The 72,089-nt window shown below is 39.2% G+C and overlaps 1 protein-coding gene across 1 annotated transcript; it reads right to left on the reverse strand.

The window, feature by feature from the left end:
• Positions 1-20,560: 20,560 nt before the first annotated feature.
• OPN5 (opsin 5) lies at positions 20,561-48,762 on the reverse strand. Its single transcript, XM_014834646.3, has 6 exons — positions 48,633-48,762; positions 44,226-44,345; positions 39,956-40,126; positions 36,311-36,645; positions 25,840-26,081; positions 20,561-20,624 (listed from the first exon to the last, which is right to left on the reverse strand). Exons 1-6 carry the CDS (start codon positions 48,760-48,762, stop codon positions 20,561-20,563), a joined length of 1,062 nt encoding a protein of 353 aa, XP_014690132.1.
• Positions 48,763-72,089: the final 23,327 nt, after the last annotated feature.

The following is a 72,089-nucleotide window of genomic DNA, read 5'->3' on the forward strand; positions in this document are numbered from 1 at the left end:
AAAATGTGGCTTTCACTACATGAGAGCTGCTTTATGTCTGTCTGTGTTAATCCCTCTTATTTGTGCGTGTCTGTCTCTCCCTCAGACACACACACTCTCTCTCTCATGCATCCTCTCTCTTTTTTTATTTTCTTCCCATGTTTTTTGTTTCTTTCTTAAATGGTCATAATACAGGTTTAAGATGTTTGCTGCGGCATTAGGTTTATTGGATAGTATGTCTCTAAACTCCTAAATTTCTGGGGCCCCTGTTGCAATATACAATGACGGCTCTACTTATAGTCAGTGGGAAAACCAGCTTTTCTGATGCTGCCTCCTAAGACGAAGACATAAAGATTACAATAGAATATTTATTGGTTGTTCCAATTTTTAGAGGGTGACCTTGGGGGACTTGCTTTTGGTTAGACACGGAAATCAGTGATATAACTCCCAAAGATATTCTTAATTGCCTTGACAACTCCCAGTGCCACCAAATGTTAAGAAATATTTCTAACCAGTGAGCATTTTACCTAAACCTTGTAGTTTTAGGAAAGTCCACACAAATCACCATAATGGGCAAACAGAGATTGCTGAATTTTGCTGGCCCCTTTAAGGCAAGGTACCCTTATTTTAGTTCTGTCAAATTCTCTCATTTATTACCCACTGTGCTACTGAATCTTTAGATTTAAAATAAGCAACACCAACAAACCAAAATGATTCAGAATGTCAATGCAGTGTATTTTCTTTATTGAAAAAAAATGTGTTTGAATAACACAGCTGTGGCTCAAAAAGAAAAGACAGAGAAATTATTTTAAATGTGTGAATAAAGAGAAACTGACAGAAATGAAAAGAACTAATCCATTTTTCCCCAGTGCGGTAGCCAAATGTGCCCTTCAGTTCAACACACAACTGCACTAGAGATAATGATCAGAAACTAAAACATCTTCTGAATATTCTCATGGAGAGTACTTACAAATGCTTTGTACAAGTTGACTTGACAGATTATGCTTCTAGAAGTTTCCCAGATAATATTCAGAATTCTAACCATCTACAGAAAGGAATAATTGGTAGTTTCAAGGACATTTTACAATAACAAATGCATTGAGAAGCTCAATTGCTATCATAATGAATGAAAAATTTAAGCTACTCACTGCCTTCCCATTGCTAAGAATGTCCTTTCCATCTTGGGTCATTATTTTCAATCATCTATGAAGACTGAAGAGTGATTACTTAACAACATATGTTACATACTGATAATTAAACTTCAATAACAACACTTCACCTGGCATTGGTCATATATTTTTCTCAAGCTTAAAAAATAAATACAAATAACATAGTAATTTTTTTCAGAATTTCAAAAAACGTATTAGAACTTAGCATCTTGTTCTGAAGCTCTAGTGATCAGAGTTTCTTGGCCTCAGAATATAGCTTCATACTTCTTGGCACAGTCACAATTATTACCACAACTCCCTCCATCCAGATCACAGGTACTAGTAAAATTGTACCTGCTCTCTACAGGGAACAACGATGTTTTTGAGGTGCAACATATCCATTGATTTTAGCATCTATTCAACAGCTTTTCATATCTATTCACAGAGGGCAGAACAATATGGACACTCTACAATCTCTGAGCCAAACCTTCTGAGGCCACATTCATTTATCTATTTATTTACACACATCTCAGCAATGGATACTGGAGTGGATATGGAGAGTTGTTTAATTGTTTTCACAAAGCATCAAGTTTAATGCTTGCCTAAGGCAACTTCAGATAGATCCTAAAGATGAAAGCTCAATGTGAAAGAGAGAGCTCCAAGAGCAGTGGCCTAATCCAGTTGAACTCATAGTCAGAATGGCCTATTGTATTCTGTCCCACTAACAAATGTATAAAATTTCTAAGCTAAGAAATCACTTCTAAGCTTTCTGTAAATAAAACCAATTGTCACAGAGTAAGAAATATGCAATTTTCCCATTTCAAGAAACCCCAGAAATAATGTGACTATTACTTACCACAAGGCTTTACAAAAAATTTTGGATGAGAGATTGGCCTATTGTATGCAGACATGCATATGTGTATATAAAGACGTATATACATACATACATATGATTAGATAGATAGATAGATAGATAGATAGATAGATAGATAGATAGATAGAAGGGTTGTTTCCTCAAATTCTTTAATGGAGGGGATAGGTACATTGTGTAGCTATAATGCTATTTATTATCTTACAATTTGAACAGCACACTGCAAGTCAAAAGCCCCAAACAGATAACTCAAGCATAATAGGATTATGCTCCATTGGGTTTAGATTGAAGGTTTATCTCTGTGTGAGAAAATTACCTTTCATCTCAGCACTTCCCTGTATCATATTCACTAGGCAGAGGTAGCCGCATGTCTGGAATCAAGGCAGCTTTTTCTCTCCAGACCCATCTTGTCCAAATGTGCATCTGCTCCAGATTCTCTTCCCTCCCCGTCCCACAGAATGCCAACCACATGCACCACAAATATATAAATCCTTCATTCATTCTGCGACTTGTTTTACTTATTTGCTTCTAGGTTTTTGATTTCTCTTTCTGTGCTCTGAAAGACAGGATCATGTCTTCTCTTTAGCTTGATTTCCTAAACTTTGCACCATACAACCATGCCCACAAAGATGCATATTAAACACAGTTTGCTGATAAGAGCCATCCTAAGGATAGATGACCATCACTGATTGCCTTGTCACCATATGCTTCTTTCTGTGAAGCTGGGTTAAGGAAATGGAGAATAAGGGTTGAGGGAAGAAGTCTGATGTCTAGAATCTAGGATTCTTCTCGGGGCTAATTTTCTAGTAATAAATTATTCCAGGTCTGCTTTTGTTGGTTTCCTTTTTGATCTCTGCCTGACTCTAGCCCCAAACCCTTCAAAATAGTTTCTTCTATATTAGGATTCAACTTGAAGAAGGTAGTCCTGGTTGTCTCTGATCTTGCTGAAAAGAAGTGAGCACTTTGAGATTCTCTGGTCTTATCTAAGAGTTTGCCTCTTTTATAATTTTTTCTCCTATGTGTGACTAGAACACATATCACCCTGTTAACACTGAGATAACATTGGAGGGAAGGTAATAGATCATCTTCACTTTTATACATCTCTGTGCAATACTGTTCCAATTGTCCCAATGAGACTTTATCACTATTTTAATTTACATGCATCAGTTAAAAAACTTTTAAAAATTCTTCTTAGCATTGTTTCGTACTCTCTTTAGGATGAACTGAAATCTGTCTACATTTCCTCTCATTTTGACATTTATAACATAAGAGACAAACTTAATTACAGAGGAAATAATTTTCCCCCAACAATTCAACCTGCCACTCAAAATATTTGTAATCTACACAAGGCTCGCTCTGAAAAATAACTGGAAATGTTCCTTTTGGAGATTCAGCAATGTAGTCTCAAATGGGAATTTTTTTCTGAATAGTATGAACTTGAGATGAATTTCCCACATTTGCCAGCTACTCACCTTTAACGGACTCACCCTTTTCACCTCCCTACCAAATTATAAGATGTGTTCTCCCACTGCTAACCTCCCGTGCCCCCTGGGACTTCCAGTGAGGCATCATTTCTTTTTCATTTGGAAAGATTATATACCCTACCTTCTTACTTAGGATGTAATTATTGCAGACTTTCTAGTTTCTTTTACCAGATCTCCACAAATCCCTCTGAAAGTTACCCTCAGCCTATCCCAGACACTTCTACCTACCTTTGTTATGTTTTAAGGTCTCTTTCCCCCTTAATGATATTATTTTTGTAGAATAACAGTGATACTCAAGATATTTTACAAAACATCGTTTAACTTCCAGTAGACAAAGCAGGTGGAAAAGCCCTCACTCATGAAGGCTTCTCTAGCTCCCTCATTGGCTTTCTGTACTTTTTGGGAAGTCTTTGGGGCTCTCTGAGTCTGGGCACCTCCAGGACTGAATCACAGTTGGCTGACTGACTTCCTACGGCAAATAAGCACTTTAAACATTCATTGATTTGAAAGTCTGGTGCTAGCGGGAGCTCCCCAGGAACACGGAAAGGGTATTTTTCGTTCTGGATTATTACAACCTAATTAAACTAACCAAAAAATAAACAAGATTCACACTCTCACTTCACAATAACCATTGACATACACATACTTGGAACCAAGAACCAGGTGTGCAGGCCAAGAAAAAAATACATCTTTTTTTTGTTTCTTCCTAGTGTCACAGATGCCAAAGTCAATGCTTACTCCATCTCTAGGCTGATACTTAGTGTGTGGTTGGCTCTTGTTTTTCTCTGGCTCATTCTTCTTGGTTTGGCTGAGGTTTCTCTCATCAATGAACCTAGAGGCAGGGCCATGTGCTCCTGTTTCAGAGGAGCGGGTCTCACATTGGCACACCCAGACACACTACGTCTTAAAGTGGACTGTGTTGTCATTTGTGCTGCCTTTCTGCTCTGGCTTTATTGCTCTCATTTTTTTGACCATTATTATTAACAATTTATTTAGGACTTTGAGGGTCCATATATCATATTATTTTATCCCCAGAAAAAAATATTTTAAGTGTTTATTGTTATCTCCATTTTCAAATAAGCAAACCGAGGCTCAAAGAAGAGAAATGATTTTCCCAAGGCCATTATATCAAAAGTATAAGAGTTGATTCCTTAACCCTGATTATCTAATCCAAGGACCAACACTCTTTTTGTTGTCATGGTGCCTCTACATTTTTAATAAGTTTTAAATTTATTCCTTCCTTAATTATGAGAGGGAATATAATAAATAATGGAATTATGGTGTTTGACTCTGTATCTCTCTTCTGTTTATCTGTCCAGAGACATGCATTTTAATCATCTGCAACGAATGATTGTTTATTATACAATTTTACGGTCTAGGTATATAGAAGATTAAACTGAATGGCTCTTGGTAATTACAACATGTGGAAAAAACCTACCACATTTGCCTACCTTGACCTACTTTAATGAAGCAATAATGTTCATTATTAGCAGCCCCACATCCAAGTGTTTCCTGTCTCCATGTGAGTGTGTCTCAGCCAGAATAAATGCTCAGTTAATCAGAGGTGTTTTAGTTTGCCTCAGTAAAGCTCTAATAATGCTGGTGCTTAATTCTCTGTAGCTATTACACAACTGTCTTGCTTCCCATGATACATTTGAAAATAATTACGTAACTTAAATTTTTCTGTGTAATTTTATATTTAGGGGAGATTATGCCAAACATGTACTATAGAAGGCAATATTTTGACCTTGACAAGGAAAGCGAGATAAAAGGTAAATAGCTGCTGTTTCAACTCTCCATTCGGTGCTCTTCCCAGCTCTATCACACACACCTCCACTGAGGAACCACTAAGTGGTTCCACAGAGCCTCTCCCATCACTGATGGGACATGGACTAGAGCTTCCAAAACAGGTTGGGAGTGGAGGTGGGTGGATATCAAAATGAGCATCGGTGAGTTGTCCATGGCTAGAACAAGCAAAGGGCTATGATGGTAGTTATAGGTTGTCCTAAGAAAATGAAATCTTTAGATTCCTCCTTTCCTACCCTAAAACATGGTTTAGATTCTGAGGGAAGAACCAGACCTTACCTCTAGAATATTTTGAAAAGAGCATTGTCATTGGTAGACTCTCCTCTGCCGAGTAATTCTAGATTAAGGCTGTCTCCCCCACCTCTGTTTCCTTTGCCTCCCCAGTTCACATCAACCAGAACAGGCCGGGAGTCAGGGGCACACCCCATATGTCAATGCAACATTCACGATATAGTCAAAAGAAGTGCAGTGGACATAAATATCTAGGTTCTAATTCCAACTCTGTAATGAATTTGTGACCTTAGGCAAGACACGTACCTTCTCTGTGCTTTATTGGCTGAATAGGTATAATGCTGATCCTACCCTTTTACAAGGCATTGGGAAGTTTACCTAAAACAATAGATGTGAGGCTAATCTAAAAAGTACAAAGTGCAATGGAAATAGAAAATATTATTATTAAGCAAAATCCTTAGCCTAGTGACTCTGACCAAGTGTGTTTGGTTGCACCCTTATTTCCCGTGGCACTATAAGGAAACTTTATATATTAAAGCCACTAGCAGATGCTCACATCATCAGGTGTAAATAACACCTCCTCTCCAAATGTACAGCACAGATGTTAAGAGCTCAGCTTCCAGGGGTCACACAGACCTGGGGGTAAATCCTACCTCTGTCTCTTACCCGCTGTGTGATGGTTGTCAAGTTATTTCATATTTCTGAGCTTCAGTCTCTTCATGTGAAAATGGGGTAATATATTCATCTATAAATCACATCTCAAAGGGTTATTATAAGGATTAAATGAAGTAATGCATATAAAAAACATTTAACAGGGGCTGGCCCCGTGGCCGAGTGGTTAAGTTCGCGCGCTCCGCTGCAGGCGGCCCAGTGTTTCGTTGGTTCGAATCCTGGGCGCGGACATGGCACTGCTCATCAGACCATGCTGAGGCAGCGTCCCACATGCCACAACTAGAAGAACCCACAACGAAGAATACACAACTATGTACCGGGGGGGGCTTTGGGGAGAAAAAGGAAAAAATAAAAAAAAATCTTTAAAAAAAAAAAAAACATTTAACAGAAAGCTTGGCACACAGTGAGTCCCTAGTAAATGTAAATATTCTCTCTTCACATTTCTTCCATATGATGTAAATAAGATCTGCTGAAAATAAAGAGGTCCAGGCTCAATTAATTTTGGAAGATACTGGTTTAAATGAGTTCTCAGTTGCAGACTTCTCAGAACCATTCATGTATTAATGTACAAGGCAACTCTTCAAAATACTTGAAGATCAGAACCCTTTATTTTTTGCAGTAGTTTTGAAGGACAGCATTTCTATGGATGATACTTTGGGAAATCTTATTCTCACAAATCAGACATTGATAAAATTGTGGTGAAATCCCAGGATGTTATTTGCTTCCAAATAATGGGGGGAGAGGGGAAGGAAGGAAGTGCATGAGGGTATATGTGAAACAAAATAAGCTGTGTGTTGATCATTGCTGCAACTAGGTGATGGATACACAGGAGTCCATTCTACAGCCGTGCACCACATAACAATGTTTCAGTGAATGATGGACCTCATATACCATGGTGGTCCCATAAGATTAGAACTATATAGCCTAGGTGTATAGCAGGCTATACCATCTAGGTTTGTGTAAGTTCACTCTATGATGTTCACAAAATGATGAAATCACCTAATTACACATTTCTCAAAACATATCCTCATCATTAAGTGATGCATGACTGCACTATTGTTTTGTGTATGTTTGAAAAATTCCATAATAGTTTTTGAAAAAATACTAAGCAAACTGCAAAAGAATATGTATGTATGTGTGTGTGTATATATATATATAAACACACACCAAAGTCTAAGAAGAATGGCTAATCTCCTGAGTTCACAGATGCACTCAAGCAAAGCTAAGTTATCTTCTCTCACTCAACTTGGAGATGAAGCTCTTCGCACACCTCATAGAACCTGAAGAGCTCACCTGTGATGCCAGCAGTCAAGAAGAACGCGGCTGGCTTAATCTTTTCTCTCATATGCCAACCAGATGTCTACTACAATCAAAATCAGCCAAAGGTTTGGCAGGAGGTAAAACAGAATCAGCCCCTGAGTAACAGAGAATTGAATATGTCATACACTCCATTGACTGGATGCAATAAGCAATAGGCTTGACTTGAAGATTTGAGCACATCTTTCATTTTAACTAAAGCTATCTTTTGGTAATGCTAAAGTTTCTAGCTGCCAGGGAATCCCAAAGGACTTGTAATTGGCCTAGAACCTAATTCACTTGCCAAAGTGCCCAATTTATTTTAGTAAGAGGATTATCTCTACTGATAATGATGAAATCACCAAGCAACTATAACTTTTTGGCTTTTTGGACAAATTCTCCCTAACCACCCTCTTGTTCTAAATGTCATTATTTTAAACATAGCTCATTATTTTTAATTATGCCCTATTAAAGGTATTTGCATATTTGCATCATGTATTTAATGGCTTAAACTCACTTTAGGGCATTAACAAAATCCTATTATTGTTCATTTAACCTTTAGAAAGTTCACAGATAGCTAACCCACATATCACCAAGATTTGTGTTCATGGATTAGTCATTTTCCAACTAGACCATTTCACAGTCTCCTGGCAGGCTCTTTTATTCATCTCGTATGTGCCTTCAATCCAGTCAAAATTTATAAGGTGCTTAAGTTTGTTTCCATCCTCTAAATTTCCATTTTCCTCATTCTCTCTGGTCAGGCATAATGACTTTTCTCTTCACCTAAGAATTATCTTTGAAATTAAGGTACACTCTTTTTATTTTTTCCTGTTGTATAGTCCAAATAAAGACAGAAAAAGAGCTATTCAATTGAGTTACAGGAATAATGGGTTTCCATTCTCCTCTTTACAAAAAATTGATTCAGGTTGCCCTAGTTTGACTTCTTATTCCCCAAATACTTCTAAGAGTAGGCATCCCCAAGATCCTTAAGCAGAATAAAAAAAGAGTAGGAAGTAATTCAATTGCAAGAATTAGACAGTTTCTGCCTACCTGAGACCCACATCTGGGAACCTGCAGCTGGGACATGGTAATAACCTCACATTAAGTGTAAAGAGTGGAAACAGTTCAGTATAGAAAGCCCACAGTATCCTCCTTGAAACTTAGTTGGCCTGAAACCCCAGACAGATGGTCAGATACTGTGGTAAAGGCATCAGGACCAAACCCTAATCTAGTGACCCTTCCTATCAGTAGCAGACTCCTTTGCATTACTTTGTCAGTTATAAAAATGTATTTTCATCAATCCACACCCACCTCTGCCCAGCACCTCATCTGTAAGAGAACAAGTCAAATTACAGATGTGGAGTGAAGCTGCCCAGATGGAGCTGCAGCCTCATCTCCTTTAATCAGCACTACGTCCAGACCAGCTTTCACAAGCCCAGTTCAGTAGAAAGTGAGTTCCTTAGGCACTGGACTGGGGTGTGCAGTGGAAGATGTTGAAATCGCAGGTCTCCAGCACTCTGTAGTTGGTAACTCTGCCATTATACTAGAATGGGACCATTCAGCTAAGGTATTTGACTTCAATATTCCTAGGGTGCATCATTATTTTTACATTCCTTGTTAATTACTTTTCTCCTGACAGGGTAAACAGGATGAGGGTGAGAGGTCAGAGAACTAACATTTGTAAGCTACCTCCTCTGTATGTGTCAGACACTATGTCAGCACTTTAGATGCACTCTCTACAACCAGTAAGTTTGTTATTTCCATTGCAGAGAAGAAAAAATTGAGTTTCAGAGAGAAGCATACCACCAGTTAGTGGAGAGATTCCCAAACTAAATTCAGACCCTAATCATACCACACACACACACACACACACACACACACACACACACCAGAAGGACAGAGACTGGGATGGACATTGTCATGGAGAACAGCTTCTCCATGAACTCCTTTCTCCCTTTTCCCAGATACAATTAGTCCTGCAGATCTGAGCTTTCCAGATACATCTTATCCTTTTCCTTTCCTGGACATTCTAATGGCCACTATTCTACTTCAGGCCTCCTTTCTTATCTATTTCTCCTCCATAGTCTCCCAACTCATTTCCTTGTCTTCTATTTCTATGCAACGCCTAGAATGAATGCAACTTCCTAAGACTAACCTGTAAGGCCCTCTAGGATCTGCTCTCTATGCTTATGTATAGTCTAATTTCCTCCTACATACCTTTCAATCCATCTAATACAAACTGTCTCTATCTTCTAGTTATGCCCCTCTGGAGGCCAGTCCCTCCACCTCCTCCTATGCCTGAAAACCTAATCTATCCTTTAAGTTTCTGCTCAAACTCTATTTCCTCCTTGAAGTCAAACCATCCATCCATCCCTTGATTCTGCCTTTCCTATTAGAAAGTGAGCTCCTTGAGGGTTAAATTCGTATCTCATTCAACATTACTACCCAGTCACATGCTGGGCCAAGGTCATACAACTAACCGGAGGCAGAAGCCGGTTCTGATAGCTCCCTTAGCAATGTTCTTTCCAATAAGCAAGTCACTTAGGGCTTTGCTGGAATCACAATAGGGTTTTGCGCTAACCCCATGTGCTATTCAGAACATCTGAAGCAAACTGTATCCTCAAAAGTGTCTCCTTCAGATACATGGGAGGGACCTCTTATGCAACTTCTTGATTATCTATGACAGATTAGCTTGTGGATTTGTGAAGTATGAAGATTTCATTTGGAGAATCTGATCAACAGCAGGACGGCATGATAAAAACTATCAACCAAATAACATTTTATCACAGAAAAAAATAACTATTATGATGTTGGCTCATAAACAAGTCTTCCTTAGTTCTCTAGTGGCCAATCTGCCCACAGAACAGACTCCTTAATTTCACTAAAGTGCTCTTCTTGCCAGGCTCCACATCCCTCATGTGTGGCATGATAATTTCAAAAATATATCATATTATGTATTGGGATCTTCATTCCAATAAATATATATTCCAACCAACCACTCTGGACATAGTTTTGAGTTTACGGGGAACTGAGCTGATTTCTCCTCTCCAGAGTGAAAAACAGAGAAGTTATTGACCAAGTATCTGAATTAACCTGGGAGAGAAGATAGGAAGAGGGGCAGTTTTAGGTCATAAAAAATTATTCTCTATCTCATTTCAATAACCTAAGCCAGACATTTTAATCAAGAAGGGCATTTCCTTTGCCTTTGCTATCCGCTACCCACATCCAATTAATCACCAACTCTTGTCAATTTTTATTTCCAAAATACACCTAAAATCCATCCCTTCCTCTGTAGCCTGAGTACCCCTATTCAGACCCTCATCAGCCATCACCTAGATTAATTTTCCTGTCACTCCTTCTTCAAACCTTCCTTCAATGCTCTTCAAACTGTGGAGTGTATAAGAATCACCTGGGATGTTTATTTAAATGCAGATTGAAATAAACACTACAAAATTTAAACATCACACAGATTTAAATAGGTAGCACTCCACAGAGAATTTGATGTAGAAGTGGGGCCTGATGATTTCTGCTTTAAACAAGCATCCCAGGCAACTCTGATACAGGTGTTCCCATTGCCATGTTTTGATAAGAATGATGACTACATTGACCTCAAATATATGGCCCAAAATGGAAATATGAAAAAAAAATACATGTACTAAAACACTTACATAGTTTCCTATAGTCAACTGAAAATGAAGGACACTAGTGGCCACAATGTCATAATGTTCACAGACCTTCACGAATTGATGGCATCTTCCCGGTCTCCTACCCAAGTTCTGAGAGCCTCCATAACACACCATGTCATGAGGTTCTCTCTGGTTTTGAAGACCCTCAAAGCAATTTCTTCTGACCAACTCCTATTAGCAACTCCCTCTTTCAGAAATGTCTCCAGGTCCCATCCCCTTCCCACAACAATCTGGCCTTGGAAAGCCTTCTTATGCTCTTGCAGCTCCCTGTGCAACCTCTATCATAGCACTGCCATAATGTGTTGAAATCATCTGTTTACTCATCTGTTTTTCCACCAGACCACGACCTCTTTTCGTATATGCAGCATGCATTATTTTTTGCGTAGCTTCTATGTAAGAAGCACTCATTAAATAATGTTTCTTGAATTTATCCTCACCTGCTATTACCTCATCACCCCCCATACAACTGGTTCCCTTATAACATAAACAGAGTTAGGACTTGAGACATCTGGTCTGGGACCTCCTGACTCCATTAAAAGGAATAGAAATCAGTTGTTAATTTCCCATCCCACTTGTAAATCAAGCAAGGAAGTATAATTATTATAAGAGACTTAGAGTAGGATTTTAAAGCAAGCAAGCTGGAAGGAAGAAATCTAAACACAGAATAAACCCCTGTTGATCCCTAAGCAAAAAAAGGCACAGGCTCTGGAGGCAGCATGAGAGAGCTGGAATCCCAGCTCTTCCACTGACAGGCTATAGGATTTTGAGCTGTTGCATAAATTCTCTTTGACTCAGTCCTCATAGTCGACAAAGAATAGCCACTAGAGTTAAGACATGTAAAACAGTAAAGCAGATTTTGGAAAAATTTTTTTTGTGTACCATAAAGTACATTTTTAGGCTCTGCAAGACAGTCTCTCAACTATTCCAAGGGGAAGCAGCCATAGACATAGGTGAATAAATGAGTGTGGTTGTGTTCCAATAAAACTTTATTTACAAGAACAGGCAGTGGGCTGGATTTGGCCCTAGGGCTGTGGTTTGCTGACCTCTGCACTACAGCAATGTTTGCACATGTTAAACTTAATAATATTGCAGTTGTTATTATTTTCCTTGGAGAAATTTACTTCTTGGCAAATAACTCAAGTTTCAACATTTTATACAAACTTTAACTGTGTGGTTCCCACTATAATGAGAACACAGCTCACCTATTTGTGCTAATTGGAATTAACACGAAACAGGCTGCCCACAGAGACTCACAACCTCAGAGGATTTCCCACCACTGCTCATTTATGTTGATCATCAGAAATGAAACCAATAGAGTATTTTCTGGGATAATAGAGCTTCCCATGTAATTTCGACCATTCTGAAATCCAAAACTTAATTTGAAAAACCCCGTAAGACACTGTAATGGGAAACACACAACAAAAGCAGAAGCCTGGCCAATGTGAATGATTTTGTTCATTTGAAAATCATTTATATTGAATGATAAACTATGTTAATTAATAATTGTGCTAAATTAAATCAAGACGACGTCGAATGAAACCAAGGTAGCAAACTGCTGAATATGGAATACATTGCTCCCTTTTTTCTTCCCTCCAGTATCACATTTACACTTATAGTGCCAAACATATATATACACACATATATATATACATATACATATGTGTGTATATATAAAACCTTCAGAATTTTTCAGCTATTTCTGATCAAGTCATGGCACTGATGCCACTACCTAGGAAATTTAGGATGACCAAGGGGTGAGGCAACAACTAGATGTTAGTTGTAGAGTTTGTTGCTAAATTATGCACACAACGATTTAACCACTTCTGGCATTTTCTCCAGGAGCTAAATATAAATAATTTTTTGGATGAATTTAAAGAAGCCACAACTGCCTTTTTTCATATCAACTTTTGCAAGCAAATATTCTTTTGTGGAATTTGCCTAGAAGTAGTTGTTGCTCTCCTCTGCCCACATACTCCCCCGCTTATTAGATCCTCCAACTGGTCGTGTCTGTCTGCAGGGTCTGGACCTGCGGCAGCTGCTTCAACCCAGCAGGAGAAAGGGAATTCCCTTGCTCATCCACTCTCTCAGGACCTCCACTCTCCCTCTCTTTCCTGCCTTACCTGCTCAACCCTTCATGCTCCAGGTGCTTTGACTCTTGCCATGAACGACTTTTAGTTGGTTGCTTCTTACAGAGCTGCTTGCCTGCTCTACTGGCTCCCAGATCACCTGACTGCTGATTTCCCAGACTGCCGTACTCCCAGTCCATGCCTTCTATTGCAGGCTCCTCGTTGGTGCCTGCCCAGCTACCTCAGGTGGCAATAACAGGAAAAGGCTCAGAAGAGGTAACCAGGGTCTTCTCTCACCCTTCATCTCCCCTTTCCTTGGAGAGGCATCATCTTTGGAGTGTGCCTGATTTCATCTCCATCCTGAGCTAGGGACATCATCTATGCCCCACATTCAGGCTCAACAGCAGAATTAGATTATCTTCTGGATGGATGCCCTCCCAACTCCCCACTGGCAGCGAGTTCCTGCAAAACACTAGCTTGGACGTGTTTGTACAATCTTCAGGCCTGGTCCCATATTCAGAGAAGCATGCCAGTTTCTTCACTCTCTGGGAGTATTCAGAGTGACTTGCTGCTTTAATATTATTCTTTTTCAATTCCAGTGCTTTAAAACTTTTATCAGTCTTGGCTCATACATGGCTTTACTTCCTACATGGATGGAATGTCAAAATTTATAGATTCAGATATAATTCTGGGAAGTTTGGATAAATCCCACACACTTGCTGCCAAATTTGGCTCATTTTTCAAAGGGATCAGATGCTTTTTTTTCCCTCTAACAAAAATAGACCTTGTTCATTTGGGTGTGTGTGTATGTGGGGTGGGTGGGCGTTGCAACTGGATGCCACTTTCAAAATAGAAAATACTTACAAAAGTGTAACTCTTGGTAATAAGGAAAACTCTCTTCCTCTCTGAATAAGTCAGCTCTGAGTAGTCAATCCTCACTAATACTGCTGTATGTGAGGAAATGCTGACTCCTCAACAGCCTCTTGTGCCCCTTCCCTGGTTTCTTGGGGAAGAGAATGGGCCCTTGTCCTCAGCATTCCACAGGAGGCTGTCATCTCAGAGTTCTCCCTCCGGGACACCTGGTACCATACTGTACCTTTGTTCTGAGGGTGGAACACAGCTTTGAGAGTGTCCTTCCCACAGAAGACTCATATCCCTAGTACACAGGGGCACTTTCAAAACCCCAGTTCCCTGCTCTTACACCAGCTGTCCGTTTGCTGGGGTGCTATTACTCAGACAAGTTCTGATTGTTACCAAGTTCAGTGGGGAAAGACTCATAACCACATTAGTCTTAAGATAACCACTGACTTAACCAATTGTAATGGGCATGCAAATCACCTTGTTAAATTGCAGATTCTGGTTCAGTAGGTCAAGGTTGGGCCTAAGTTCTGTGTATCTATCCAGCTCCAAAGAAATACCCACGTTCTAGATCTGAAGACTACACTCTGGGCAACAAGGATTTAGACCACACTATATACAGCATCATACGTAGACAGTAGCAGGTTAAAAAGCCTAGATAATCCTAGATAGATCTTTCAAAACAGAATTTTCTCTGCTTTGAATACCTTCTGTAGTTAGGAACCAGAGGATCAGGTAACTGAGAATTTCTGTCACTAGCTTGAACTCCAAAGAGAAATTTTGATTCTGTCTCTATATCCATAAGATCCATAGTGGGAAATTAGAGTGTTCTCACCTCAGTGAAGTGTCTATGAAAGGCTAATCATCTTGATCCTTCCATTAGAGCTAACTAGACAAGGCACTCTGGTTCCTTTTTCCTTCCAGGATGACTCCCACTGAAAGAGAGCAAACCTCTACTTTCTTGGTCTAATGCTACATGTTGCCCCCAGCCATGGCTCAGATAGTCAAGTATCTTCCCAAGGTGGCAGTTCCTAACACTAGCAGCTCCCTGCAGCAGAGATACCAGTGGTCACTCCCACAGAATCTTGGGGTCTCAAATAGCTTGAACATCACCCAGATCTATAGTGACCAGACATCTGAAGAACGCTCTCCTACTAACTTTAGAAAAGAGTTCACAGTGGTCACTATAGAACCCACTTGGAGTAATTATATGGTTTTTCTCATAATGGTGATAATAATAGCTTCCGTTTATGGTATACTTTCAATGGGCCAGTACTATCCTAAGAACCTTACAAACTTTATTAGATTACTCACAACAAATCCTAATAAAGTAAGACTGTTCTTATTTCATAGCTGGGACAACTGAGGACATTGGGAGATCATGTAATTTGCCCACACTCATGTAGCAGATGAATGACAGAACTTGCATTTGAGATCAGGTCTGGCAAACTCAGCAACTGTACTCTGTACCTCTATACCATGCTGTCTCTCTGATGCTCTCGTCTTCGTTTGAGAGAAAATGTCTGATTCACAGTGCTTCAAATCACCTAACCTACCCAATTTTGTGGTATGCTGGGGAAGAAAATGGATTCATGAGATTTTCCTCTGCTTAAACCAATCAATCAAACATCCAGAGATTACAGGAGATCACTGCCCCCAGCAATGAATGACGTCAGATCGAGAGGACTTGGTGAAAGCCCTATATTTCTCTTCTCATCTGGAGCACAAAGGCACATGTGCAAATCAGTTCCTAGGTTCTGTCCAGACATTTTGCAGTTTCTCAAAGTATCCCATCAAAGTAAATTCTATTGGTGCCTGTAGATACCCATCTAAAAATTATTCCTATTAAACCATTTACAATGTAGATATTTCACAAGACTTTGCCAAAACCCCAAAATTCTTAAAGAACTGAAAACACATCCTTCTCTTCTTTTGTATCTCCCAAACATTCAGGATAGTATATACTACAGGTACTGAATAAAAACTTCCTAAACGTAAAGCTGAGTGAGTGAAGGTAGTATTTGCTTATGTAGATTTGGCCAGCGTTAAAACCAAAACAAAGCAAAACCAATAATAATGCACATTTACAATTTGGAACAATTTTTGCTCTTAAATAACTTTCATGTAATATATCTAATATATGTCTGTCCAGTCTAGAGCCTGTGGCACATGTGAAGGTCCTTTTTGGGTAGTATATATATATATACAGTCTGTGATCAAACTGGGAAGGTCCCAACATACAATTACTATAGTGTCTCCTCTCTCCGGTGTGGTTAGGGAAAGCAGGTTCAAATTAATTGAAAGAAGTCCTTTAAAAGCCAATGCTTGTTTTGATCTAAATCTCTTAGATAAAATTATTTTCATAATATACTTCACATGGTTCCATAACTAATGAACATACATGTTGAAAGTTGCACAATCTTTGAAAAATCATTCAAGGTCACAGCAGCGAGCAGTGGTTTTGCTATGTAGTGGAGGCTCATGCCTTGATGTTGGGAACACCCTCCAACGTTTTTTTTTTACCAAATCCCTTATAACTCGTATTTCTTGGCCTTAGCCCCTTTTTCACAAGAGGAGTACAGAATGGTCAACTCTGACCTCCTGGGCAATAGGTCTGGCTGGCTTTCTACAAAATTAGTTATTGAGTCAAAGGCCGATGCTACTTTTGCTAACTTTTTTTCTATAATAACGTATATTTTCACTCTATATAAAACGTCTTCTGATATTTCAGCAGTTTTTAAGACAATTTGTTATGCAGGCATCAGTGATCCCTTCAAGATCCTACTAGTCGGCTCCCTGTCTCTCTCTTCCTCTCTCCCTCCCCTTTCTGGTTCCTCTCTCATTTGCACTAACTTCATGGAAAACATTCCCACTGGTGGATTTGGGGTTCACATTTCTAAAGATCATTAAAGGTGGTAGTGTGTTTTTCAAGAGAAAAATTAATGAGACAAAAATTTTAGCTATGGTTTCAGTTCTAAACAAGCACAATGCCTGATTCTTGAGATAACTGCATTTCTAAGAGTCAAATAATTGGGGTTTCCTATATAGTATATTCCTATTGCCTCACTCTATTGGAAAAAATCAAAATACGTTTGGATTTTATCATGATTCTTGAAATCCAACCTTTCAAGTTAATAAAGCATTTCTATTCTTAACCCCATTTCACCAACTCACTTATTCATTCATAATACTAATGAGATAGGTCATATTCAAATGGGGGTCCATAGAAGCAAGTGAATTTAAAATAAAGAATAAACCAGGGATCTAGGATTTTGCATACTCAATTTCATACTCCATCCCATGCTTCCAAGTCATAACCTGATAGATACTCTTTTGATTTCAACCATTTGATTTTTGAGTGCTCTTCCCACATCAGGCACTGAGCCAGTTACGAGAACCTAAAGGTGAGTAGGCATAGTGTCTGCTCAAGCTGTCCAAGTCTGTCTCACACACAACCCCACCAGCACACAAAGGTAATATGTCTTTTTTTTAAGCTAAAGCAAGCTAAATCAAATTTGTAGAAGTGTTTGGGGCCTACACAGAGCCCTCTCAATCATTGAGGTCCCTGGGGCAGCCCCGAGAGCCTGGTGTAGGCAAGCCGACCCTCAAAGACTCATTGTTTTCTTCCTCCATTCCACCCAAAGACCACCTCTCTCCTTCCCTATCAATGCTGGTAAAAATTCTGGTGCCTGGCAGCTCCAAGAATGTCACAAAAAAATGTGGAACCAGAGTATAGAGGATCACTTTTTAAGTCACATTTTTAAAATTGGAAACAGAAGTTTCCCCCAAAGCTCTTAGTACTTAAACTCTTCCTCCCCTCATAACTATACTAATCCTTTCTTATACATGCTTTTGAACGCTATGTTAAAAACCACATTCTAGTTAAATAATTAATAAATGGCAGCGTGTATCTACCTTCACAGACTTCCATACAGTGTCAGTGTTAAATTCTACCTTCTAGACAAACTGACATCAATCTCAATGTTCTTTTCTACTTCTTCCCTCCATCATGCACTTCCATAATCATTGCAGCAAAAAACAAACAAAAACTCCTTCACTTCATTTTCTTCAGGTCTTTTGAAACCACTAATGTCTCCTTTAACATTCTTTTCCTACCTGCGTAACTTCTGAACTCTATAAGCCCCATATTATCATGCATGACTTTAGGTTATTTTTAACTAGCTATTATTTTAAATATCTTCACTTGTGTTGTGGACACTGTGTTCAACAAATTCCAAATATAATTCATTATCTGACCCCAACCCCCTCCTGCATTTTCCCTTTCTGTAGATACCATTATCCTCACTGGTCCCTAGGTAGATGCCCCCAGGTCATCCCTCATTCCTCCATCTCCCATGCAAACAACTGTCAAGATCTCCTACTTCTTAAAATATTTTAAACCTGTATTCGCATCTCCATTTCTATTACCAATCCTTAACTCAGGCCCTCATAAATTATACTTTCTTTATAAAGCTGCCTAACTGATCTCCCAACCTCTAATCTTGAAATCCCATCCCCACCCAGAACAATCCATCTCCACACTGCCATTAGACAGGTCTTTCTAAAAATCATAAACTTCATCACTTCCTTCCCCTGCCTAAAATCCTGCGGGGTCTCCCAATCACCTTCAGGATAAGATTGATATAACAGCATAAACAACAAGGCCCTTGGAGTCTCACCTGGCACTTGCTAACTACCATTGCTAGCCCTACTTATGACCACCAACACCTACATTAATAATAATAATTATAATAATAGCAATTGCTATTATGAAGGGGGTGCTTCCTCTGTTACATTCATGGTGCTAAGCGATTTATATGCATATTTTCTCATCTAAGCCTCACAATGACCCTGTGAGTGAATTGTTGTTACAATCCCCATTTTACAGGTTTGCCAAAGGGCACCGAGCAGGGTGCAGACACAGGCAGTCTGACTCATCACTCTAAACCTGTGTCCCCCTCCACCTAAGGTGCCACACTGTTTCACACCCCTATATTTTACGTCTGCCCAAAAGTCCCTTGCCTCTCTTTTGTAATGATGATACTGTCTCTTTTCTCCAGACTTTGGTAAGCAATCCCAAGTCTAAGGCAGAGTTGCCATTCCTTTTGCTTTAATCACGGAGTGTTTTATACACGCAACTATTTAGCGCTTATATTACCACTGACACTCATCAACTGATTCTTCACTCCCCACCCCAACTCTGGAGACAACGAAAAGACAAAGAAACCAAAGCTGCCATGTACTGAGGGCTGAGCCTTGGAGAAGGATCCGATTCTCCAAAACTCCTCAGATGGAAGGAATGCAGAGAGTATGAATGGCACTAGAGGGGCCTCTCTCCTCCCTTTCTCTCTCTCTCACCAGCTCTTATCAGAAAGGGAGGATCAGAATTATTGAACAGGGCTTAGGTTTATAGCAGGAGGGAGAGCTGAATGGAGCAAGGCAGCATGGAGGACGCCCACTTAGACTTTGAACTGAAAGAATTGCAATATAGATGGCCCCACTCATTGGATTAGGAAAGGAGATCAGACATTGGCTTGAAGGTCAATTTGGACTTAGTATTTACATGTCCGCCCTTTTCATTAGCTCTTAAAGGACAGGGATCTGCCTTCAAGGTGATTCCATCTCATTCTTCTCTGCATCTCTTTACCTGTAAACCTCACGAGGTATTTGTTGAAAACAAAGAACAAACAAAAGGAAGAACAGAGGTAACAAAAAACAAATGAATAAAAGAAACACATATATAGCTATCTCTGCTGGATTTGTTTCTTGAATAACTATAGCTAGGAATGCTCTGTCACATCCACTATTGTAGTACGTAGAGCTTAATGAGAAAAACCCATATAGGGAAAATTATCATCAGTGGAAATTACTTTTGTCCTTAAATCCCAAGATACAAGAGAGTTTTCCATTTAGGGATTTAAGGCAAAATTGATTTCCCTAGAGGACAACTTGGTGGAATGACTACCACTAGAGTGTGACCCTCTGTCAGCACAGAAGAGAATGGCTGTGAGAATCAGAAGCATCTACCAGTCAAAAGCCAGGGTCCAACGCACTGTCCCAGTGATCACCCACCCAAATGAACTCCAGAAACTGCCTCCCTGACCCTACTTTAAGGAATAATAATGATGCTGTAATAAAATTAAACACCTTAATAAATAAAACTTTTAAACATTTTTCTTAATATCTCAGACTTAATACTGTTTGGCATGACAATAGGTTTTAAAATACAGTGAAAAGAAAACTTCAGGGAGGCTCATCCTAGTAATATTCCTGAAAGTAGTACCCTATAATCTAGTTTCCATTTGGCTATTGGAATTTCCCAGCGAATCCTGGCTTAAGGAAAAAGTGTACAAAATATAAAAATATAATATAAAGAGAAAAGTGTGGACACAATCAAACGTTAACAGCAGTGAAGAGGCAAATAAGTGAATAATTTTGTCCATGAGTGATGCTGTGTCCATCTTCATACCTCCTGATGGATTTCCAGCACAGCAGAAGACTTCCTGACTGTGGTTACAGTGTGCAGCCTAGAAGTAGGAGAAGAAAAATGCAGTTGAATATATATACAGACAGTCCCCACTTACAATGATTTGACTTATGATTTTTGGCTATATGATGGTGTGAAAGTGATAGCATTCAGTAGAAACCATACTTTGAATTTTGGATTTTGCTCTTTTCTCAGGCTGGCGATATGCAGTACTGTCTTCTCTTGTGATGCTGGGCACTGAGCAGAGGGTAAACAAGTGACACACTTGCAACCTTTCTGTACTCATATGACCACTCTGTTCTTTACTTTCAGTACTGTACTCAATAAATTACATGAGATATTCAACACTTTATTATAAAATAAGCTTTATGTTAAATGATTTTGCCCAACTGTAGGCTAAGGTAAGTGTTCTGAGTGTAGTTAAGGTAGGCTAGGCTAAGCTACGATGTTCAGTAGGTTAGGTGTATTAAATGCCTTTTCAACTTAAGTTATTTTCAACTTACAATGGCTTTATGGGACTAATCTCATTGTAAGTCAAGGAAGATCTGTGTGTATATATATATACACACACACACACACATACACACATACATATGTATATGTATATCATATCAAACTTGGCTACACAAGTTTGCACAAGACTTGCACAAGACGACTTAGAAAAAGATGGAAAACAATAATTCAATTTAGAATATTCAAAGTCAAGAAATCCCTTGGGTAGAGATTTCCCAAAACAAGCCACTTATTCATGACACATTGCCTGTGCCCTAGTGAGGTTCCTGTCCTCTAGGACAAAATTCATTGCATACCTACCTGTCACTCAGTTGGGCCTCGTGACTCACCTACTAAAGAGCAAGCTTTGGAAACACAGCACTCAAACTAAGGTGGTCAGGGGAAGTTTGATTACAATAGCAGTGTCAGAATTTAGTCTTTGTTCTTCTCTGTTATTTATCTTTACTAAAATAGAAGGAATGTAAAAATGCCTTCACTATATATCCCAGTGTCTTTTTACCTTTTATATTATATCTAAGTTTAGCCTGACATCTGAAGTCTGGTTCACCTGTCGCTGACAATACGTGGCCCCATTGGTTTCTATGTAGGTGGGTGAAAGGCCTCTGACTCCATGAGCTGCACTGCTAATGTTTTCTTTTCCCAAGGTCTTGCTCACTCCCTTTCAACAATGGCTGTGTGTGAGAATCATCTGGGAGAGTTAGCCAAACAACTGAAACTCAGGACCAATCAAGACCAATTAGACCGTCAACTTATATACTATACACAATATACACAAACGCAACAATTAACTCAAAATGGATTAAAGACTTGAATGTAACACCTGAAACCATAAAACTCCTAGAAGAAAACATAGGCAGTATGCTCTTTGACATCAGTCTTAGCAGTATCTTTTCCAATACCATGTCTTACCAGGCAAGGAAAACAAGAAAAAAAATAAGCAAATGGGACTACATCAAACTTAAATGCTTCTGCACAGCAAAAGAAACCATCAACAAAATGAAAAGACAACCTAACAAATGGGAGAAGATATTTGCAAATCATATGTCCAATAAGGGGTTAATATCCAAAATATACAAAGAACTCATACAACTCAATAACAAAAAAACAAATAACCTGACTAAAAAACGGGCAGAGGATCTGAATAGACGTATTTCCAGAGAAGATATACAGAGGGCCAACAGGCACATGAAAAGATGTTCGACATCATTAACTATTAGGGAAATGCAAATCAAAACCACAATGAGATATCACCTCACACCTGTCAGAATGGCAATTATTAAAAAGATAAGAAATAACAAGTGTTGGAGAAAAGGGAACTCTTGTACACTGCCGGTGGCAAAGTAAACTAGTGCAGCTACTATGGAAAAGAGTATGGATATTCCTCAAAATATGAAAAATAGGGCCAGCCCGGTGGCTCAGCAGTTAAGTGCACGCATTCCACTTCAGCGGCCTGGGGTTCACCGGTTCGGATCCCGGGTGTGGACATGGCACCGCTTGGCAAGCCATGCTGTAGTAGCACCCCACATATAAAGTAAAGGAAGATGGGCATGGATGTCAGCTCAGGGCCACTCTTCCTCGGCAAAAATAGGAGGATTGGCAGCAGACGTTAGCTCAGGGCTAATCTTCCTCAAAAGAAAAAAATAAAATAAAAATAGAACTACCATTTGATCCAGCTATTCCACTTCTGGGTATTTATCCAAAGAACACAAAAACACTAAATCAAAAAGATATGTGCACCCTTGTGTTCATTGCAGCATTATTCACAATAGCTAAGACTTGGAAACAACCTAAGTGTCCATTAACTGATGAAAGGATAAAGAAGATGTGGTATATGTATGAAATGGAATACTACTCAGCCATAGAAAAGATGAAATCTCACCATTGGCAACAACATGGATGGACCTTGTGGGTATTATGCTATGTGAAATAAGTCACAAGGAGAAAGCCAAATACTGTATGATTTCACTCATAAGTGGAAAATAAAAAAATAAAAAAAAAACACGTAGACACAGGAATAGATTGGCGATTATCAGAGGGGAAGGGGGAAGAGGGCAAACAAAAGGGGTAAAAGAGCACCTGTGTACTGTGACAGATGGCAACTAGATTTTGGGTGGTGAACACCATGGAGTCTACACAGAAATTGAAACATAAAGATGTATGCCTGAAATTTATATAATGTTATATGAACTGATGTTACCTCAATAAAAATTAATTACATTTTTAAAAAAGATCAATTAAAGCCAAATATCTTCAGGGGTCCAGGCAGCAGTAGTTTTTCAAAGTTCCCTGGGTGTCACTAACACACAGCCAGGGTAGAGACGGACAACTTACAAAATACAGGAGACTACACCTGGATACCCAATGTGGTGAATAGTAGCATTTCAGAAAGGACTCTTGGCCACATTTCTTTCTTTAGTTCACCAGCTTCTACCAAAATCTCAGGGGACTCAATTCAGGGGAAAAAAGATAAGTTAACTTTTAATGAACTGTTACAATTACTGAAAATTTATTTCCACAATCTCATATTCAACACATTGGTTTTTTATTTGAATCTGAAATATTTCCCAAGAGGGTCTGCCATTAAAAGCAAATGCATTTCAGAGCTCAGAAAAGGAAGAACAAGGATTAATTAACCCAGTTTAATTCAATTTAATTGTGCTGGTAGTACGTTAACCACTTTGGACTGGCTTCATATCACTTCCCCTCATTCCATGGGATTCCATGTAACCCACTTTCTTAGCTTCTTGATAATAACAAAGATAAACAAGGAGTTTTTTTTGGCTTCTTTGGAAAGCTAAAACAAAACTTCTGGTGGCCACTTCTCACCCTTCTGCTCTTGTCTGAAGCAGATCCTTCTAAAGTCTCCGACTCATCACACCTTTGCGGCATTTCGTTCCTGAAGATGCTTCAACTCTAGAATCCAAGGGCTTCTCCCTGCTACGGCACTGCCACCTGCTTTCTCCACTAAAAGATGAAACTCTGGAGTAAGCAAACAGCCCTTGTCTTCCTCCAGCAAAGCAAGTGCTGTATTCCGTGTAAATGGCTAATGGGAGCAGGTGAACTGAACTGATTCTTGCCTGGCTGATTTTTCCAAAGGTTTGTGGCCTTAAGTCACTTTCTTCCACATAAATTTTCCTCTTTTCATCGTTGAATGTGAATATTTATGTGCTTCTCACACTTGTGAGTGAATATACAGAACACAGAGTCAGTCTGAGGCAGAATTATGAGGTAGGTGAAATTTGCCTTCAGCCATTCCTGTCAAATTCCCATCTCCTTCAGAAGAAGAAGTGCCCCATTATTTTCTCCCACAACTGCTCTATTCTCCCTACCTGCATTCATAATGAAGTATTAAGAGTGGGTAAGGATAAAGTGCTATTACTTCCAAAATACATGCAATTTAGCATTTTAATTTATTTAATTCAACAGAGAAGGCATTAACCACCAATAATGTGGGGAAAAAACACTAAGAATTGTTACCTAGCCCTTCTCACACATGCATTGTGTGTAATTCTTACAAGTGCAAAACATGAATATTGCCATCAGCCCATCCCAATTTTCAGCCCTAGTAGTTAATTTGTCCAAAGAATAGAGCTATTGTAAATAGCAAAATCGATCTTAAACACTGGTCTTCTACCTCAAAATTGTGTGTGTCTTCCCCTGTACCACAGCAACAATGACAATACTACCTTTTATTTGTGCCTTTTTTATTATCTTTTTCATTCATCCTGTATCTACACAGTAAGGAAACCAAAGGTCAAAAGATTTGTCACTTTCCCAGGCACAGTGAAAGAACAAGCTAAAAACCCACATCTCACAGCAACTTCCACCTTTTTTTCCTCTGTTTCCTACTTACTCAAGGAAAACAGTATTGAAAAATAACTAGACTGCAGGTAAGGATTAAGGGGCTCAGAGAACCTGGGGCTTTCTCAACACCCCTCACCTCAGACCATGAATTCAGGAGCCTGGTCCACACTCTACTGCTAAGACGGGCCCTGAGTGAACACACAAGGACACCAATCATCCTCAACTCTTTACACACGCTGAGCCTTTAGGAAAAGTGGTGCTGGATCCCCAGTCACTTGTCCACTGTGTAGTAGAAATAGCGTAGATGGACAAGCATGGGTTTTGAAACCCAGTAGACTTGAATTTAAATCCCGGCTCTATTTCCTGGCTGTGTAAACATGGGCATCTCGCTTCATCTTAAACCTTACTTGAACCTTAGTTTCCTTATCTGACAAAGAGAAGGAATAATATGCAGCTCTCGTGAAAATAAAAAGAACCTGGCAGAGAATAAAAATGTCATCTCCCTTCTCCCCTTCCTTTGCCTGCCCAAATGCTATACTCTCAGCTAATGGTAGAAATGTCCCAAACAGGAGAACCTTTCTGTTGTGAGAACTTAATTGTGGATCTGTGCCATGTGGAACAGTACTCTTGGAGTTAAATGGATTTGGTCCCCAGATAAGGAGTGAGGTGTAGTGGTTGCAAGAATGAATGTGGCTCCATATCTTAGTTGCTCTACAATCAAAAATGGAATCACTTTTCTCATTATCTACCCACGTCGTTCAACTTTACATATCTGATTACTTGATTTTAGGAATGATAAACAGGAAATGAAGGCCTCCTTACACTACTCCTAAGTGATAAGCTCTAACCCTAAGAAAACAGCATATCGGAGTGTCTTGAACCCCATAGGATTTTGAAACAAGGAGAGTATCATTCATTTCTAGCTTCTGAAGTTTTACCTGAAGTCTTCCAAAGATTTCTTCTTGGTTGCTTTCAAACCACCAGTTTGGCAACAGGCAAATTTGTAATCAATGACCTGGTAAATGATGGGGTTGTACATTGCTGCTGATTTTGCAAGTAGGGTTGGCACCACAGAGAGTTGTATGGGGATGGAGTCTGGCCTTCCAAAAGCTGACCACACAGAGACCACTGCATAAGGGATCCAGGCAATCAGGAAGCCAGCACAAATCAACATTGCCACCTGGTGAGGGAAAGCAACAGAGAACAGAATCAAGACACACGGAGGAAAGGACGGGTGTGAGGGAGGAGCAGGTAGCGTATTTACACCCGAGAAAGTCTATTATCTTTCCATTTATCTTTCCCACAGGAATCATTTCACATGGACTTCTGAGATGTTTAGCCAGAAGAAGTTATCACAATTCTTTATCCCATTTGCCACATCCTATCCATTCTCCCCTCTAAAATTTGAATTTACCCAAAGACCCAAAGTTTAACCCTATAAAATCTGTCAGATTGAGCCTCTGTTGGACAATAAATCATGCTAAAAAGACACCAGTGCTCCCAAAATTTCCAGATTTCTCAATCTACATCCCTTAAAACCTAGATGGAAACTATGGAAACTATGGAACTATGGAAACTATGGAAACTATGTTCACCTTGCTGAAAATTTTAATCACGCTTATTTGCCTCAGGAAACTTAGAAACTCTGCCCTTGTTTGAAATTCTAATATGACTCTTCTTCACAGATTTCTATTAAATGTTACTTCTTTTGGTTCAAGTTTTTCTCAAGTTTGAGGCTCACACGGTAGAAATTCACTAGGTATAAAGCAAAATAGAATCACCAAGCTTTAATCAAAGTGATACAGTTGTATAAAACAAGACTATTACCAAAAAGGACTTTTCTCTCTCACAAAATTATAACTACTTTAGGGGCCTCTTGACTTTCAGACCAAAGAATAATTAGAGATAGGATTTAAAACGCCCTCGCTAGTTTCTCACCATCTGCAGTTCAGACCCTTTAATGATGTAATCTTAATTAGTGCCCTGTAACTATCTACCTGACCCTACAGATTACCTCACTTTAATTCAAAACAAGCGCTTTGTGCAAGATATGATGCCAAGCGCTGTGGGGGACACCAGTGCACCTTAGTGCCTGAGCTGCGTCCCTCTGGAATATGAATAACTGCAGCCCAAGGCAGAATGGGATTCAAGTGCCAGCTCAGAGAAGGACAGAATTACATGCCATGGGGCAAATTAAGACCAGTTTTAAGAGGAATGTGGCATAGAATCTGCATGTGGGCAAGTGGAAATAAGGGAATAGTAGTGAGACCAGCACGAGCAAAGACACAGGTGTGTGTGAGATTTGTGTAGGAATTAGTGAGCGATTCACCTTGGCATATGAGAAAGCAATAAAGGGAGATGAGTCTGGAGAGAAAGACAACGTCCATGTATTCAGAGTTTTGTATAACATCTTAGAGATGAGGCTGGAGAGAAAGATAACATCCAGGTATTCAGGGTTTTGTATAACGTACTACTGAGCCTGTACTTAATTCCATGTGCTTTGAGGAACTAGTAGGTTTTTGAGCAGGAGACTTAATGAGAGCTGTGGTTAATAATATGAACCTGTAAAATGGAATGGAACGGGAAGAAATAGGAGGTAGAAAGATCATCATTTATTCCTTCAGTCAACAAGTATTATTGGGCATCTCCTATATGTTTTGTGTTGAGGATAAAGCAATGAACAAAGCAGACACAATCCCTGCCCACATAGAATTTCCACACTTAGCAGATTTGTTTAGGCAACAATCTACACGAGAAATAAGAGGGGTCTTAACCAGAGTGCTGACATTGGCAAATGAGGTCCAAGCTTTGGTTTTTATTGTGAAATTGAGCTATTTCAAGCCCTAGTTGAGAGAAAGTGAACTAACTTCAAAGTATCCTTACACTGTTATCTACTAGAATATTCTCTCTGTAAGATAAATAACTAAACTATATTCAAATTAATGAGCTGTGTAGTAGACATCTGGGTTGGTTGGTTTGTTTGTGTTTATCCTCATCTTCCCAGTATACCTTCTACCTTAGCACTGCCAGCATCCCTTCTGCCTCCTAAGAGTTGACATCACAAGCATCATATGATCAGTCTTACCAGGGGACTGCATGCCCCTGGCTACAATAGTAGGAACAGGAATGAGCACAAGACTAGAAAGAGTATAATCAGTCTCATCTTTGATATTGATTTATAAGGGAGTTCTAGTGGATTTTCCCTCATGGTTCTAGTAAAAGTGGGTCTTCCTTTTATCTTTGAGTTCAAGACCCTGGGAAGCTGTAAGGATGGAGCTAACTGCAGCAGGCACCACTTCCTCTTTTCCCATCACCTTATTTAAGAAGCAAGACTACCGTTCTCAACATCAGAGTCATGACAAGCAAGTGTGAAGGATCAATAACAAGGAATGAGACACAAAATGTTTTATTAACAGTAGTTAAAGTAACAACATTTGTGCATATTTTTTTGTTTTAGAAATTCAGTTGGATACGTTTTTCTTATAACAAAGTCATTTGTGTGTGCATATACAATTCAAGATGCTTTCGTGGGAGAAGAGTACGGTATGCAGGGAATGGTCTGTACCCCTCGGGCTTCTTGACCTGTGGAGCAGATAGTCGGTAGGGTGTGTTTGCCCTGGGAACCCCACATTTGTGGAATGTGTCAGGAAAGAAGCACGGGAAATCTATGCTAAAGTCTCAGGTTCTAAAATTCCACCCAAGAAGTTCAAGGCTCATCTCTAAAAATTAACTGTAGCAGAGAAAAACATCAACAACATCTATCTCACTTCATTTTGCAAAAGAGAATCTAAACCCCAAAGAGATGAACCAGGTGAGCCCAGACCTCTTGCACATCCTGAAGCCCTGCCTTAGGGTCCTGAGCCAAAACTCTCACCTGTGCGTTAACAGTTATAAACAATGCCTAATGCATACCTGCAACTCTCCTGCTTTCTTCCTTTTCCATCTTTCTGCAGAAGTTTATCCAGAAGAAATTGTGTTTGGTTTGGTCTGTGTGACTTTTGTTTATAAGTGGAATGGATGCCTCAGAGCTCACAGTAAGGGTCTTTTTTTCCCTAAATCCCCAAACAATAATAACTATATAAATAAAGCTTGCTTTAGCAGATGTCTGGGAACTTAACATAGCTCCCTCCTTTCTCCTTTGGTGAGTCATATGATTTCACAGTATCTCAAAAGCTGTTTTCTATATTTCTGCCAAAATCATTGACACAAAATAGATTAGCACTGAGTCCATAATATTTTCTACATTTTACATATTTTCTACTTTTATGGGAGTATGCAATGGGGGACAGGAAGGACTTGAAACATTTGCATTATGTTATTCTTTTTAAGAAGACATGGAAGAATTAAATAGACTGTGGTTTTTAAACACACAGCAAATGAATCATTGTGGTTTTTCTGAGATTAAAATAAAACTAAATACTTTAAATTGAATGGCTGGAAATCAAGTTTAAAGCAGAAAGAGGTATAAAAGCCTAGATTTAAAAGTTACTGCAGAATGTTACTTCTATTTTTGAAGTGAATACAAAGTTAGTATGAGGCATATTCATTTTTTACAACCTTCTCATGTTAAAATATACTCCATAAAATATTAAACGTTAAAATATTAAATATTGAAAGTATTTTAAAATACACTCTACAAAAATTTCCAAAACTTTCATGTTACACTCAGTTTTCCAAAAACTTTCTGCTCAAGTTGGACCACGTTTAATCTTTGCATCTATCTGTTCTTTGCCTTCCTCATTTCCTAGTGCGCCTTCATTTCTATTTTCTAAAATTTCTCTCCCACATATCATTAAACCAGTTGTAACATGGGCACCTGCATCCATCAACTTTTTCTAAGGTGTTTATTTTTTAATCACTTCAGTTTTACCACTGCCTTTTGGTTCACTGGAAAAGCATGTAGAACTTCAAATTCTTAAATTAGAGAGTTTTGTGGGAGGAAATTCACAAGATACATGTTTAGCTTCTACAAAAGAATCACACATCTGCAGCCCAGTTCATTTTAAATATATCTTACTGCTGAGGACCAAGGTGTATTGGTACATTTCAGCTATAGTTCAAGCTGGCATTAAGTGTCTCGTAAGCAATTTTGTCCATCATCGATCAATTGCAGTGACTTAATCAATTAAGGCAATAATAGAACAATGGGGTTGAAAGCAAATTCTCTAAGTTATATAAAGCCCTGCCTTTAGGCCCAACACGTCTGAACCGTTCCAGCAGATAAGGTTTCCAAGAAGGGAGATCCAATCCTGTCTGTGTGCTGAGGCAGTGTGGAAGAGTGGGAAAGTCACCGACATGGAGATACTCAGGGGTTTAGACTCCAATCATGGTTCAGCTCCAGCAACCAATGTGAGACAGAATCTCTGATTCTGTAAGAACCACCATCTCAGTGCCTCTACCAGGTTCCTTTGCCCAGATATGAGTAAGACTTCAGCCAGCATTTGAAGTTGCATGCTACCTTGAATAATGAAATAGATGAGAAGAGGACATGGAATTGATGTGGAAGTGAAGGCTTACAAGGAGGGTTGAAGATATGTAATAAATTCACCACCAATAACAATTTTGAATCATATTACAAAATCAGCTAGACTACTGATAGCAGACATATTTCAGTGGCTGGGATGAAATAAGGTCACAAGAAGAGAGATCACCACATCTGTGCACTGAGAGAATGGGAAGAGGGAGGGTCCCTGTCTGCTTCAGGAGAGTGTACAATTGACAGGAGCACAGGAACGATAAGATTTGGTTTTTCCATCTTGGGTCTAGATAGCAAGTATATGGATTTGCTCCTACCCAGTGGTAAAATGATATCAAAAGATGATAATACAACAATAAATGCCAGTTATGAGACCACTACCCTCCACATGTTGGCAACTGGTGATTGAGCCATACTACCAATGGCAAGGAGGAGAGTGGGAACTTGACAGCCATGACCTACCTTCTTTGACCCTCCATTTTGTCATATATATAAAAATAAGGGTGGTGATACTTAGCTTTCACACCACCTTTTAAGAAATTAAGTAATTCGACAAGTCTAAGTGTGTCTAGCTTGAGTTTCTTCCTTTCTTCTATTTTATTGACAGAATGACAACTAAGGCCAACTGTCCCACACACTTCTCCATACCCTTAAAAAGAAGAAAAATTCTGAGACCTTTGATGTGTCTGCCATATGTTAGCCTGGTTGTGATCCAAATAGAAAATATTAATTCGTACTTTTAAAAAAGGAGAAGAATTCTGCACTTCTCAGTTGCAATTTTCTCAAATCCTAAAATACCACTACTCTATAAACAAGCAATTCTATGATAGAAAGGAGAGGAAGTAAATTAGGTCATGTCACTCTGTGCATCTGTGTTTTGGGATTTTGGTCTAAAACTGAATGCAATATCCCTTGCCAGGCAGTGGCTGGCTCGAAGAAAAAGAAATAATTAGTAAGTATCTGGTTCAACAAAGTAAAGGAGACTTCACTGTTCATTGTAGATGCACTAAGTCCCTGGAGGGAGGAATACGGTGATCCGAGGGGAACAAATACTCAGGCTTAGAGGCCAGGGGGTTTTAGTAAAAAGAGCTATTGCCATAGACCTTTAAACAATCCAACCAATCCAGCCATTTTCATAGAACCTCAGAGTTTTAGAAGGCAACTTACACATCATGACAAAACTTAAGTAGTAATTGAAAATGGCTTAAATTTAGTACAGAAGACACCACAATAGAAAGTTGTGCTTATCTTTCAGTATGGGTTGAATGTTGACTAACATTTTTTGTACAAATGCTAATAATTAGAAACCCACAGACTGCCCTTAGAGTCCCTCCGGGGTTTCTCTGAATCTGAACCCTCAATGATAAATAACATTTGATGAGCAACAAAGGAGAGGAGGCCTCTGAGGGAAGCAGGAAGTTATGCGTATGAGTTTTAAAAAGACTTCACAATCAGGGTGAAAGAACAAACCAAAGCAAAATGCCTCCTCAGCTATGAAAGGAACAGGGGCACTCAAGCCAGGGGTCAAGGGACCACTTAACACTCATTAAGGTAATTAGATCAACTTAGTTTATTCAGTTATGTGTCCATTCCAGCAATCTTAATTAAACATCCAGCAGGCGCCCGGCAGTGGGACGCAATAGCCCGCAGGATGTGCAGCGTAGCCCACACCCAGCAAAAAAGAGTGACAAACATGAGATTCAGGAAATAAATGGGCCAAGTGCCCTCATGGTCCATCATAGAGGGACTTAAATCCAGCCGGGGGGATCAGGAAAGCTTTCTGGTAGAAACAAGGGAAATTAAGAGAAATCTAGGTTCTCAAAGGATCTGGATATTAACTATAGGCCTGGAACATTGCAGGTGATCCACATGTGTTAAATGAATAAACATGAAGTCCCAATAAGCAAAGCATAGAAAAATTTGGAAGATTTAATCTACGCTTATGGTACTTCCTTCCTGTCACTCCACCACCCCCCTCATTAAAGCAGAGGCAAGACTCTTCGCTGCATTATGTGAAGGTTTCTACAGAGCAGAAATACTCAAGGAAGTAAAACATTCATTTCTCAGCTTCTGCCTTTCAAAGCAAAAACTTGAAACTTAAAGGAGAGAAAAGGGTTTTGACTGTGAAGAAAATGATTTTGAGTATCCAAAGCCAGAGACCTGAAGGACTCGGGCATTAAGCTTACCACATGAACAATTTAGAGGGATGCTTGTGGGTATAGGAGCCAGTTTTCCCACCTGAGAGTTGGTAAAGGTTCTACAACCCAAAGACAGGGAGGACATCAGAGGAGCTGGTAAGTGACCTTGAGAAGCTGTCCTGAAGCTGTTCCACTGAGCTGAGCACAAGGCGGCAGGGATGGGGTTGAGGAGCAACAGAACCCTCAATACATTTGGTGACTTGTGAGCAGAGAACTTGTGCCTTACTTCCCAGGGTCCTAGCCAAGCTCGCAGTATCCACCTGATGAGGTGCAGTCAAAGGACGGGGAGGAGAAGCTGGGATTCTGATGAGCCTAAAGAAGGCCTACAGTTGGAAGAAAAAGGATGTAAAGTGCCATGACAATAGATTACTCCTACCAGAGGGAACCTTAAACATCTCAGCAATACCAGGGTCAATAAATGACAACAACCAGACCAGGAGCTCCCACCCATTGACACCATGGAATTATAAAGACCTCCCTGGAAATTATCCAAAGCCCTGGGAAGAGAAGGAAAACCCTGATTCAACTAAATTTATCCTGATTATATAATATCGTTTGTTTTACAAGGTCAAATGCAGGAATAAAAATGAGATTATACTAAGTCATAGAAATATAAAGAGAGGCATTTTTTGTTTGGGGTGTGTCTTTGTTTTGTTTTTTTCTGCATGCCTCTGTTTATAGTCTATGAAATTTCAGCCTACTACAAAAGTCTAACAAAACCTTTTTTTTTCCTATTTAATTGGACGGAAGTTACAAAGTAGAGAAAGGTTTATAGATGAAATGTCAATTTTTAAGTTGATGAGAACAGACTGGCAAAATGCAGGTCCAGATAACAACCCAGCTGGAAATAATTAGAGTACAAAGTAAATGATTTTGATTTTGATCCCAGAATCCGGGGAGGTGGACTTTAAGTACTAAGCTTGAAGACCAGGCTGCTCTGAAGATCAGAAGCGCCAAGTGAACAAGTAAATTGACAATCCTGAGAGGTACTTGAATGGGGGAAAAGGTTTCTAAGATCAGGAAAAGGCCCAGCGTGAGGCTGTTTCTACTTATTTTTACTCATGACAAAACTTAAGTAGTAATTGAAAATGGCTTAAATTTAGTACAGAAGGCACCACAATAGAAAGTTGTGTTTATCTTTCAGTATGGGTTGAATGTTGACTAACATTTTTTGTACAAATGCTAATAATTAGAAACCATACATTTAAGTTATTTTAATATAGGTTTTACATAGATGAATGAAATATAGACATATAATATATAAGATAGACATTATATGTAATGTAATGCCATTTAGTATATGTTAGAAGAAGATATATATATAGAATAAAATCATGCATATATGTGCCTAGACTTTTCATTTAACATATCTTTGGTTAATCTGGCCTGGGTGAGCCTAACTATTTGATCTACACAGTCTAGGTCAAAGAGAATCATAACAAACCAAAGTAAATGGTGTATACTGAGCTTCACCTTGTTTGCATAATGAGCTTCAGAAGCACTCACTAAACAGGCTGCCTGCCCTCAAGAATACACAAAGAACAAGTTGCTGGGGTATTCCTAAAAGCTAGCTGTCAGTGGGTTGAGTTCAGATGAGTGACTAGGAGAAATTGGAGAAGGGCCCATGGGTATGAGGATCCAGATTCACTGGGCAAGTTCATCAAAATGTCTTAAGGTCAATAACATTGGAGGATGGCAAGAAGAGAGAGGAAGTCATATGACGTATCAGCAGCTTTACAGAATGCCAAACTACAGGGCTGCAAGGTAAACTGAAATCCACACACCAGTGTGATGGACATCACATTGTTTCCCCGTGGGTATACATTGTGGTTATACTTCCACAAACTATTGAAAAGGAACATTCTTATCGCTGTTGCATTTGCCCAGTTCCTACAACAATACCTGGTACAGAACATGATTTGAATTAAAGGTATTCAAAATTAACTTGAATTGGTTTATTTGAATTAAATTTCTTTTTAAAAAATCACAGACAGGACCTAAAGCGAGACCTGGAAATGAAGAACTTAATTCCTGATCCTACATCTCGTGGAAATATTTTTCCTACTTTACAGCCAATTATAAGATAGAAGTAGATCATGATTCCTAATTCTGCATTTCTGTCCAGGGAGAACTGTTCTATTATCAGGTTATTAGAATAGATGTAGAGTGATGAAAACATCCTTCAACCTTCCTCTTACTCAGCATGAGGGGTTGAGGGAGTAAATGTCAACCAGAACCATCAGGAATCTCAAGCTCACACTGTGCAACCAAGAGATCTTTGCAAACCTCAAGAGATCTGCAATTTGGAGAAAGGAATATTACTGGGCCCAATATTACAGGACCAAGGCCCTGGCTTATTAGGAAGCCACCTCTGGTCTGGAGGGAACTATGTTACCATAGGTCCCTGAGACCAGTGGTCTCCAGAGTCGTCTGTGAGGACACTTGAGGGTGGGATATCAATACACATGATTGATTGGGGTACCAGAGGGATGATTAGGACTTCAATCTGCATTTATTTTCATCTTTAAAATATAAGATAGAAATTAGGGTTGTTAATATTAAATACACAGTTTGATGATATTACCCACATGCCATTTATGTTGAGAGTAGGTGCTGAAAATATGTTTTCGATATAAGGGTGAGACATGATGAAACTGTGAGGATCACTGGCTTAAGCTTTACCAGAATTCCTAAAAGGTGTAAAAGAAAGGAGGAACTATGGCTTCTTCAACACCTTCTATGCACCAGATGACAGGATACCATGCTTTATCTCATTGAATCTCCACCGCGACCCAATGAGATAGATGTTACTATTTCTTTTACATAGTGGAGGAAATAGAGATTCAAAGTTTAGTATCTTGCTCTGGGTTACAAACCTGGCCAGTGTCGGTGATGGAATTAAAATCCTAGTCTGCTTTCAAATTGTCTGCTCTTTTCCTTACACAACAATGTCTAAAGAGCTGCCAACCCTGAAACTAGCATTTACCAAGGCACTAAACCCCGCAGAAATGGCTCTTGTATTAAGATAAATTTCCCATAGGAAGGCAGACATGGTAAGCTCTTACTCTGTAAATAATGCAAGGTGGCAGAATGTCCCTAATTTCACCCTCCAAAGTCTATACAAAACGGTAAATTCTATGAGGCATTTGATTCATAAAAGTGATTATTCTTATTACCGAAATAATTTTTAAGAAGCAATAATATTCTGTTCAATAGAAAGAGTAAGCTCCCAGTAGATCCATTGTACAAATTTGGTAGATATTAGAAGTGTGTGTGTGTGTGTATAAATGAGAGAGAGACAGAGAGAGAGGAAAGAGATATTACAAAGGCTTAGATAAATAATAACAAAGTCCAGAAATACATAAATAGTGGAGATTCTAAATTCTCCCAACCTCCAACATTTCCTATCCTCTATGACCTATGAAGTTGGTTTTGTTTTTTTTTTTTTTGAGGGAGATTAACCCTGAGCTAACATCTGCTGCCAATCCTCCTCTTTTTGCTGAGGAAGACTGGCCCTGAGCTCACATCCACACCCATCTTCCGCTACTTTATATGTGGGATGCCTGCCAGAACATGGCTTGACAAGCAGAGCATAGGTCTGCACCCGGAATCCAAACAGCGAACCCTGGACCACCAAAGCGGAATGTGCAAACTTAACCACTGTGCCACCAGGCTGGCCCCCTGTGAAGTTTTAATTGATCAGAAAACACCTCTGTAAACTATTCCTGCAGTTACCTTGGTCAGTTTCACTTCCAGCACGTGGCTGCCATGGATCCGACTGTCGAAATGAGCCACCTCTTTGGAGGAGGACTTAACCTTGGCAATGATTTTCACGTAGGAGAACACGATCACAGCCGTTGGGAGCAAGAGGCAGAAGAAGAGGATGTTCAGGATGAAAATCTGGCCCCCTACCGAAGCCTGGGCCAGCCACCAGTCCAGGGTGCACGAGGTTCCGAAGGGCTCAGGCACGTAGTCCCCCAGACCTACCAAGGGCATGGTGGTCCAGAAGGAAGCATAGGCCCAGATGACTGCCAGGCAGATGTAGGCGTGCTTTCTTTTCAGCCAAACCCCTGGAGGCGGAAGAGAAGCATTACCAGGAAGCAATCTGCCCTCCACCCAAATACCTCCCCTTGATATGTCAAATTTCACATCCAAAGAGTTATTCCATTGGATTCTGGGAGAAGTGGTCAGATAACTGATGCCTGAGGGAGAGTGGAGTGCAAGGAGAAAAGTTCCAGAGCTTGGGCCTTTTTCCAAGAATAAAATTGCAGGTGATTTCACAGGGATGGTTTCTCTAAGCATCTGGGAGCCTTGGGAGGGAGAAGTGACTAAAGCTGGGGAAAAGGGGAAGTAAAAAGATGAGAGGATGCTGAAGACAATGGAGCATCTTATGGAAGCATCCCGAATGATCTTTGAGATCCTATCCAATGGCAAGAGGCCAACTGGTAGACTATAAGGTCCAAGCCCAAAAATGCGTGTATCAGTGGATCATCCAAGATGGAATCTTTGGGGAAGGTGAGAAATAATAAGACATTGCTAGTGTCTTTAGAATACCCTTCCTCCTAAAAGCTTTTGTGTCTCTCATCTCATGTGTCTTCCTAAGCACTTGTCGAGCGGGGGTTGGTGGGCCGTGATTACAACTGTGTGGTGTGTTGTTAAAGTAGTTGACTCTGCTTGGTGAGAGCAGATTTTGAATCTTCAACCATTATTAACACAATACTCACACTCACACAGCCATAGCGGGAGAGGTAGAGAATCTAGGTAGATTATATCATGTTCTGCCAAAGTAATTTTGTGAAAACACTTTTAGGAAAACAGAAAAAGAGCTTTGTTTTTCAGCACTAGTTTCCATTAACCAAAAGAGAATTCCAAGAGGAAGAAATAGTGCAGTCATCTAAGAAAAGCTGAAAAGCACTAATATCATTTTCTAAAGTTCAGCACAACCACGGAAGACAGGTCAGCCTGATCTAATGCTGCAGCCTACACGGCAAATTACTTTCACACCCCACTTATCACCTCGAACCAAAAGGGCCAGAGAAGTGATTCCTGACTACCTGGGTTTTGTGGTAGCAGAGAAGAAATAGCAAAACATAGTCAATAAAAGTCAGATGATTTCTTCAAGATAGACTCTGCTTAGTGCCAGGTGAGGCTTGGGAAGCAGTAGGGCCTACTTCTTCTCATTTCTAGTATTTGACCCTCTTCATGTAACCTTTCTAGACGCCGGTGTTTTCAGCAGTAAAATGGAGGAAATAAGAATATATTGCTTACAGATTTTGATAACTATTAAATGAAATAATGCACGGCTTGTCCTGCAAACTATGAAAAACTACATTAACATGAATTTTTACTCCTGTGTTTGTCTCACTTAGCATTAATAAGAAATACGATGGATTGTTTCTACTGTCTCTATTTTTTCAAATACGTGGCGTTTTGTATCTTAAAATGCAAATCTCTTGAGCCCAACCAGATAGGGGTAACAATCGTGTTGCTACAGTATACATCAGCTCTTGGTTATCCGTCATAACGGATAAAACATTGGCATGGATAATCACATATATTTACAGGAATGTGCATAGGCATACGTATAAGCATTTATGGTTAGGGTTACTTGGTGAGGTGTTTTATACTTACATTCGAGTATGGTGAAAGGCTGTCAAGTACAGGAGGGAGTAGATTAGTAGATTGGTTCTGTGTTGCTCCAGAAGTCAGAACTAGGACCAATGGGTGGAGGTTACTGGGAGGCAGTTTTGTCTCAATATAAGGAATAACATTGTAACAATGAGAGCAGACCAATCAGAGAATGGGCTGCCTTGTGCAGTAGTAATCTCCCCGTCACTGGTCACTGGAATTATTCAAGAAGAGGCCAAGTGGCTGTCTGGCAGGGATGCCTTAAAATAGTTTATCACGTTACATGGGAGAAAGGTCTACACGTCCCCAAGTGACCTGCTAATTACAACATTCTAAGACACTGTGTGGAGGGTTTAATAGTGCTTCAAATCAAATGATGAAACCATACTATTGAGAATCAGCCTTAGAAGAGACTGGAAAATATATACAGTTCCCATGTGGAGTTATACTCTGCAATGATTCTAGGGGTGGGCAGTTTCATCTCTTTAATTGACACAAAGGCTGAATTCAAGAAAATATTTAAAAAGCAGAAACATCAAGGTTTAGGATTCCTCAAATATTCCCAGAAAGTGGAACTTTTTGTCTTCTCATCCAAAAAATCCATAGGAGTATTTAAAATCTATCTGGTATGACCAAAAATAAGTTGATAGAAAGAATTTGACTCTGAAGTCATCCAGAATATTTATAATTGTATATTTTTTACGTATTGGAAATTTTGATTCAAGCTATTTCTATTGGCAATTTTAAACTGTTTAGAAAAAAGATGCAAATTAAAAAAAAAAAAGTGAGTGCTAGATCTTGAAGACAGTGGTCCATGACCTTACCCTCCCTATGTTTGGTTTCCTTGGAGTTTGGGACTGTAAACTTTCAAAATATAAAGGAAAATTCTACCACATTGAGTGTGTCAATTGCCTTGATCTCTTCCACCTCAGGCTCCAGGCCATGCTCTGTCCCCATGGTCGTAACCACTCTAATCGACAGATTGATGAACAAAGCAGCTTTATCCAGACGGAGCAATATGACTCCCTGGTCGCAGTAGATTGTCAATATTAAATTTAAGGGCCCAAATGCTTCTCTTTCTGGTTCAATAAATTCCCAGAACCCCAAGAAGCCAACGTACTACAAATTTATTTTTAACATTTAGAATGTTCTAATCATTCAAAGAGAAAACGTTAGCTTCTGAAAACTTGTTTATTGCTGGCTCACCCCTCACCCACTCCCTTCGTCACTCATCTTTCTACCTGCCAATACCACAACAAGAATGTCTAGTGGTAGGTATTTCTGTAGGTGTGTCCTTTCCCGCAGGCACAGCTGCCCAGCTCTCAAACTTGGAGGTGGACCTTTTGGAATTCCTCCTCTCGGAAATCATGGGGAGCCTTACTGCTAAAGGAGAATCAGAAACATCTTTTCATACAATGACGCTTACTATGTGGGGAACCAGCTAAACACCTTGGACATAACATCCTATCAATGCATTTTATTTCTTCTGTTTGCATGGCAAAACATGGGAGAAGCTTACACACTTTATACAAGGAAACCATACTTTCAAAAGCATTGTGGCCAAACACCAGACTTTCCTATAAAAGCAGTATTAAGTCTTTAAACATAGGTTAGAACAAGATAGGCTATAAACAGAAATACTCTTGGTCCCTGAGGTTATTAGTAATCTTTGTTACCTATGGGTAGAATGCATACAGCGCTGACAAATCACCTAGCTGTAACTATCAGAGAATGAGAAACCTTCCAACTTACCATAGGATAAATAGCAGATTTTCAGGTATCGATCCAGGCTGACAGCAGTCATAGTGATAAGACTTCCACAACCAAAGAAAAATCCAGCCCATCCATACCAGCGGCAGCCAATCCAGCCAAACACCCAGCGGTGACAGAAGCAAGAGATGATCGTGAAGGGTTTGCCTACAACTGGAGCACCAAGCAGTTTGTCAAGAGATGTTCCAACAGTTGAAATTTACCCACCTCCCTCAACTCACAGTTGAGTTATAGCCTGTTCAAACCAGAGAGATGGCTATTTTCGTAAACATTAGGTTCAATTTGTTTACAACCAGACCCAGGTTTCTGAGATTTAAACTATTTATTCCTTCAGCCTCCATGTGTTTTTGCTTTTGTTTTCACTTTCTAGAAAGCATCCTTCCACTTTTCTTCACACCCTGCACCCTCCCCATTCAGCCATTGTATTCAATCTTCACCTGCCCTGAAGGGAGAGTAATGGCAAGCTCTTCAAAGTCTCTATCTGATCTAGCGAAGGAACTTTCTCTAAACTTAATGCATTAGGAAAACCAAGTGACTGATATTCACAGCCTGCAGGGGCCAGCCCGGCCCCGCCCCTCCCGGCTGTGTCCCTTCCTTGGCATACAAAGGTACACACAACTTCCTGTTGGTTAGGCAGTTAACGCACGCTTCTTGTATGCCTTCTGTAAGCTAGGCACACGTTTCCTCTACTTGTCTAGACAGCTAGTGCCGTCCTCCAACTTACTAGACTGCGCACCCTCACATTCCAGCTTACTGATCCTACTGAGTCTGACCCCATTGCCAGTGAGGAAATTGAGTGTAGAAGAATTAGTTTTTTATTCAACAAATACTTATTCGGTGCCTGTTACGTAACAAGCACAGCGAGGTGCTGGAAGACTAAGTGGAGGTCAAGCCAGACAAGTTCATTTTGTCATAGAGAGAGCAGACAAAAGGAACACATAATTTGTAATATGAGATAAGATATGATGGCATGGTAGGTAGTGATTAGTGTTGTGAAGAAAAATATAGTAGGGGAAAGAGATAGACAGAAATTGTTATTTTACGTCAGAGTAAGACAGGAACCAGCCTAATGAGACAAGGCCATCTGCAAGCCCCCAGGCCTATCAACATTGGCCCTAACCAGTCAGCAGGCTAGGAGAATTAGATAGAGGCCACCAAGATCCACATTCCACAGCCTCGGGACTTTCCTGGGCTTACACACGTGACCTAGCACCTTACACAGTGACTAGTCCGCTGAAGGTGACCCTAGCTCCATTAGCATAGTAAAAATCACACCCGGGGTGGAGAGCTAGCATGCTAATGATACATGTGTCACATGAAGTGGTATGTTGAACAACAGCACAGGCGCAAGGAAAGCCCCACCTCTACACGCTGTGACAAGGCGCTCCTCCCCAGCCTTTGCCTAACAAAAGCCCCACAATCAGATCCCTAAGGAGCCAGTCACCTGCCCCTTTCCTTTCCGCACTGGCTTCCTTGTGCTTCCCATATGCACAAGCTAAAACCTTTTACTTTTCTACTCCCGTTTGTTGTCTCTCTTGATTTCTATCCTGGGGGACAATAAGAACCCAATGTGCTGGTAACAAGGGGATCAGGGAAGACCTCTCTGAGAAGGTGACATTTAGGCAGATGTCTACATCAGTGGTAGAGACCCAGGCAATGTCTAGAGGGAAAACGTTCTAGGCAGAGGAGACAGGAAACTCAAAGCTTGAGCAAAGTGTCTGCTCGGTGGGGGCTAAAGACAGCAAAAGACAAGAGGAAGTGACTCGGATGGAGTGAAATGAGTGTCTGTTGTGCCTGAGACCCACCAGCAAAAGCTATTTTAAGCTTCCTTCTGGAGTGGTGATTTGTTGAACCTAGAATGTGTCTCTCTCCTCCACTTCATGGAATGCTCCTGAACCCAGCTGCATGTTAAAATCACGAGGAGTTGTTCTGTTTTGTTTTGCTTTGCTTTGTTTTGATTTACTTTAAATATCGGTGTCAGGACTCCTACCCCCAGGGAGTCTGATTTAATTTATCTAGAGTAAGCCTGGTTATCAATATCCACTTTTCTTAGCTCTGCAGATGATTCCACTACATATAGCCAATTGAAAGCCATTGATATTTAAACAGCAAATATTCGTTGTGTAGGTGAAACACCTGGTCTCTAGAATGTGCTTCTGCAAGGTGCTTATAATAGAATATAGTTGACCAAGAAAAAAATAATACAGACATAAAAATTTTCAAGGGGGGCCAGCCCCGTGGCCCAGTGGTTAAGCTTACACGCTCCGCTTCTGCAGCCCAGGGTTTCACTGGTTCGGATCCTGGGCGCAGACATGGCACCACTCATCAGGCCATGCTAAGGTGGCATCCCACAACTAGAAAGACCCACAACTAAAATGTACAGCTATGTACTAGGGGAATTGGGGGAGAAAAAGTAGAAAAAAAGAAGATTGGCAACAGGTGTTAGCTCAAGTGCCAATCTTTAAAAAAAAGTAAGGATTATTGGAAGGGAACAGTGTATTAGAGATACTCAGAAGTTGAAAAAAATGATCTAGGTTCATCAGAGAGAGCTATCACATAGAGGAAAATGCTTTCTTGGTGAATTACTCTAAAGATATATGCAGAGAAATGGAGTGATATGTGCAACTGTAGGGCAGACTTGCTTGGTTGAAAGCATTTTCAATGTATCAGACCAATTAAAGACTTTTATTCAAGCGTAGTCTAATTCAGCCTTAAGCATCAATCTGGTATTACTCATCGGGGAAGCTGGTGGCTGAAATGGCAGGTTTCATTCAAGCATTTACATTCAGTAACAGGGAGAGAACCATTAGGAGTCAGCAGGGAAAGCTGACCATGAAAGCTATCATTCCTGTTGCGACACCGCCATCGTGTGGCAACAGCCAAAGTGGCAGCCATTTTGCAGGCTCACGAATTCCCTGAGTTCATCTTGACTATTTTCACAGAAAGTGGCCTGACAGGATATACTCCTGTTAATGTGCATGTGTTTCCCATAAGAACTCATGACGTTTAAGCCTGTGTATACTGAGTAAACCCTTTCTAAATAACCAAGACCATCCAAACTCTCAATAAGAAGGCAGCACGTGGACTGCTGGTGATAAGTAGGGACCAAATAGATAGAGGCTTATTATTAAGCTTTGTTTTTAGAGATTGGCAGTGGCAGAAAAGTCCACTTATGAAGAGGGAAACAAATATCAGAAAACATTTTTAAAGGAATCCTTTTGATGGGAAACTGCTAAAAGTTTTCCAGTGGAAAGAGGAGCTGATGAGTTTGTTCCGTTCAAACTCGTTTTCTCCAACTCTAGTAACTTAAGAATGTATGCTAAAGAGCGGAATGTTGGGATCCAAAGACACATTTGGGTGTATGTAGGCTACCCTGGCATTTTATAGACAAAAACAAAAGGACATGACTTACCCCAAATCATTCATATTTGTAAAAATGAATTACAGTTAAAGAGAAATTTTATTTCAACTCCTCCTTGCTGGGTTTTCAGAGAGACCAAAAAAGCAAGAAATAAAACAGTAGTTCTTAATTTGGGGTTCACATTAAATTTACCTGGAAATTCTAATTTTAACTAGCTGATTTTTACTAACTGATGCCCAGGTAACATTCTCAACTAATTAAATCAAAATTTCTGGGTATGAAACCCAGCCATGAGTATTTTTTTAAGTTCTTCAAGTGACTTTTTTGTGCAGCCAAGTTTGAGACCCACGGAACTGGAAGCTTCCTATACTTGCCACCCATCTCCAAGCCTCAGTGAGATATATCACTATGTTATCACACTTAAATATGTCATTAACAGGGCAGCTCATCTATCTTCCTATACTCACCTCTTGAACTGTCTTCAGCCATCATTTACCTTTTAAGACCTTACCCCCTTGATATTTATTGTAGCAGATTTCCATAAGGATGGGAGAGGTGCAACAGAGTTTAAAACAGTGATCTGGAGCCTACCTGTAAGTTTCTGTTTTCTGAATCATTTAGCCCCCTACACCTTGAGGTGTCTAAGATATCACGTGTTATTAAATTGTATCCTTGGCATTGACATACCCAGCACATAGAAAGGACTCAATAAACGTGAAATGAATGACCTCTTTAGTCAGACAACACTCCATTGACTTACCACAAAGTCTGTAAAGATGATTTGTGAAGGGAGGAACAAAAGGCAATGGGGTAGGGATATCTCTGAGCCAGTGAGGACTTTAGAATGGGGCATCGTTCAAACCCCCAAAGAAGAAACAGCATGGTTGTTACCTGAAATCCCCAGATCACAGATTGCTAAATTGATAGTCATTATTTCCGCGGGTCTCAGCTTCTTCTTTCGTCTAGAAGACATATAAAGGACATACCCATTTCCAAATGTGGACAGAATCCCTACAAGGAAAAATATAAATTCCCATCGTTAAAACTAGGATTTAGAGTTCACTGGACTATGAAACACTTCTCAATTTCAAAAATGGTCACCATAGATTTAGAGGGTAATGAGAGGACTCTAAATAAAAATCTAAATTAAGAAGATGAAATAAAAAGCATGAGTTGTGAGTGACAGGCAAGGGATGGGTTGCCTCCAGAGGAATAGGAGTCAGGGATCATAAGACTGAACTTACCCAGAAAAAGGAACCACTAACTTCCCAGTGAAGGTCAGGAGGGTGTGGGCATCCCGATGCTGAGTTCTTGTACTGGCCCCCAGAGTGGAGTATTCCTCAGCCATTTTTGTAGAGTATCGGCTTTATAGAACTCCCTCCCTCTAATAAGTAGGGTTACCCTTGGCTCTTGATAAATTCTGACAATGAAGAGACCCAAACCAAGCAAGGTGCTTTCACTATCGCTGTGGACTGCAGAGGGAGCACCAGCATTCGGGAGAGGCAGAGGCCAGATATGGCATAACCCTCTGCAAAGAAAGGTCATCTCCTGGAGACACATCCCAGGACTTTTGCCTCCTGAGGACACATGGATGCTGGATGTCTGCAGCTGCTACTGGACTAGGTATCAAGGGGAAGTGGGTGACAATTGAGAATATGGCCTCTCCCCCTCCCACCAATGGGAGAGAAAGTGACCCTTAACCCACCAACCTACCAACAATGGTATAAGTGTTCCCATTTTTTTATATCCTTTTATTAATGACTAGTTAGCTTGGCATTACAATGAAACTGTTCAAAACTTCTTACAAACCCAGTTTAAATCCAAAAAGACCCAATCCCTACTGACTTTATTTAAGAAAAGAATACACCTACTTCCATAGCTTAACATGTAGAGTAGATTTCCTCAGGATTTCTTGCTTCATAGTGTAGCTGTGTATAAATGAGAATCTGGTACAGCTGCCTTTAGTAGTAAGGAATAAGGAGAGTATTAACAGGAGAAACCCAGATTTTTCTATTTTAATTTCTACTTCTCCACCACAATTCATTTTGGGGGCAAGGAAAGATATGTGTGTTTCAGCTGATGGTATGAAACCACCAGGAACTGACTGCATTGTGCTCTTAGGAAATTCTGGATCCCTGGAGTCAGTGCTGCCTAATGGCCCGTTAAAACCTTTTTAGCTTTCTTAAGAGAGAAGAGGAAAAAAATAGAAGAGATTATGGAGTTGTAGAACAAACCAACTAAAATGAAACTTATGTCTCATTAAAGGAAACCAGCTAGCAAGGCACAGTGGAAAATTAAAACGTGAAAACGTGGCTTGAAATATAAATAAATGCCATCTGCTTTGTATCTAAGAAGATTAAAAACAATAAGGATGCATATGCCTTTTATACACAAATCTCATTTAAAGATCCTTTGTCTTTCTACATTTCTACATCTCTTTTTTTTTTTTTTTTTTGCAGGGAAAGATTTGCCCTGAGCTAACATCTGCTTCCAATCTTCCTCTTTTTTGTTTTTCTCCCTAATGCCCCACTACATGGTTGTATATCCTTGTTGTAAGTCCTTTTGGTTCTTCTATGTGAGCCACCACCTCAGCATGGCAATTTACAGATGGGTGGTCTGGTTCCATCACGAGGAACTGAACCAGGGGGGAAGGTGAAGCAGTGAAAGCACCAAACTTTAACCACTAGCCCATCAGGGCTAATTCCTACATCACTTTTGAGAATATTGATTTTCTTACTTATCCTTTCTTAAATTATCTTTATTAACTCTGTTTCATAAGGTTCCACCCAGTGCCCAAAGCATTATCCAAAAATAGTCACCTCTCTCTGAGGTGCATATGGGTTATTCGCACAGGCAATCTTATATGTAAGGGAGTGTCAAGAGAATGCAAATTTATTTTTTAATGGTAGTTAAGGAAAACAAGATTAAGAGGGTAGAGACTAAAGGAAGGGGGGACATTTTAGATTATCAAAATCCTGAATCTTTCTGTGAATACAAAAAATAAAATCTCATATATAGACTGTTAATAAGCTAAGAATTTGGAGTAAAGAGTAGAGGGTAGAAATGGGTCTCGAATTTATTTCTCCTCCATTCTAAACTCAAATTTATCTTTTCATCTTCCAGTTTTCCCTAAGACATCTAGTATTTCTTATCTATTAGTAGAATAACCAAGAATGTTATTCTACTCTGATTCCTTAAAAGGAATCTGGGCACATTCCCACACACCTATCCTCGGAGGAGGTGAAAACCAGACATAGGACCAAGCCCGAGAGCTGCATCTAAGATGAGTCCAACCCCTCCAGCCGCCCCTGGCCTCATCCTGAACAACTGTTCTGGGATATGCCCTTGGCTCCGTCCCCAGCTCCCTGAGTCACCTGATGCTCGCTTTGTTAGGAGAGTCTTTGAGGACCTGCTCTTCTAGATCCACCTCAGCATGCCCATTTGAATATGCCTGTGGATTTTCCTTCCATCCCACACGTGGAAGTGAGAAATCCTCCTGACTCCCCCCACACTCCCCCTGGCAACCTCTCCCCCCTCCATCCTCCATGCCAGGGTGGGGATGGACTCATATCCCTCCTTATTTTGTGTCATCTGGAGAAACCGGTCAGGATAAAGATGCTACTTTTTAATTCATTCCTTGCAACTGATTGAGACAAATTCAACTTATAAGATGTTTATTTTTCTCTCTTTTCTGATCATGGAAAGTACTTATGTTTAACAAAAATGCAATGTGGATTTTACTACCAGATAGTCCCTGCGCAGACAGAGAGTTTGCCTGTTTTGTTCACTGTTATATTCCCAGCAACTTAAACGTTGGTAAGGTATAGGCACTCAGTATGTATTTGTGGTTGAAAAGACATAGGGATCCATTTCTATGACAGAATTTAAATCGGTTTGATAACGACTAATAATAAAGCCAAGGACCCAGGGAATCCCTTTGCAGCAGAATTTCTGATTCCATCTCATCCATTCCATTTGCCTCAAGTACTGACCATAGAGGGGTCCCCAGACTTTTCTAATGAGTTTTGCTACTTTCAGGAGGTTAAATGAAATTCTCAGCCAGTAATAAATAGTTGAGAGAGAGAAAGGAAGGGAAGGAAGGAGAGAGAAAGAGAGAGAGAGAGAAAGCTTGACCCAACATCTGAAAAGATTAAAGGCAGACACACCTAAAGATGTAACCCACCAGCACACTGGTTACCCAAATTTAAAAAAACATTTTTAAATTTAAGAAAAGTATTGTAGTTGAATTCTAATTGCCTAGACTAGTGCTGTCCAATAGAAATACAATGTAAACCAGAAATGTGAGCCACATATGTATTTTAAATTTTTCTGGCAGCCACATTAAACAGAGCAAATATATTACTGAATTAATTTTAATAATATACTTATTTAACCTAATATATCCAAAATGTTATGGGTTGAACATGTAGTTAATTTTGGAAAATTATTAATGAACTATTTTACATTATTTTTTTCTAGTACTAAATCTTCAGTATCTGGTGCATATTTATACTACTGCACATCTCATTTTGGAAAAGTCACAGTTCAAGTGCTCCAGAACCACATGTGGCCACCGCATTGGATAGCAGAGTCTGGAAGCAGATGTGCCATGTTATGGATTATGCACAAAAATCTTTTGACCTTGGACTGACTTCCATTTATTACCATTTATTACATTTTTCCAACTCCCACCAAAATCACTTTGTGATGCTAATGTGATGCGACTTTACTTTTAGGTGAATTAAACTCAGTGTGTCCATCAAAATCACTTCATGATGCTATTGTGATGCAACTTTACCTTTAGGTGAAGTAAACACAGTGTGTCCATCATCACTAAGGCACTGGGCTAGAGTTTTCTCAATTGTGAAAAAAGGAGGCTGAACTAGATGATTTCTAAGGTCCATTTGGAGGCTATACTCTTACACCAAATGCATGTTTTAAAAAAGTAAAGGCACTCTGTTTAAATAAGATCTCGTTATCATTAACTTTCTTATTCAGAAGAGGAATCTACTACCAAAGCAACCAAAATGAAATACAGTCTCAAGATAAATTATTTTGCTGTAAACGTTCTTTAGATTTTTAAGGGAAAATTTATCCCTAAGAATAAAGATAACAGAGTTATTTCTATGAAACATTCCTTGAACTTCGTAATGCTACCCCATCTTCTGCCTTCCTCCCTCTCTCATCTCCACTTAAAATATCCACGTAAGTGGATGCAGAATCTTTGTGCAAAATCAATATATCAGCCCATGAATTTTCCAGATGCAGCCTTTGCACAGAAAAGTTAAGGAAGCTTACCAATTATTGTTAGATAAAAGCCAGCCACCAAATCCGCTTCCCAGGAAAGTTTGGAAGCAAAAGGATCCCCATCTCGCAGGTAGTGTGGCAGGCGCTCATCCTGGGGCAGGGCAGTGTGGTTTAGCGCCATGCTGTTCTCAAGCCACCAGGCGTCTGCAAAGCAGATCGGCAGAGATCTCAACAGACCTGAATAAGCCAATCTGAACCATCTCTTAACCATGCCCCTGTTTTAAAATGAAAAGCAAGTTCCCAGGGTCATGCTTGATTCACTAATTAATAACTGGAGAACATGTTAATATTTTTGTTCAATGATCCAAATGTGTCAGTATTCAATTATTGGATGTTTGGATTCTCCAAGCCTGAATTCTCTCCTTTCTTCATCATGCTGCCCTCTTTGGGCCACTTCATCCCTCCCTTGGGTGAACAAGAGGTTGAAAGCCGAACTCCATCAATTTTACTGCTTCTTAGCAATTTTTGTAAAAGTCTGAACTAAGAGAAAATATTGTATGGAACGTATACTATATATATATATATATATATATATATATACACACACACACATACACTGTACATATATAGAGAACATTTCATCAATATTTAAAATATGTTGTAAACATATAAAATATTTTTTAATTTGCCAGAGTATTTTTTTAATATTCCAAATTGCCCAGAAGAGCATCTCTATCAGTTATATATTCAGGGAGCTTTACAGTTTTTCTGAAAGAAATAGAGTTATTAGTTATTAGAGTGTTGAGTACAAAAGCCCATAGAAACTTTACCAAATAAAGTTAAGAACTAGGAGATTTTCAAGCTTATCTTGAAATTTGGGGCTGTTTAGGAAAGAAAATTCAATCTTGGTAACTCACACGTCTCACCCACAGGAAGATTTGGTTTCAAGTTTCCTAAAGCAGAAAGCAACGTCATTATTTCCCACCACTGCCCCTCAAATCCATTCTCTAAATTGTGCATTCCTGCTCCAGGATGAAACCTTGAGCAATGACGGGCTCCCAAAACACACAGGCCTTTGTAGTGTTCCTACCGAATTTTGATTTTAAATGGTTTACAAAGTCTTTGATAAACCCTCTGCAAAAATACGTCACACAATATCTTCAATGCTGAAAGTTGGAGTGGTGTGTTGTTCCTGAGATAAAGCATTCTACTGATGTCATAACTTTGGAATGGTTGTTATTACTTGGTTTGAAAGGGGGAGAAATACTAGTGTAGATGTTTCAACTGCTTTTGAACTTGCTTATTTCAAGTTGAACCAATAGATGTCACTGTTTAGCCCTCTAGGAAGCTATTTGGGGCAGAACCTATCAGCCTGCCCCACTATTGGTGACAGGCTGATCAGCAGATATCTAAGAATGTCATTCAACCTCTCTAAAAGACACGGATTTAACCTCTGCCTAACTTCCTATTTACAACTTAAATAGGTCTTCTCAACTCACAGTGACCCTCATGGTCCCCAGTTGGCTGAAGCTACTGTCCACTTCCACATACAGTTTGAGGGCAGTCACATGGTTAATGTTCAAAGTCCTTCTTCATGGGAACTGTAGGAGTGGAGCTGCAAGGAGAAACCTCTGACGGCCAACCCTCCCCCTTTTCAAGACCTGCCCCAAGTTCAAGTTTATCTTTAGAACTCCTAATTCCCCTTTGATTGTCCCTCCTTCTGGTAAATTCTCTCCTCATTACAGATTCCCTATGCATGCCCATTGGCTGTTCAGTCCTATCCTCCACTTTAGATTCAGAATCATAAGACAAGGGTTTGAGTCCAGCTCTGACACCCACCCTCTGATCTTGAGATTATTTTGACTCTCTGGACCCCAAGACACTTCATCTATGAAATGGGTAACATCGTTCTTACTCACCACTCACACTTTATGTCGGAACAATAGGATATTGGATTTGAAAGCATGTTGTAAATGGGGAGTCTTATCCAGTTATTATTACCTGTCCCAAATTTGCCCATCCATGAAGGCATAGCTATTGTATGACAAGATTCCTCAGGGTCCTATGCTAAATAAATGTATGCTTGTGTAACAATTGAAGTATTTATCGAACATCTACTATTGACCCAGCACGAGGAGGTAGGATAAGAGATATGGATCGTGTTACCTGCACTTAAGGAGTATAACTATCATTTTGGACAGAAAAAAGATACAGCTAATGTTCAGAAACTAATAATACAAAAATATAAAACAGCAAAATGCTGCCTTGTTTGGCTTTAGACAATAATTTTTTAAAGCAAGGAAATAATTAAATGACCTGAAAAATTAACTAGTTTGTGTGTGGTGTCTTACTATCAAAAAATGTCCTTTCTATATCTTAAGGTCCCCAAGGCCTTAGACAACATAAGACTCAATACACTGGTATTGATAATGATGATGTAAAACTTCGGCTGAGCCCTGAGGGACTGTAATAAGCAAGTAAGAACTGTGGAGAGTATTTTTCAGGGGGAAAATGACATGAATAAAGATTTGGAGGCAAAATGAACATAAGGCATGTAAGGGATGGAGGAATACTGTCTCCACAGGACACAGAGTCCACGATGATGAGAAGTGATAGCCACCCTTGCTTGGTAATACTTGGCATAAGGGTTGCTTTTGACATATTATATGTGGGTTGATTTTTTTCCAGATCCACTGATCAAAGTTTGTGCTATTGTTGAAGTTTGACAATAAAATATTTGAGGGTAGGTGTTTCCAATTCTTTTCAAAAACATGACTTAGGTAGTTTCCTGAAGTAGCGTGAGAGAAGGAGGTAGAGAATTTTAAATATATTGGTTATTTGGGGGCTTTTTACTCTTCTTCATACACTACAGGCTCATTTTCAACCCCACACTTTGCACATGTTGTTCCCCCTACATGTAATATCTGTTCCCTGTCTTCCTAGTCTACTCAAATTCCGCTTGACTTTCAGGCCCCTGTGCAAAGTCTATAACTTTCAGATGATAAATCTGGCTCCTTCAATAGCTACTTGAGAAAAGAGCCTCTCTTCTTTCCACGACCTAAAGTACTCTGAGGCATACTTAATCATGTTTAATTTACTTAATTCTTCCTCTTATTTACCTAGACATGCATAGAATAACTTTTAGTTCTAAAGAAAAAAGGTAGAGGCACCAACTCACAGGCAGAGAGCTATGCTATGGGATCATTATCATCACGTTGGCGGTGTTGTTTCGTCATCGGAGTAGGATGACAGCAGGATGTAGCAATGTGACCATCACAAGTGTTTCTGCAGAATAACGCTAACTGTGCTACTTAAAATAATAAATGCCACATATAGTCCAGAAGCTCTTTGTTCAGGGACCTATTTTAGAGAATTCCTTTATCAATATTGAATGGGACTGAGTTACCTCATTGGGTAATAAAATAAGATTGTTTGGTTGCTTTCGTCCCTGTTTTACCTCCTGTATTGGAAGACTGCCTACGGCACAGAGTGCCCCATTCTATTTTCCCAGGTGCTCAGAATCTTCATCACCCTGGCCCCAGTTCCCGGCGATAGCATCCTACAATCAACACCAGTGGTTCTCAACCAGCTGCACATCCCAATCACCTGTACTCTTACGTTTGCTTTTTTGTACGTTAGTTGTTGATTGTGTTCTAGTTGTTCTTTGGGTACCATGGTCTGGGGCAACTTCCAGAGACTGTGATAGCTACAAAAAGATCTTTTCCAAGAGTGTCCCACAGTAGTCAGAGTTTGCCAAATTTTGTAACCATGGAAACTTTCTTTTCTTGCATAGCATCTCATGGTACTAGTACTCGAAGGGACAACATCTGTGGGGGAATGCTGCTTTAGTAAAACTACACTAAAGAATCAAGAATTACATTTGTGATTGGGAATTCTAAAGGTATATTGCATCTAGAGAAACTTAACTTTAAATTCAAGTAAGGGAGATTTTGGTTACTGTGGAAATACTCCTAACACTGGAAGTGCCTCTTTGAAGAGGCTAATATTTCAGGGAATGAGTGAGAGGGTTGCAAGAGAAGCTTTCCCTCTAAAAATAGAGAATAAAATAAATGACTTCTCAAGATTCCCCCTGAAATGAGGATTCTATGCAAAAATACAAAGTAAACTTCTTGGAGAAATTGTACGTGATTATTCACATTATTCATGTTAGCCTAATCCTTCAAGCAATAAAATATACTCTACTGACCTCGCATTTGCTAATTAATGGTCGTTATGACCATGAATAAAGCTTCTTAAGAGTGTTCTCATAACAGCTTATTACAGAAAAGTCTGAAAACATCCTCACTCCATGTCACCCACAAACGTTTTAAATGTCTTTTGAGTTACTAGGATTAACTTGAAAAAAAATTGTCTATGATTCCACAAGAAAAATTCAGGAGTAACTTGAGGCAGAGCGAGACCCAAGTCCTCATGTCTAAACTGAATAGACTTAACACAATGACTACTTAGCAGACATGGAAAGGAGAATGGCAAAGCGTCACCTCCTAAGAGGAGAATAAAACAATGAATCAACATCAAGGATGAGAGTCTAATTCTGTTCAACCTTATCTAGCCTTAGAATTATCTTCAAAAAGTATTAGGCAACAAATTTTCTCTTCCCCTGCTAAATTTTCACTGGTTTACAGCAGGAGTTAGCAGAAAGCATGGGCACTGTGGATAGCTACTCAAGCAAAGTGTCAAAGAATTCTGCTCCAAATGATCTTCCCCACTGGCCTGCTCTGGTCTCTGACACTTTTACTACTTTTTCTCTAAGGTGTTAGTACCCCAAAATTTCTTTCTAGTTAATATTATCTGAGAATGTAAGGCTCGAATTTATCAGCACCCATGAAAACATTAACATGAAGGAGTTACTTGAGACCTAGCGGAAACCAGTGGAGCTGAAAACAGGTGTCATACAGGTGATATCAATGATGACAGAGGAGGGAGCTGGAAACAACGTAATCTGTGCATATCCTTGAAAAAACATGGAAGGCCATGAAATGTCCAGAAAGTTAACAAAGAAGCATTCAAGAACAAGGAAAAGGACGTCAAAGAAAGACGAGCAGCAAGAATTGAGCTACCTAGCCTCTAGGGGTAAAATGTCTTAAGTGGTAAGCTAAAATGTAAGCAAGGAAACACAATTTTTTAAAAAATTTGGAAGTCGTATGGCTGGCTTATATAGGTCTTTGTCAAGTGGAAGTTCACCCATTTTTACTCCTGTCTTCAACAACTACCCACAGTAAATCTACAGGAGAAAAGGTCTCTGGTTAGATTCATTTTTACCTCAACTCCAGAAATGTATGCCACCTTCCAAGCTAGTGTTTTAGGGTGAGAGACCAACAGGACAAACTTCTTTCCACCTCAACCCCGATGATCAGCCAGCATGGGTCCCTCATTGTGTGCAGGAACAAGGTTATTAAAGACCAGGAGGTGGAGTTTCCTTCGGCTCCTTTGTCCTAGTCTCTCCCCTCTCCTCTTCAACCTGAAACGCTCTGTTCCCATTTGAGCACCGTAATGGTCTCATGCCATCCCCACCCCTCCCTTTCCTGTCAAATTCTTCTCTAAAAAAAATGTTGATAAACTTTGTTGACATAATAGGATGTTCACAATATATTTAGTGGAAAAAATAATTATCAAAGAGTTATGAAATACTTTTTTAAGAGAAAGAAAAGTATGGAGAAAAATACATAAGACAGACATCAAGAGATTAAATTTTTTTGTTATGAATGGTGATAGTATAGTTTTTACATATAGTGATGTTAGGAGTAATTTTTTTCTTCTTTTTATTTGGAGGGTAATTGATGATATAGACGTTTTCTGATTATATAACATCAGTATATTACTTTTATATTTAGTGTCTGTATTTTTAATAAAGGATTTGTTGCAGATTATTTATAACATTAGTAAAAATTTTACACCCATCCATTCATTCATTCATGTAAATATTACTGACTGCAGATTGTGTGGCAGGCTCCTACTGAGTCCATGAGTTACTTCCGTTGGGGCTTTGCTATTAATGGGGGGTGTCATAGGAGCTGAGATCGAAGCTATGTCTGCAAGGGATCCTGCTCACAGCCCTGAAATCTCACCTCACAGGTCGCAGCTCACACCTGTGTTCCTGATCATGTGCCTAGCACTTGGCTATGTGTGGTCAACACAGGTCGGGCCCCAGGTGACACCTTGGGGATTTTCTCCCCAGTAATTGTGTCGCTTGTTCACTGAGTGTCCTGTAAATTCAATAAGCATAAACTGTGCTCTTCATAATGATTTTCTTGCTATGTCAGCAGCTGTAGGTACTTAACGTGCATCAAGCAGTAATATTACCAGTATTAAGGTGTTGTAGATCAAATCTGTATTCTAGTGAAAAGATTCGGATTATCTTAGCATAGATGAGGATATAGCATTTTTCTTTTATGCATTAAAAAGCATAAGCACTGTAAGCACTTTGATAGGCAAAGTGGCAATCAAAAAATGAAATAAATAATTTGGGGGCTCAAATACCCCCAATCCAGGTCTCCAGAGGGGTAACCTTCATCTATCAGTTAGTGCTAATGAGATCCTTGCTTTCTCTGCAGGGGAAATGTTCACAGTCACAAAGAAAACTAGTGCTCACTGAGGCTGGCTGTCACACAGAAATGTACATACACTCCAGGTTGTTCTGCCACAGTTCAACATAATGCTAGAGAAGAAAATAAAATAGACATTTTTTCAACCCATGAAATATGGCAGGAAACATGGGAATGAAGGGAGGATAAAAGGAAGGAAAAAAGAATATTTTCCTCTACACAACCAAGCCAGCAAGACAGCAGTCAATTCAACTCATTATCTTGTAAGTTATGTAAATAAGGGGCAGAGTTTTCTGTTGAGAAAAATAACCTCCGTGTCAATTTATTCCTCAGCAGTTCAGCTTGAAGCAAATTGACCAGTCTAAGGTATTGGCAAATAGTAAGCAATAGAGAGGTTTTCTTTAATATTGTCTTAGATCGTTAATATAATCTTTTTAAGTGTCAACTGTTACGTAACTCCTATTTCAACCGTCTCCTCTTCTGAACTTCTGAGTAATGTTTCAAATTAATTTGTGCCCACATTCTGTCCAACCCACTTTTCCCAGGCAAAAGGGATGAAGCATAAAGTTCACAAAATAATTACGATTTTAATTGCCAGCCCTCAATTCTTTTCACTCACAGAACGAGAGGCTCCTCCAACCCAGGTACCAGACAACATTGCCTAGCTCTGTCGTGGGGTTCATTCTTCTCGTCCTTCCCCAGGGGACCTCCCATACCCCGAAAAGCCCTTCCTAGGGAAACTGTTAAACAGCCCAAACCTCTGCTGACAATCAAGGCAGCACCTGGCCTAGAAGATTGGCTGAAAAGCATACAGCACACTGTAAACCCCAGAGATGGAACTGGAACCTCAGGATTCCCGTCAGCATCGTTACAGAACACCTGACCTGCAAATCTTTCTCAAGTTGGAAACGTCTTTTCTCTGCGCCTTCACTGTGGGCATTTCATTTCGTCCTCTAGACCTCAAATTCTAATGCAAAAAAAACTTGGGCAAAATAACATAATTTTGAAAAAAAGGGCCACAAGTCCCCTACTTAATTCCCAAATTCAAGCACTCCAGCCCTGAGCTCATACATCTGTACAGATCACGTTGGCTGGGATTTGTGGTTACAAAGTTGCCCTCAGTAATAATAATGGTCAAGGTGAAGTACAGGCAGAATTTTTAGCAAATGTATCTATTCATTCCTTCTCAAAAAGAAGGAAACCACAAGGCTTATTTAAACATACAAAGTTAAAAAAAAAAAAAAACTAGAAGAAACAAGTGGGCTAAAGACACACATTTACTTTGGCAAGAAACTTTGAGTATTTCGGACAGATCAGAAACTGCAATTTTCCAGTCTGTCATTATTGTACTGCTGGGCACATTTCTTGTTTTATTCCTGATCTGAAATTCTGTTTCTGAAACAGTTTGAAGTATTAGTTGATAGATTTGGGCCTAAACGCCACAGGGGGAAAAAATCTGATTAGCTTTATCAATTACGTAGTGATATTCAGAGTAAAGATTCAGACAGAGCGGCTCTAACGTGTTCTTAGTTCCAACAAAGACAAAGAAAAAGAGAGAAGTCCCCTAGAAGTGAATTAAGAACTGTTGTCTGTGCCCCATAAATCATGCCCCAGCTGCTCTCCCAGTTCCCTCTAGCTGACCATTCAATTCAAAGTCCTATTTTCCAGACAGTCTTAGAATTTGTTGTTTTTAGTTATTTATCTGCTTGTTCAAACTCACCAATTTGAGGACCTGCTAAAAAGGAGTGTCTTTCCCCGGGCTTCTCAGGCTGGGTTTGCTCAGATCTTGTGGTGTCTTCCTATTGGTTCTCTCCAAACCAGCACTCCAGTTACTCTGCGCTCCAGCTGGTTTTAAACATTATCAAGTGAAAGGTATTCATTTTCTAGACTTCCCTGCTCTCTCCACCCCTCTGATGAAAGGACCAATCACATCTTTGGGAAAAATAATCTCATCTTATTGAATTGTGAGGAGAGATGCAATTTTTGGAAGCTTAATTTATTGATGATTAAAAAACCACCTGCAGCTACTTGGTCCTTATATTGATCAGAAGCCAGAATAATGCTGTTTGCTGACTGGACTTTAAGACACCATATACTTGCTTTTCTTCTTTACAGATTTAAAAATCTCAGATTAATCTTTAAATAGTCAAGAATTAAATCCTAAAGCTTTCACTAATTGTTTGTCTTCTTAAGCTATTTTTTTAATCAAAAGATACTCTTTAATTACCTAGTAGAACTGCTTCAGAAAGATCACTAAAATAGAAAAAGAGAAGCTCACATGTAATTTTTAAAACATAAAAGTTAACACTTTGTCCTGACCTGGTTTACAGCCCTAAAGCTTTGTCAAGAATGAAAATGAGGTTTCGGTTCTTTGGCACTAACCAGCCACAGGATCTATCGCCGGGCGTTGAACAGGTGTACGCCCTATAACTGGCACTCTGTTTAGTGTTTTACGTGCATTGTTCCATTACAACAATAATGCTATGAAGTAGATTCTTGTTGTTATTATCACTATTTTGTTGGTAGGAATACTGAGATTCAGAGAAATTATGTAGCTGCACAAGGTTATGCTACTTAGCTCCCAGTAGAATCTTATTAAATGTTTGTTGACTAAACCAAGGAACAAACCCTTAACCCACACTTAACATTGCTTCAAGTAAGTTTGCATGGAGAAAAGTGGGAAATTATATTGATTTGGGAGAAAAAAATGTAATGTATCAATAAATACGATTATTTTAAGAAAGCTTCCTAACAGATAACAAGATTATTTCAGACCAGCCCTCAAAAAGAAATAGTCCCAGGTTTTTCACTATAATCTCAGTTTTAAACATCCTACCCTATCAACATTATCACTGTACTTTTCCAATCATATGATCCCATTTTTCTAAATTTCAGCTTTATTAAGGCATAACTGACATATAAAATTGCAAGATATTTAAAGTACACATCATGATGATTTGATATATACATACATTGTGAAAGGATTCCTCTCCATTGAGTTAATTAATACATCCATTACCTCACTTATTTATTTACTATTTGCTGAGAACACTTAAGTTCTACTGTCTTAGCAAATTTCAATTATACAATACAGTGTTATCAACCGTACTCACCATGTTATACATTAGATCTTCAGATCTTATTCATCTAATAACTGAAAGTTTGTACCCTTTTACCAACCTCTCCCTATTTCCCCCAGCCCCAGTCCTGGCAACCACTTTCTACTCTCTATTTTTATGAGTTTGACTTTTTTTCTTTCTTTTATTTTTAGATTCCACATGTAAGTGATACCATGCAGTATTGTCTTTGTCTGGCTTATTTTACTTAGCATAGTGTCCTCAAGGTCCATCCATGTTGTCACAAAAGAATTTCCTTCTTTCTCAAGGCTGAATATTATTCCTTTGGGTATATATACCACATCTTCTTATCCATTCATCCCTTGATGGACACTTAGGTTGTTTCTATATCTTGACTATTGATATGATCCCACTTTTTAGAAGATTCTCACTGTAAGTCATGCCTCAATTCATCTCCCATTCACTCACTTACCCTCCACCTGGAGAGAAGAGACCTTGTTTTCAAAAGCCTGGATTTGGAGGACAAATTTATCTTTCTTGGAGGTTTGTGATTTACTTTTTAAAACTTAAAAATCATTATGTCTCTCCAAAGAAAGATGCTGAGATGAGAAAAGTAATTTAAAGCTGCTTACATGAGTGGGGGGAACAGTACAAAGAACACTGACTTCCTTAATTTTCTTGTGGATTCTCTACTAATGTGAAACCATGTCTTGTGTACAGATTCATGCTTGCCACAAAATGAAATCTCTGACTGTGGATTCAGCAGACCCAAGTTCCAGGATTAGTTGCACTTACAATCTATATGAAAACATAACCAATGGCCACAGAAAGTCAGAATTAAGTATCCAAGGAAAGGCCCAAAGGCTAGAACTTTGAGGAGGAAGGCACCAACCATTAGGAAGATGTTGACATCTTCTATGTAATACAATAGAGTCCAAGGACTATAAGGGTAATATTATCTATTTAAAAGAAAAGAATATCAATTTGCCCACTATAAGCCAGGAAAGCTACTGGGTACTGGGGATACAACAGAAAAATGGCAAAGTTTCTTCCTGTCTTTGTAGAGTTTCCATTTTAATGGAGGTGCAAGGTCACTACACAAAATTTATTAACTATTATTGGGATAAGTATCTGTCCAATAACCATTAATAGGAATTACAAATGTCTCCAACATTTTGTGGCAGCAATCCCTATTTTAGAGATGAGCAACAGGCCAAGGGAAGTGAAAAGATGTGCTTGAGAAGGGCTCTGAGGTGGGTAACAGCATCAAACCCAGGACAAGTGTCCTTTTACCAGAGTCAGCACCTCACTTCTGGTGGGACTCCTGATTCCAACCCAAGACAAGAACCTGTGAAATGCACATCTCACATATCACAGGGTCTCAGCCAAAACGATCAATGCCACCGCCAGGACAGTAGTAGTGCCAGCATCTGGTCCACTGAACTGTGTTCCTCTCTTACATACTCCCAAATAATCTCTATTTCTCCTTTGTGAAACTGGTGACTATCTTTTTAATGTGCGTCTCTTTTGCCTGACAGAAAAACTCGTGAGAACAAGGATTACGTCTCCTGTTCACCAACGGTGCTTCCAGGGCCAAGCACAGTATCAGAAGCAACTCAGTAGGCACTCAGTAAATATTTGTTGAATCAATTAGTGAAAAAGAGGAAGGAGAAGAGTTCCATATCAGAATAGAACCAAAAGGCAGGGAGTCGGGATGGCATTGCAGAGGTCCTGTACAGTAAACTTGAGTGTTGAGTTTACTTTTACCTCTTCTCTCTTGCTTCTAAATTTTCAGCTCATTAGTCATGGTACTATTTTTCTGATGCTTCAATACTACGTTTTACTTATAAGCTCTTTGTTAATCCTCGGGCTCAGATTTTGATAAAGGAAGATACTCTTGTCTATTCATCTCCTTTGTCTGTCGTTTTGACTACCACCAAGAATACTCAAGCAGATGGTTGTAAGCTAATGCTGCTTCCCTGGGATTTAACATATAAACCTGAGCATTAGGAAAGATGCAGAATTGTTCCTGTTTTTAGATAAGGAAAGTAATCATTGTAAAAATCCATCGCAGTAAATGTTCCTTCCACACAGGAAGAAAAAACTATGCGTCAACTAAACTGAAATAATCCAACTTGTCGTTTGAGCTACAACAAATAATACATCTTGCAACATTTTTTCCAGAATATTAGCCTGTGTCCAGCTCCCCAGTTCCATGCTTTCAAAGGATTGCTTCCATCTTAGCTAGGAGCAAACTAGAATTTATCTAAATCATTTTAAGGAATGTACAATAATTATTTTGAATATCCCTGCCCCATAACAAATTACTTGATAAATAAATTAATTCAACATTTAAGTTTTATTATAGCTAAGTATTTTTAATTTTTCTTATTTCTTCTTTAGGGCCTTGCTTCTTTCTCTAGGTGGGAGAATCTTACCCCAGATATTTTTGAGGATTTCCCTCTCACTTCCTTCATTCTCTGCTCCAATGATAACTTTATGCTGTGTCCTTCCCTGACTACCTTATATATAATTTTCCAGCTTTCTGCCTTGAGAGAGTTTCCAGACTCAAGGAGGAAGAAGTCAGACTCCCTAAATTGAAGAGATGGAGGTGGATGGTAAAAAAAAAAAAAAAAGCAGGAAAATGCCATCTCTAATGAGGAGATGAATCAACCATTGAAACTGACCAAATCTGATGCAGATGTTAGAATTAGCAGACTAAGATATTAAAACAATTATTATGACTGTATTCCATATGTATGTTGAATGTTAACTAGAGACGTGAAAAATGGTAAAATATAAAAATGTCCCTAATGAAACTTATAAAGATGAAAATTACAATGTCTGAAATAAAAAGCACTCTAGATGGGAGTAATAGCAGATCAGGCAAACTAGATCAGAAAAGACGGGTCAACTTGAAGAAAAAGCAATAGAAACTTAAAAATAAAACATACAGAGAAAACAGAATTTTAAAAAATTAAAAGTGAATCAGTGAGCTATAGGACAAACGGCCTAATATACATTTCATTAGAGTTACTTTAGCAGAAAAACATTCCAAGAAATAATTGGATTGTTTCCAAATTTGATTAAAATTTCTAAACTCAGAGATCCAAGAATTTCAACAAACTGCAAGTATAAGACACATGAAGAAAAACTACACCAAGTCTCATCAGAGTTGATTTGCTTAAAACCAGTGATTAGGAAAAACTTTTAAAAGCAGCCAGAGAAAAAAAGACACATCACACCCAGAGGAGCAAAGATAGGATGACAGGAAATTTCTCACTAGAAGCAATGCAAGAGAAAAAGCAATGGAACAATGCAGAAAAGCAATGTAGTAAATGGGGGGGGGGGGGGGTAAAAAACATTTACCTAGAATTTTATAACCAGAGAAAATGTATTTCAAAAGCAAAGGCAAATAGAGACATTTTAGAATATGCAAAAACTGAAAGAATTCATCAACAGTAGACCTGCACTACAAGAGATGTTCAAGGAAGTCTTTAAGGCAGAAGAAAAATGATGCCAGATTGAAATATAGATCTACACAAAGGAATGAAGAGCAACAAAAATCTAATTATGTGGGTAAATACTTAAGATTTTTTCTTATTTAAATCTCTTAGAAATGTAATTGTTTAAGCAAAAATAATAAAAATGTAGTATGGGATGCATAGCATATGTAAAAGTAAAGTGAATGAAAACAACACAAAGATCAGGAGTGAAGAAATAAAAGCATAGTATTGTGTGGTTCTTATGCTATATGTGAAGTGTCTATCACTTAAAGGTAGACTATGAGCTGTTAAAGCTGTATATAATAATTTCTAAAGCAACCACTGAAATAACAAAACAAAGATTTGTAGCTAAAAAGCCAACAAAGGAAATAAGATGGTACCGTAAATGTACAAGAGCAAAGATTAGATGGTGTATTAGTCAGGGTTCTCCAGAGAAACAGAACTGTGTGTGTGTGTGTGTGTGTGTGTGTGGAGAGAGAGAGAAAGAGAGATATTTATTATAAGAGATTGACTTACATGATTATGGAGGCTGAGAAGTCCCAAGATCGGTGGTAGGTAAGCTAGAGACCCAGAGGAGAAGATGATATAATTCCAGTTGAGTCTGAAGGCCTGAGAACCAGGAGAGCTGATGGTGCAAGTTCCAGTCCAAATATAAAGGCAAGAGAAGATTGAAGTCCCATCTTAAAGACAGTCTTCCTCTACTCCATGAAGGCCTTTTTGTTCTGTTGAGGTCTTTAATTAATTGTATGGAGTCTATCCACATTAGGGAAGGCTATCTGCTTTACTTAGTCTAAAGATTCAAATGTTAATCTCATCTGGAAACACCCTCTTAGACACACCCAGAATAATGTTTAGCCAAATATCTGGCACTCCATGACCCAGTCACGTTGACATGTAAAATTAGCCATCACAGATAGGACAGGTAGAAAACAAATAGCAAGATGAGAGATATAAACTTAGCTATATCAATAACCACATTAAATGTAAATGGTCTAAACACCAAAATTAAAAGTCGGATATTGCCTGATTGGATAATAAAGCAAGAGCTAACTACATGCTGCCTACAAGAAATACACTTTAAATATAAAGACATAAATAGGTTTAAAAATAAAAGATGAAAAGGAGATATACCATGCTAACACTGATCAAAAGAAGGCTGTTGTGGCTATATTAACATCACAAAGAGTAAATTGCAGAGCAAGGAAAATTACAAGTAATAAAGAAGTCCATTTCATAATGATAAAGGGATAAATTCTTCAAAAGGATATAAACACGTAATTTATAAAGAAGTTTCTCAAATCAATGACCCAAGTTTCCATCTTCAAAAACTAGAATGAAAAAGAACAAACGTAAAAAGAAGAAAGGAAATAACAAAGATGAAAATGAGAATCAATGAAGTAGAAAACAGAAACCAATGGAGGAAAAGAGTCAATAAAACCATCAATGGTCATTAAAATATCTCCTGAAAGAAAGAACAGTCCATAGAATTGTGTATCCAATGGAATTTGCTTGAGTGAATGAATACTGGGAGTATGTATATTTATAATTGTGTAAGTTTAGATAAGTGACTTAAAACTTTCACTGGATGTTAGGATCACTTATCAAGCTTGTTAAAATGCATGTACCTGGGCCCCATTGGGGATTCTAATTCAAGTCTTATCATGAATATTTAAAACCTCTCTGAAAACTCTCATGAACACATATCCACAATTAAGAACTATTGACTTTTGTCATATGAGACTATATTTGTCTTTGATTTATTTTCCATATTAATATGAAGAGATAATGAGTCAGAGTTGTCCTAAAGCAAAGAATTCCTCAGAAATGAATGTGTGCGAGCAGAGGCAAAGCATCAGGAGAGTAAGAAATGGGAAGTGCATGAGACCCTTTCCTTCCACATCACATCAGCCCCCAACCATAATGTACATGCCATCTCTGAGCACCCTACATGACAGCCCAGTGTCCTCCAGGTAATCCCTCCAAACATGATAGAATATGACACACAAACTAAACACAAAACCAGCTACATCCATTATAAAACATCAGAAAGGGTCTATAGGCTCTAAAATAATGAGAATGGGGGACCAGCCAGTGGCGCAGTGATTAAGTTTGTGTGCTCCACTCCGGTGGCCCGGAGTTTGCGCATTCAGAGCCTGGATGCGGACCTATGCACTGTTCATCAAGCCATGCTATGGTGGCATCCCACATATAAAATAGAGGAAGCTTGGCACAGATGTTAGCTCAGGGATAATCTTCCTTAAGCAAAAAGAGGAAGATTGGCAACAAATGTTAGCTCAGGGCCAATCTTCCTCACCAAAAAGAAATAATAATAATGAGAATAGGACAAATTTCTTACCAACAGAAACAAAGATTAAATAGCACCTTATGGAGAAATTTGTCACTACTACCTAAAAGAAATTTTTTTCACCTGATGACTAAGGTGATAGTTAAAAAAAATAATAGTGATGATGGTAATAATAATAATTCGTACCATTTATTGAGTGGTTACCACATGCCAAATCTACACTATTGGTGTATGTGTGTGTAGAAGGAGAGAGACTATATCTGCCTAATAGTGGTGTTTACCTCTTAAGTATAAGTAAGGAAACAGTTCCGAAAGCTATGCTCACAAGAATTTTTGATCCTAGACCAACAAGCCAATCGTGTCCATTAGGACAATATTTTAGGGTATTAAAAGTTATTATTGCGTGATTGAACCTCATAAAATTCTGTGAACTACTCTAGCTTATCCACTGAAGACCCGTTGGGGTTTAGGGGAAGTGGTGGGGGCTGTTCATATCTTCTGTCCAAAAATCCCCAAGAGGAACTTCTAAAAGCGCTTGGAGAAAGTGAAGTAAGAGCTACTGGCCCACCTTCACTCTGCAAGGTTTCCTGCCCAAGTGAGGCAGTGAGGAAGACGGGGAGTCAAACCAGCTGAGGAATTACTGGGCAAACTGAGGAGTTCTAGTGCACTTCCCTGGAAAGTGTGTAAATGCTGGCCGTTGTGATGAAATGAAACATAAGGCATGTGAGATAAGAAAACTTGAAGAAAGAGCCGTGTGGGTGTGTGTTTTGAAGGGCATTTATGAGTTCTCATTGAAATGGCTCTCTGGAGATTTACAGGGAGCTACGCACAGAAATACTTCCCTTTACAGAGAGTTTCAAAGAGGGTAAAAAGTGAGTGAGGCGAAGTAAATGATATTTTAAGACGTAGTTATTTTGGTACCAACTGAAATTTCCATTCAGATATAATTTGAGAACCCCTCAGGTGACATTTTCATGCAATGAAAAAATATAATAATACGATGGCAGAATTTTTAAAATCTATCTACCCTCAAAATTTATTTTAACAGCAAACAAAATTTTCCCAACCTCTCTCATGTCAGTCACGGGCATAAATATGACAGCTGGTCAGCTCATAGCAGAGGGCATCAGGGACCTCTACATAATGACATATGAACAACAGATTTCATTTACAAATTCTATATAAACTGTTATTGCTGTTCATTATTTTCAACTCCCAGTTTGTGCAAACTTTTTTTGACTTATTCCTGTCTCCTAGTTATATTCTTTATATTGACTGTAATAATGTAACAGTATATATTTTAAATAATAAAAAAATAGAAAAGAGGAAAAATCAAGAAATGTCTCTAAGGAGATACATACAGATGTGGGTGAGTGCATCACTGAATCTGTCTGATCAGATCCATGCATCTATTTATTCTTACTTTAGACACAATTCTAACAAGCTTGGTTATCTGGCTTCCATGACTGCAGGGTGCTGTAAAGAAGAAATTAAAAGTACAGAGGTAGCACCGTGTCCTCAAAGTTCATCCACGTTGTAGCATATGACAGAATTTCCTTCTTTTTTATGGCTGAACAATATCCCATTGTATGTATACACCACAATCGCTTTATCCATTCATCCCTTGATGGACATTTAGTCATTTCCACTGCCTGGCTATTGTGAATAATGCTGCAATGAACACTGGAGTGCAAATATCTCTTTGAGATCCCTTTTGCAATTCTTTTGGATAAATACTCAGAAGTGGGATTGCTGGATCACATGGTAGTTAAGGACAAATACTGCATGATCACTTACATGAGGATCTAGAGTAGTCAGACCCATGCAAGCAGAAAGTACAACAGTGCTTGCGGGGGGCTTAGGGGAGGGGAAATGGGGAGCGGCTGTTCAATGGGTTTGGACTTTTAGTCAGGCAAGGTGAAAAAGTTCTAGAGACTTGCTGTACAACAATGTGCATATGGATAACGATACTGTTCTGTACACTCAGAGCTTTGTTAAGAGGAGAATCTCATGTTATGTATTTTTTACCTCGATAAAAAAAATGGACAGAGGAAAACTCGAGATACCAGAGAAAGAAGCAAGAAGTAATCGCTACAGCCACTTTAGGAGACAGTCTGGCAGTTTCTTACAAAACTAAACATATTCTTATCATATGATCCAGCAGTCATGCTCCTTGGTGTTTACCCAAGTGAAGTACAACTTACACTCAAACAAAAACCTGCACACACATGTTTATAGCAGCTTTATTCATGATTGCCAAAACTTGGAAGCAACCAAGATATGCCTCAGTGGTGAATGGATAGATAAACTGTGTGCTAAAAAGAAATGAGCAATCAAGCCATGAAAAGACGCAGAAGAAATTTAAATGCATATTACAAAGTGAAATAAACCAACCTAAAAAAAAAATACATGCTGTATGATTCCAGCGATACAGCATTCCGGAAAAGACAAATCTATGTAGACAGCAAAAAGATTAATGGTGGCCAGGGGTTAGAGAGGAGGGGTCACTGAATAGGCAGAGCACTGAGGATTTTTAAGGCAATAAAACTATTCTGCACAGGGGCCAGCCCTGTGGCACAGCAGTTAAGTTCACACATTCTGCTTCTCTGCGACCCGGGGTTCACCAGTTCAGATCCCGGGTGTGGACATGGCACTGCTTGGCAAAAGCCATGCTGTGGTAGGCATCCCATGTATAAAGTAGAGGAAGATGGGCATGGATGTTAGCTCAGGGCCAGTCTTCCTCAGCAAAAAGAGGAGGGTTGGCAGTAGTTAGCTCAGGGTTAATCTTCCTCAAGAAAAAAAAAGTAAACAAACAAAAAGAAAAATTATTCTGTACAGTACTAAAATGATGGATAAATGTCATTATACATTTGTCAAAACCCATAGAATGTACAGCACAAAGAGTGAGCTGTAATGTAAACTATGGACTTTAGATGATAATGATGTGTCAAGGCAGGTTCATCGATTGTAACACATGTACCACTCTGGTGAGGGATGTTGATGGTAAGGGAGGTTGTGCGCGTGTGGGAACAAGGAGCTATATGAGCACTCTGAACTTTCTGATAAATTTTGCTGTAAACCTAAAACTGCTCTAAAAAAATAAAGTCTATTATTTAAAAAAAAAATGAGGTGATTTCAGGCCACCAGTCAGCAAGGGAAAATCAAAAATATATAGAATAAATAAAATAAAGAATTCACTAAAAAATTAAAATGCAGAGATACTCAGGGTCAAGATAAATAGCTCTGTATATGGTGATAGCACCTGGGAGCGTCAATGGATTATAGCACAAAGCGATAATGAAAAATTGATATTCATAATTATGATTTTAACTTAGTCATTACACTAATATTTACTAAGCATTTTCCAGGCAACAAATATTGAAGGGAGAGAACATGTGGCTTATGGTGATGCCAGTCATAGATGCTTACCTCTATGGGCTTTTAGCCTGGTAAGAGTAGAACAATGAAGAGGTGCAGCGCAACAACTACACAGCAACGGAGAAAAGTTTCAGCGCCATAAATTAGGGATATAGCGGTGCTTGGGAGCTCAGCCGGAGACAGTCAGACAGCTGAATAGGCAAGATGATCTCAAGTGCAAGAACTTGCTGGGGAGCTAAGATTTAAATAGGAGTATCCTGTAGTGATTATGAGCATGATTTCTGTAGTCCTACTTCCTGGGTTCAGATGCCAACTCCACTACTTACTAATTGTGTGCCTTTGGGCAGTTACGTAAGATTACATGAGTTAATATAGTCAAAGTATTTAGAACAGGGCATAAAAAGGCTTGCAGTCAAAATTTAAATAGGAGATTAATGAGGGTTAATGAGTCCAAAGGATGTGTCAGGGAGGGGAAAGTCCCCCTTCTACCCTTCTTGGTTTCTTACAGCCGGACTAATAAAAATTGATAAAAGACCAGATCAACAGGAGGAAAACCCAGTTTAATGTGCATGTATTAGAGATCATAGAGAAACAATGCTCTGGGAGTTAACAAAGACAGTATAATATTTTTTACACAAAGAAACAATAAATTTGTGAGGAATGGCAGGACAAAGAAACTTAGGTTTGAGGTGCGTAATTAGTGAGGAATTTAAGCAGATTTAGGCTTGAGGGAGTAAACCAGCGAAGTCTGTCTGTGCAGCTTCCCGGCCGTGTAGCTCTGATGTTAAGGACACAGGGAGAGCACCTTTCACGTGGGAGACTGATTTCCTGCTTTCAGAGGAAACAGAGACGGGAGAGTCAGGATGCCCTTTTTGCTTCTCAAGTAACTTGAGTTCAAAATAATCAATACGCCATTGTGGGATATTCTGGGTGGCCTGCCCTGGGCCCCAACACGTGCAAATGAACAATATGATCCATGTGGTCAGACAAGAATAAACAATGATTGTATATATGCATCCACCCATCCATGTCTGTTCACTAAAAATAAGTCTAACAGTGTAGGGAAAAGCTCACAGTAAATGGTTAGAAAACAAACAGCCGTCGAGAGAATGCTCTTACAAACAGATGCACGGGTTCAAATCTCGGGTCTGGCTGAGAGATCTTAAAAAGATACTGAAACTCTCTAAACCTTACTTCCCCAGAGGCCAAATGGGGATAACAATATGATGCCTATGTTATAGAGTTGTTGTGAAGAATAAATGAGATTGGATCTGTAATGTATACTACTCAACAAAATTATTAATAATTTTCTGGCTAACTAAAGGAAGAAAACCTTTTTGATTGCAATCACTTTATTAAAAAGACCTTTGAAATATATTTACCTACTTTCAAGCCTTAATAGACTCCTCAGTTTCGTGACTTGTTGACTACCTAGAATATGACTTTGTCAAAGAAACTATCTTTCTCTGCCTTTTCATATGCTGGCACTGCTTTCTGGAATGCTTATCCTCTGTCCTCCAAAATCAGCTGCCTCCTGTATGTATCATTTCATTCTTATCATCACACTCCAACATAGAGAATCACTGATTCCTCAGCCATTTCAGTTCTCATGGTTCCTTATACTGACACCATTATAGCACACATCCCACTGTGTCTTAGTTAATTCCCTATACCCTTGCTGATGCCATTTGACTGCATAATTCTTAAATATAGAGAGTGTGTTTTGCTCATCACCTTTGTATACCTCACACCTTCACCTTGTCTGCCTCCTAGGAAGCATTCCAAAAAAGCATATGGAGTAAACAGTAACCATAACTGAACCTTTCATCCTAGGCAATACACCAGGGTCTTTGATTCCGTTCAACCCAATCTCTGAACCTTTATCACTGACATCTACACATTGTATGTATGTTAGAAATTCATGGTCAATATAAAAATTTCAAGAACCTGATTGGCCAGGTTTCATTTTAAGACAAATTTTACTCTAATTGCATTTTTCTGATTCGTTAAATGTGCAAAATGGAAGTTAGCGTTTGTCGTCCAACAGCTTCTTTAATTTAAAACTCTTAGATCCTGAGGTAACTATTAGCATGATGTCATGGAGGAGGCATTTCTGGAAAGTAATATTACTCATTCTCCTCACCAATCTATGTTAAAAGGTTGAAATCTGAAGGTTGTCTTTATATACGGAGGCAATTACCTTGGGAAGTATTGACTTTGCCCTGTTCTCATTCATTCTCAAATCTCTCTTCTTAAATAAATTTGTCAGAGTTTAGAGGGACCTTTACTTACTTTTATTGTGGCACCATGTTTTACATTGAAAATCTAACATCACATTAGCTATTTGGTCTCTTTTAGTTCTGATTCCAACGTGTGGTGAGGGGAGTTCCCCCGACACCACCAAGCGATTCTCCCAGAGACCAGCAGGGGGTCTTCCAGTTCAACTCAATTGTGACACTATCTACCTCCAGATAGCATCAGATTCCACAGGTTAAGGGTTCAGTCCTACAAGACTGTTCCTCCTCTCCCCCTTCAAACACCAGTTGCAAGCCCATGTTGTTATCTGTGTTTCCGACCAACTGGCTACAAACCAGAGGTTCCAATGACCCCCTCCAACTCAGAATGCAAACCTCAAGTTCAGGCTATATAACCCCTACTTCTGATCTACTGGCTATAAATTGGCGATTCCAGCAACCCCCTCCCTGGGTGAGATTACTTTGCTGGAGCGGGTTGGAGAACTCAGAGGAACATTTCACTCACTAGATCACCAATTTATTATAAAAGGATTTAACTCAGGAACAGCCAGAGGGAAGAGATGCATAGAGGAAGGCACATCGGAAGGGGCACAGAGCTTCCATGCCCTATCTGATCACGCCACTCTCCTCAAATCTCCACGTGTTCACCAAGCCAGAAATTCCCCAAACTCTCCCCTTTTGGGGGGTTTTTATGGAGGCTTCATTACATAGTTACGACTGATTAAATCATTGGCCATTTGGCAATTGATTCAACCTCCAGTCCCTCTCCCCTTCCCAGAGGTTGAGGGTGGGACTGAAAGTTCCAACCCTCTAATCACAGGGTTGGCTCCACTGGCAACCGGTCACCATCCCTAAGTGCATCCAAATGTCACCTCATTAACATAACAAAAGACACCTTCAGCACTTAGGAAATTCCTAGGGTTTTAGGAGCTCCACACCAGAAACGAGGATGAAGACCAAATATACATTTCTTATTATAAATCATAATATCACAGGTCACAACTATCGTTTCAACAAGAGTCCAATTAAATTAAGCACCTGGGTGCTTTTCTTGTCAGCTCTTCAGGTATCTTACTAGTACTTCTTATTCTTTTTAAAGTAAAATATAAATTAACTTATTAAAAGGACTATACATATATCCTTATTAAATTTTATTTGTTTCTAGTTAATATTCTAAACTGTAAGGATCTTTTTAAATCACTATATTGCAAACTCACTACCAACCCCAAAAAAAGGGGGTAACCCATAAATCCCAAAGGAGGTAAATGATTAATTAAACTATGGTATACTAGTATCATGGAATACTGGAAGCCATTAATTGGCATTTATGAAAACGGTATGGTAGCATGAAGAAATGTTTAAGATATAATATCATGCATCTAAATTAAACTTTAAAGCTTTTATGAATGCCAATATGTCACAAATACTTAAGTAAATATTTGTGGAAGAAAACACAGCCAAAGGTTGATTCCAGGTGGTAAAACTATGGATGATTTTTTCTCTATTCTTGTTCTCTTTTCCCAAATGTTCTATACTTCTGTACTGATCTTTAAATCAAAGAAAATATCTAAAGAAAAAAAAAATGAGGATGAAGATTTTAAGTTATTATTTCAAGGAATCAGAAGAAAATAACTTTTCCAAAGATTATTCCCACTTTCTGCCGCACTGCAGTCTTCCCAGCCCGGCATGCAGACTTTAGCTATATGACCTCGAATGTGCTTTCCAGCTGATTCTCACCTCCTATGGAAAACCTATGGTCCAGTCAATCAGGTGCTTCACTGTTTCCTCATTACTGGCATGCTTTTGTGCCTCTAAGCTTTAGCACATGTACTTCGGTCTGGAACTCTTTCCCCCATCACTCTTGTAATCTTACATGACATTGAAGGTTCATTTCAAGAGCCACCTACTTCATGAAGTCCTTTCAGCTTCCCCAGCTGGAGATGTTTGCCCTAACCCTTGTAACTTTCCTCTGGACTGTAGTCTGTTTTGCCTTACTTTTTGCTTGTGCATTTTTCTTATGCCCTGTCCCCATCCTCCCATCTCAACACACACATACACACTCACATGCTCACACGTTTATGGGCAGTAGTTTTGCTCTAGAAGAAAGGCTGCTGGAAGAGTGATTCAGCAATCTGGTTTCTCTGTTAACTTGTAAGATGGTCCTAGGTTGTTGAGAGTTAATATGGTTATTCCAAGTGGAAGAAAATAAATTGAAGTTACTTGGAATAAAATGAATAACAGAGAAAACTCATTTGATCTTCTCAGGGTACATTGTTTATGGAGAAAAAAATCAAGAGCCTAGGCTATAAACCAAGAGGAAAGTGGCCTGAGCCAGCCCTCTCACCCCCCTCCCTCCAATTCTCGGGCTTCAAATTACATGAGCACATGCCACCCTGACATGCCACTCCCACTTATTCCCAC

This window comes from Equus asinus, chromosome 8, assembly GCF_041296235.1.
Source record: "Equus asinus isolate D_3611 breed Donkey chromosome 8, EquAss-T2T_v2, whole genome shotgun sequence".
NCBI lineage: Eukaryota > Metazoa > Chordata > Mammalia > Perissodactyla > Equidae > Equus > Equus asinus.

Excerpts from the sequence above, each read along its gene's own strand:
- OPN5 (XM_014834646.3), bottom strand. The coding sequence starts at position 48,762 with ATGGCGCTAAACCACACTGCCCTGCCCCAGGATGAGCGCCTGCCACAC. Across the intron at positions 44,346-48,632 it reads CTTTTATCTAACAATAATTG|GGATTCTGTCCACATTTGGA; the intron begins GTAAGCTTCCTT and ends TTTTCCTTGTAG. Across the intron at positions 26,082-36,310 it reads TGGAAGTGAAACTGACCAAG|GTGGCAATGTTGATTTGTGC; the intron begins GTAACTGCAGGA and ends TTCCCTCACCAG.